At 41.0% G+C, this 72089-nt stretch overlaps 1 protein-coding gene across 1 annotated transcript; it reads right to left on the bottom strand.

Moving 5' to 3' along the window:
• Positions 1 to 17311: 17311 nt before the first annotated feature.
• On the bottom strand, positions 17312 to 45217 carry wnt4 (wingless-type MMTV integration site family, member 4). Its single transcript, XM_060852287.1, has 5 exons — positions 44589 to 45217; positions 41547 to 41782; positions 28016 to 28147; positions 24918 to 25060; positions 17312 to 19645 (listed from the first exon to the last, which is right to left on the bottom strand). Exons 1-5 carry the CDS (start codon positions 44663 to 44665, stop codon positions 19178 to 19180), a joined length of 1056 nt encoding a protein of 351 aa, XP_060708270.1. The 5' UTR covers positions 44666 to 45217; the 3' UTR covers positions 17312 to 19177.
• Positions 45218 to 72089: the final 26872 nt, after the last annotated feature.

The raw sequence follows: 72089 nt of genomic DNA, 5'->3' as shown, positions 1-72089 counted from the left end.
GAAGGGTGACCTTATAGAGGTTTACAAAATTATGAGGGGCATGCATAAGGTAAACAAGCAAAGTCTTTTCCCTGGGGTCGGGGAGTCCAGAACTAGACGGCATAGGTTTAGGGTGAGAGGGGAAAGATATAAAAGAGACCTAAGGGACAAGGTTTTCACGCAGAGGGTGGTACGTGTATGGAATGAGCTGCAGAGGAAGTGGTGGAGGCTGGTACAATTGCAACATTTAAGAGGCATTTGGATGGGTATATGAATAAGAATTGTTTGGAGGGATCTGGGCCTGGTGCTGGCAGGTGGGACTAGTTTGGGTTGGGATATCTGGTCGGCATGGACGGGTTGGACCGAAGGGTCTGTTCCAATGCTGCACATCTCTATGACTCTATGACTCTATGACTTTAAATCTTTTCTGAATCCTCTCTAATTTAATATTCTTCTTATAGCAGGGTCACTAGAACTATACACTGTACTCCAAAAGTGACTTTAGTAAAGTCTTGTACAACCTCAATATGATGTCCCAACTCCTATAGTCAGTGGTGTGAAGAATGAAGGCAAGCGTACTGAATGCCTTCTTAACCACCGTCTACCTGTGAGACAACTTTCAAAAAACTATGTGCCTGAGCTCCTAGGTCTTTCTGTTCGACAATAGTCCCCAGGGCCCTACCATTAACTGTAGAAGCCCTGCTATTGTTCATTTTACCAAAATGCAATACCTCACATTTATCCAAATTAAACTCCATCAGCCACTCCTCAGCCTATTGGCCCAATTGATCAATGATTCCTTTGTAATCTTAGATAACCTTCTTCACTGTTGACTTTACCACCAATTTTGGTGTCATCCTCAAACTTCCCAACTGTGTCTCCTAAATTCCCATCCAAATTGTTTCTTTAAATTACAAGCTAAAGTGGATCCAGTACAAATTCGTGTGAAACACCAGTGATCACAGACCATCCATCACCACCCTCTGTTCCCTCCCATCATACCAATTTTGTATCCAGTTGGCAAGCTCTCCCTGAATCCTATGTGATCTACTTTTACTAATCAGTTTACCATGAGGAACCTTGTCAAAGGCTTTACTAAGGTCTATGTAGACAATGTCTACCGCCCTGCCCTTATCAATCTGGGCACTTAGCGGGTGTGGAAGGTTTGAGTTACAAAGGAAAGCTGATGGGCTGAGACTTCTTCCACTCTATTGGGAGGCGATCTCATAGAAGTTTATAAAATCATGAGGGGTATAGATAGATTAATGGTAGTTGTCTTTTCCCTTGGATGGGGGAAGTTCAAGATTAGAGGACACATTTTTAAGGTGTGAGAAGAAATAGTTTAAAAAAGGCACGAGGGGTAATTTTTTTTATACAGAGGGTGGTTTGCATGTAGAATGAACTTCCTAAGGAAGTGGTAGATGTGGGTATAATTACAATGTTTAAACGACGTTTGCTAAGTACATGAATAGGAAAGGGTTGGAGGGATATGGGCCAGGAGCAGGCAGGTGGGACTAACTAATTTGGGATTATGTTCTGCATGATGTGGTTGGACCAAAGGGTCTGTTTCCGTGCTCTCTGACTCTGTGTGTATACCGTCCTGCCTTGATATGATGTTGCCATTTTAGAGTGTGGGATCATTGGCAATTTCTTGGTATCACATGTTGGCATAAGTGGAAGCACGAGTTGAGCAGGTACCTTTGCTGCTATTCTGTGACTTGGGTTGCAACAGGCTACGTTTACTTTAGCAACAACTGGTAAGTATAACGAGCTTGGATTTTTTTTGCCTAAAATTTGGGATTCAACTTATGCATGACGTATATGAGAAATAATTGATAATTTGGCCGAATGTTGGGAGTTGGCCTTTACATAAGCTTGACCACTCCACAAGCATATACAGCAATAAAATAAAACCCACCCTCCAGGTAAAAGCTTATTAAGCTTATAGGTCAGATGCTCCAGAGTTTGATGCTGGTTTCTCTGACCTCAGCTAAGAATTCAGTCAGGGATATAGCCGGGGAATTAATAATGGAAAAGAATAATATAATAGGTTAGTTGAACTGGTATTTTACAGTAGTCTTCACTATTACATTCACATAATATCCCAAGATGTTGCCAGGATTGGAAGATTTGAGCTATAGGCAGAAGTTGAATAGGCATTTTCCCTGGAGCATTGGAGGTTGAGGGGTGACCTTATAGAGGAGGGCATAGGTTTAAGGTGAGAGGGGAAAGATGTAAAAGAGACCTAAGGGGCAACGTTTTCACACAGAGGGTGGTACGTGTCTGGAATGAACTGCCAGAGGAAGTGGTGGAGGGTGGTAAAATTACAGCATTTACAAGGCATCTGGAGGGGTATATGAACAGGAAGGATTTGGAGGGATATGGGCTGGGTGTTGGCAAATGGGACTAGATTGTGTTGAGATATCTGGTCAACATGGATGAATTGGACTGAAGGGTCCGTTTCTGTGCTTTACATCTCTATGAGTGAGCAATCTAGGAAAATTGCAATCATCAAGGAAGTGGTAAGGAGCAAAGTGCTGGAGGCTGTGTGCTAACAAATCCCCCAGATCTTGAGCAACTTCATCTTAGAGTATTAAAAAAAAACTAGTGAGATAGTTGGGTTTAATTTTCCAAAATTCCTGAGGTCTGTGGAAAGTTCTATTAGATTTGAAAATAAAGAATAAGGTCCTGCATTCAAAAAGGGGGAGAGATAGAAGGCAGGGAACTACAAACCAGTTAGCTTAATATGTGCCATAGGGAAAATGGTAGAAGCTATTGTTAAAAACATAATTGCAGAATACTTAGGGAAGTTCAATGTAGTTACGCAGAGTCAACATGGCTTTGTGAAAGGGAAATCATGTTTAAGTAATTTACTGGAATCTTTTGAAGAGGTACAGTGCCCATGTACTGTGGATAAAGGGATATACTGTACTTAGATTTCCAGAAGGCATTTCATAAGATACCACATCAAAAATTGTCGTGGAATTGAAAGGTTTATGGCAGTGTGCAACATATTGGCATGGATAGAAGACTGACAGTTTAAAAGGTTACAGAGAGCAGGCCACAAATGGATCATTTTCAGGTTGTAATTGTGGCCATTTCATAACAAAGCATATGTGGCAGTCGCTGGAGCGTGTGTAGAAACTGCATAACCTCTTGCACAAGGTGTACCTGGGCCAGTCAGTTCAGATCCTGAGTGCTGATGTCCATTGAAGATTTAATGAGGTAAGGCCTTGCTGAACAGAAAACTGGCACAGCTGGCCCAACAATGGCATGCCAGCTATCTCCCAGTAGCAGAATCCTCCAAGCCAGCTGAGGATGGTCAAGAGCAGAATAGTAGCTTGCAGGAGCTGCGTCACCCTCAGCTTCCCCAGTGACGACAGCTCAACTTGCAGAGCTGCAATCACAAGAAGATCCCCCAACAAGTCTCTGCTTGGCATGGCCACCTGATCAAACCCATTGCCCTCTGCCCTCATGAAAACCTCACCCATATGGAAGCTGATGACATCTGTGATCTCTGTCAGGAGGGCGTGAGTGATAATATAAACACATTAACAATTCTGATGCTATGGAGGTCAGCAGCAGAGCTCTGAAGTGATCCTACGGCAAATACAAGATAGAAGTCCATTCGGTCCATCATGTCTGCACAATCCCTCTGAAGAGCATTCCACCCCACCTCCACCCTATCCCCATAATGCAACATTTACCATGTGCCACTGTGCTGCTCTAAGAGGTGGTCATTAAGGAGGGCACATATGTCTATCAGACAGCTCTCCAGATACAGTCTCCTCCTGCACTCAGTAGGTCTGCCTATTGTGTTGTGCCCATGCTGTGCGTGTTCTTGAGTCGTCCTCCTTGGCATCGATTCATCAGATCCACCCTCTTGCTGCCTTGTGATCATCAGTGTGCTGGACTTCCATCCATTTCCAGTGGCAGCCTTCCTGCCTTGTGATAGATTTCTGCAATGGCTTGATGCCTGATTATTGACAGATGTTGTCACAGCCTCTGGGCTGTATCCGATGTCACCCACGCCCCCCTATTCCTTCCTCTTCCATTGTGCAACTCCATCACCTTCCCTGGAGTTTTCTTGTTTACTTTATTACAAAGCTATGCCAATTTGCAACCTGTCCAAATCTTTTCAAAATGCCTCCTTTGCCATTCAGTGACATGGTGGTGCTGCCATGATTTTTTAAGAAGTCATTCATGAAACGTGGGCGTCACTATCTGTCCCACATTCATTGTCCCTTCCTTATTATCCGTGGTTGTTTCTCCTGATTGTTGTTTGCACTTGTGTGAATGCAGGATGAGGCAAAGGTCACAACTGGCAATGTTGACTTGCATAGCTGAATAGCCTCCTGACCCCTGAAAGATGGCCTCATAAAGGAAGAACAACCATTGAGCAAATTGTCAGGCATCAGTCAATTGAGACAGCGGTAGGAGTTATGTACAAGTGATCCAGGGCCAGAATTAATGATACAGAGACAAATCCCACCAGTTGGAGATGGCGAAGCTAAATTCATGAAATTATCCTGATGATGATCTTAGTATTGATGATCATTCAACAATCAGACTGTCATAAAAGCTTCTCTGATTCAGTGATGTCCTTTAGGGAAAGAAAATCTATTACCCTCAAATGTCATCCTCTCTGTCACTCCATACCCAAAGCAAAATGGTTGTCTCTTTCCAGCTGCCCTCCGAAATGACCTTGCAATTCACTCAATTGTATATAATATGGACAATAGATGTCAGCCTTTCTAGCAGTGCTGACTCCCCATGGATGACAACAGTCAGCTTTTATGGGATATCTTAATCAACAAATTTGCCCTTTCAGAATAGAAAGTGCAATATAGCAGGGAGATTGTTCAGTTTAGTGATCTCATTAACAAGTATTTTATGGAACTTTTACACAATGAACCTGATCACAGACATATTTTTGCTCAAACACATGTTATCTTCACATCCTCACAGATTACCTTTTCCTCACAAATATTGTGTCATAGCCTTTCAATAGACCACCGAACACTATCTGAGCCTCCATCTGCTGCTCTGAAAGTGACTATCTTCCTATTTAGAACCCTGTCATAACAAGTTCTTGATGGATTGCCCTGGTGACAGTCTCTGGGGTTTGGTGACAAGGTAATAGAGATTCCTACTGTCAAACAGCCCCTATGTTGTCAGCAGGACCTGTGTTCAACAGTGTGACTGGCAGCCCTCCACATCTGTGCTTCCAGGTTCAGTACTTGAGCCATCTTGTCTTCCTTGGCAAATAAACCTCTATTTTTGGCTTGCTGTACTATTGACTACATGTGAAATAATGGTAAAAACAGCAGAAATCTCCGAGGAAAGGGTTGAAGTCAATGATTTGTACCTCATTATAAAGCTCTCCATTATATATCTCTTTTATGAGGCTATTAGATTTGGCTTACAACATTTTGAGCTTTTATATTTTATATACAGAGTGCTAAATGGCAGTCAGTCATACACACTCAATGAAATTTGAAAAATGCTTAGCTCAAGAGGCCCAGTTATAGGAACTCAATAACTCTCATTTCCTTGTTATTACTCTTAGTCCTGTGTCCAACAGCAAGCATCGTTATTTTGGAACATGTGTATATGTGCGCGAGGATTGCGTTTCCATAGTGTCTTATTACCTTTCTCAGAAACATCTCGAAGGACTTTATGAAAGGTAACTCTGCCAACTCTAGCTGTATGTGTTATTGAGGGATTCATTGTATGGCGTACTATGATCCTAAGGGTATGTTAGTCCCTCCAAACACATGGCTGCACACTCCTGCATTGGTCGCCTCATACATCAAACTTCGTGGCGATACACCTTCTCCTGCAAATTGGAAAACAGTTTTCCCCACCTGAATGGGCTACTCCTGACTGTCAGCTGAGCAGCCAATATTTTTATCCATTAATAAAGAGTTCAAAGGAAATGAAAAGAATACCTTTTGTCTAATTTCGCATCTGGCATTTCTCTTCAATTGTTTGTAGCATTACCTCAGAGATTAGCCTTAGGGTTTACAGGGTACCAATCAGGCAAGTACCTAAGGGCTCTGAGGCTGAGCATAGAACTGCTACTTCCACTTCAGATATTAAAACTGTGCACACTCTGCATTCATTCGGGGACTTTAATGTTTTGTCGCTCAGCTACTTACAACATTCACTTGTTGAAACATCACTTTATACATGTTTCAAAACTGAAGTGAGTTGACTTTGGGTCAAGAATATCACCATTATTTGTGACATCAATCTTTAGGGTGCTTTATGACTACAGCCTGTGCTTGGAAAAGTGTATTAAAATCCCTGGAATTAGGTATATTATTGGAGTACTCTACTGTGAATCAGGAGCGACAGCTTTTAATTGCAACTCTACTTCCTATAGATTATTTCGGAGTTTAGCAACAGCACAAGAGGTTCTCTAACTTTTAATGTCATTTTAAAAGAAAATATTCACAGCACATATCGAATGTGCTGCAAATTCAAAGGTTCCTGCTTGCATTTTCAATACATGTAATATTTAGTCATTGCAGCTGGATGCAATGTGTAAGCCACAGTCCTTTCTCTTGAATGTCATAGAATCCCTACAGTGGAAGCACGCCATTCAGCCCATTGAGTCCACTGATCCCTCAAAGAGCATCCTACCTAGACCCAACCCTCCACTATCCAGGCTAACCTACCTAGCCTGCACACTATGGGCAATTTATCATGGCCAATGCACCTAACCTGTACATCTTTGGACTGTGAGAGGAAACCGGAGCACCTGGAGGACAGCTGCACCGACACAGTGAGAATGTGCAAAATCCTCACAGACCATCACCAAGGCTGGTGTCAAATTCAGGTCCCTGGTGCTGTGAGGCAGCAGTGCTAACCACTGAGCCACTGTGCTGTCCCAACATGATGGTGTAAATCATCAGCAGACAGCATAAAAAGGTACTGGAGGGTTCAACTAGATATCATGGTTTCTGGTCCAGATATGATATGATGGTACCCCTGAGCATACTCAACGGGGTGAATCCTTTCTTTTTGGCTTAGTCTAAGTTGGGTTGAGTTTTTTTGGAGGGTTTCTTGCCAGGAAGCCTAATGGGCTTCATCTCCTGTTTGCAAACTCACCTCATTAATGCTCCACAATGCTCCTTTAGTGTTTCTCACCTTTGATTTCTGTTCCATCTTACCACCTGTCATTCCCACAACAACACACCATTCAGCAGCTATGTGCCTGAAGACTGGCATCCCTTGCGCCTGCACCATCTTTAACATGCCACAGTTCTGCTAGACAAGCATTGATATAGTGAATCCATCCTGCACATTGATGGGCAAGTCCACATGATGTTGGAGAAGAGATAAGTAGCACCCCAGATCTCCAACAGGGGGGGTTAAGCTCTGGTTTGACAGGGAGGTACAATCAAGAGATGTCCTTTTCCCACAGAACTTCTAGAGGAGGCCATGCCACCTGACCCTGTCAATCTGGTCTGAGGCTACCACCCATATCAGCGCCATCTCCAAGATGCGCTTGGACAGCCAGCAATGCAGAAAGAAGGCTCATGACCTTTCCTGTCCCACCACACACAGTGTGATGTTTGTGTCTCTTCTACCTTGCACTTGCTCCACTTGAGCCCACTGCACACACATCTCACTCAGGCTCATGCCCCACACACCCTCACTGCAACACATTCTCTCTCCCCACTCTTCCCCCTCAACGTCCCACACCACTAACTGAGCATGCCCTCTGTGCTGCCTCCTCAGTCTTCCTCACCATCTTGACCCCACATGCACCAGCACGAAGAGCCATGCCATCCACTGTCATCTCCCTCATTTCCCTCCATTTATTTCATTACAGGAGAAGACAGCCCATAACAGGGCAATAAGAGCCCTTACAGATACATAGAGTAGGTGCTGGTGCCCAACATCTTTGTCCACAAGAACAGAATCCTGGCTCTCGCGGAAGAATGCCAAGACATCAGCGTCCCACCAAGTGAGTAAATACGACTCTGGATACCACTGCCACTTTCCCATTGACCCTCCACCATTGCATGCCACTAGCAATAGCACCTACTCTCTCATTTGTCTTACAGGTTTCACAGGCCTCCCAACGATGTCAGCAGAGAAATGACCTACTGTGGAGGACAAGGCCCTCCTGAACCCCTGAAGGGAAGAATACCCAGGTCTCAGAAGAAGCATTGGCACTTCCCTCACCAGCCAAGACACTGGCACCTTGACAGGAGCCATAGTCAAAAAGAGTGAGGGTACACAATCTGACGATTACCTCCCCACAACAGCTCTGTAGTTGGCTGAGGAAGGAACATCTCAGTCCTCTGGCTCTCAAAGGTCTGCCAGAGACCAGGCACCTGCTCAACCCCAGATAGGAGAGGACCCAGTGGTGTTGGCAATCATGGACAATGTCACTAATTGACAGACACTCTGGTGTTTTGTAGCGGTTTGGGTCAGAAACGTAAATGGTAGAATGAATTCCTGTTTCATCAGAGTGCCTACTTCAGTGTAAATATGTCTCACCTTCAAGGTTTCTCCTGCTTATCTCCTTCTCTACCACATGGTAAGATGTTCTAGTTAAAAATGGGTCAGCTTGCCTAGTATTGATTGTGTATTATTTCTGGTCTGAAACCAGGGGAGGTGGTGGCCAAGTGTTATTATCACGATGCTATTAATCCAGAAACTCAGCTAATAATCTGGGGACAGAGGTTTGAATCCTGACATGGCAGATAGTGTAATTTGAATTCAGTAAAAAATATCTGGAATTAAAAATCAATTGGTGACTGTGAAACCATTGTGTATTGTCATAAAACTCCATGTGGTTCATCCATGTCTATCAGGGAGGTGAAATCCTCCATTCTCATCTGGTCTGGCCTCCATGTAACTCCAGACCCACAGCAATGTGGGTGACTGTCAGCTGCCCTCTGAAATGGCCAAGCAAACCACTCAGTTGTATCAATCATTATGAAGTTTCTACAAAGAAATGAAAGTGGATGGATCATCTGGCATTGACCTAGGCAAAGACAATATGGCAGAAACAGCCCTGTTGACCCTGCAAAGTACTCTTTACTAACGTCTAGGCGTTAGTGCCAAAGTTAGGAGAGCTGTCCCAGAGACTAAATAAACAACAGCCTGACACAGTCATACTCATGGAATCATACTTTACAGACAATGTCCTAAACACCACCATCACCTGGTCATGTCCCACTCGGAGGTCAGACCCAGCAGAGGTGGCAGCACAGTGACATACAGTCAGGAATGAACTACCCTGGGAGTCCTCAACATTCACACTGGACTCCATGAAGTCTCATGCCTTCAGGTTAAACATGGACAAGGGAAACCTTCTGCTGATTATCATGTACCATCCTCCCTCGGCCGAAGAATCAAAACTCCTCCATATGGAACAACACACAGAGAAAGCACTGAGGGTGGAAAGGGCACAAACTGTACATGGGGAGGGGATTTCAATGTTCACTCCTCTGGCTAGACGTTGGCCATGTTTAAATCAGGCGACCCTTTCTTGGCGATTCCACGTCTAACCGGTTGTACAGACCCTATAGGGTTTCTGAACCTTTTCCAGTTCCTGACTTTTCTACCACTTGCTTCTGGCTTTCACCATTCTCTCCACACTCTCTGGGAACCCCTTCTCAATCTGAGAGGTGGCACGGTGGCTCAGTGGTTAGCACTGCTGCTTCACAATGCCAGGGACGCGGGTTCAATTCCTGCCTGTGTGGAGTTTGCACATTCTCCCTGTGTCTGTGTCGGTTTCCTCCGGGTGATCCGGTTTCTTCCCAAAGTGCAAAGATGTGTAGGTCAGGTGAATTGGCCATGCTAAATTGCCCGTAATGTCAGGGGTGAATGTAGGGGAATAGGTCTGGGTGGGTTGCTCTTCGGAGGGTAAAGGACATAGTTGCTAGTTTGGGTCCGGAGTAGGTGGTGAGGGAACCAATAAGAGGGAAAAAACATACATGACCTCATCCTTATTAATCTGCTGGCTCCAGATACATCTGTCCATGATGGTATCAGAAAGAGAGACCACCACACAGTCCTTGTGGACACCAAGTCCTGCCTTGATTGAGAATATCCTCATCATGTTGTGTGGCACTATCACTGTGCAAAATGGGATAAACTTTGAACAGATAAAGTAACTCAAGACTAGGCATCTCTGAGGCAACAGCAGCAGAATTATACTCCAGCACAATTTGTAACCTCATGGCCTGGCATGTCTCCCACTCAACCCCATTCCCATCAAGCCAGGGGATCTACCCTCGTTCAATGGAATGTGCAGGAGGGCATGCCAGGAGCAGCAGCACTAAGTATACCTGAAGATGAGATGACAACCTGGTGAAGCTACCAAACAGGACTACTTGCATTCCAAACAATGTCAGCAGCAAGTGATAGAGCTAAGTGATTCTACAAGCAATGGATCAGACCTAAGCTCTGCAGAACTGCCACATCCAGTCATGAATGGTGGTGGACAATTAAACAACTCACTAGAGGAAGGAACTCCACAAATATCCTCACCCTCAAGAGTGCAGCACATCAGTGCAAAAGATAAGAGTGAAACATTCACAGTGATTTTCAGCTAGAAGTGCTGTGTGGATGATTTATCTTCATTTCTTCCAGTGGTCCCCAGCATCACACCAGTCTACAGCCATTTCAATTCACTCCATGAGATATCAAGAAACGGTTGGAGACACTGGATACTGCAATGGATACAGGCCCTGACAACATCCTGGCAATAGCACTGAAGGTTTATTCTCCAGAACTTGCCGTTCCCCTAGCCAAGCTGTTTGTGTACAGTTACAACACTGGCATCTATCAATGAGGAAAATTGCCTGGATATGTTCAGTCCAAAAAATGTAGGACAAATTCAACCCAGCCGATTACTGCCCCATCAGTCTACTCTCGATCATCAGTAAAGTGATAGAAGGTGTCACCAATAGAGCTATCAAGCAGCCCTTGCTCAGCAATAATTTGCTAGGTGACACCCTGTTTGGGCCACTCAGTTCCTGACTTCATTACAGTCTCAGTTCAAACATGAACAAAAGAGCTGAACTCCAGAGATGAGCTGAGTGTGATGGCCCTTGATATCAAGGCCACATTCAACCAAAGAGCCCGAGCAAACCTGGAGTCAATGGGAATGAGGGGCAAACTCTCTACTGGTTGAAGTCATATCTGACACATAGTAAAATGGTTATGGTTGATGGAACTCAGTTATTTCAGCTCCAGGACATCGCTGCGGGACTTTTTCAGGATAATGTCTTTGGCCTAACTATCTTCAGCTGTTTCATCAATGGCCATCCATCTATCATAAGGTCAGAGGTGGGGATGTTTGCTGATGATTGCACAATGTTCAGCACCAATCGTGACTCTTCAGATATTGAAGCAGTCCATATTTAAACTCAACAACATCCAGACTTGGGCTGACAAGTGGCAAGTAACATTCACACCACACAAATGCCAGGCTATGACCATCACCAATAAGAGACAATCTAACCATCACCCTTTGACATTCAATGGTGTTATCATCACTGAAGCCAAACTTATCAACATCCTGGGGGTTACCACTGACCAGAAACTCAATTGGCCTTGCCACATAAACACAGTGACTATAGAGGTTACTTACTGCAGTGAATAACTCACCTCCTGACTTCCCAAAGCCTGTCTACTGGGCACAAGTGAAGAGTCCCTGCTTGCCTGGATGGGTGCAGCACCATTAATGCTCTAAAAACTTGACACCAACCAAAACAAGTGGATCAGCTGGATAGGCATCATATCTGTAAGCATCCACTCCTTCTACCACCGACGCTCGGTAACAGCAGTCTGTACTACCTATATGATGAACTGCAGAAATTTACCAAAGGTACCTGGACAGAATAGCACCAAACCCACAACCATTTCCCTCTAGAAGGACATGGACAGCAGATACATGGGAACACCACCTACAGATTCCCCTCCAAGCCACTCACCATCCTGAATTGGAAATATATCATTCCTTCACTGTGATTGAGTCAAAATCTTGGAATTCCCTCACTAACAGCATTGTGGGTCAACTTACAGCACGTGGACTGCAGCGGTTCAAGAAGGCAGCTCACCACCATCTTCTCAAGGGCAATTAGGGACAGCCAATAAATGCTGGCCCGTTCAGTGACACCCATGTTCCACGAGTGAATGAAAAGGTTTCTTCTATTTGATCAGAATTCACCCTCTCTATTCTCATCCTGAATTCTGACTCTTGATGATTCTGAATGTAAGTACTTGTGCTGTGACTGTCAGTGAAGATAGTGGAAGTCAGAGGACTCCGAATACATTGGTAATTTTTAGCCACCTTTGCAAATCAAAATTAAGTTCTCAAAGCAGTTCCTAAGTATTATTTTCAACCCTGAAATGGACAGAAATCAATGCCAACTTTATCAAAGCTGCAAAGTCTATAGCTTTTGCTTGCTTTATGTGGAAGGCATGCTCTCTTCGCCATAGGGGTGCCCTGCTTATTCAAAAACAGTGAACATAGCCACTGGTTGGCAGCCCCAAGACATTGAAACTCCAAATGTGTGCAGGAATATTGCTAGACTTCAATGAACGTCAAACTTGGTAGCACAGATCTACTGTCACCCACCCAGTTAAGGTATCAGTCTGCAAACTGGAATCAAATGGGAGATAATTCCTGGCCCCAGTGCTATGCCCACTTTTCTGTGTTCCGTCTTTGAACTGGCTAGGTTACACCAGAAAGTTTAGTTTGGCAACTGAATTACGATTTGCTCCATACGATGCTAAAACAAACAAACAAAAAATCTGCAGATGCTGGAAATCTGCAATAAAACAGGAGGTGCTGGAGAAAAATTAACAGGTCTTGCAGCATCTGTACAGTCAGAAATACAGTTAACATTTCAAATCTGATACAACCCTTAAAGGGGTACAAAAGGGATGGGCTTTATACTCTAGGGTGGAGATGCTTTAATGGAACAGAAGGGAGGACAACGACCAGTTAGAGGGTGAGGTGCCACAGAATAAATGGCTAATGGACTGATAATGATTGTAGAGAAGATGAATAGGTTCAAAGCAGAACATAGGTCTGCTTTGCTGAAAGTAAAACTGAAGCACTAGGAGAGGGGGTCAGTTAAATGGTGGAGGAAACAAAATGGGTTGATGCTCTGAAGTTATTGAATTCAATGTTGAGCTCAAAGGGCTGTAAAATGCCTCAGCAAATAATGAGGTGCTTTTCCTCCGGTGTGTATTGTCCTTTACTGAAACACTACAGCAGGCCTCGGACTGAGATGAGAGCAGGAAATGGAATTGAAATGGAAAGCAACTGGAATGTTAGGATCATTCTTATGGACAGTGTAGAAGTAAGTACTCAATCATTGGTTTCACCAATCTAGGGGAGACCATACTGTGAATTGAAAATATAATCAACCTGATTGAAAGAAATATTATAAGTCTCAACTTTACCTGGAATGCATGTTTGGACCTTGAGCAGTGAGGAGTGAGGAAGTAAAGGGGAAAGGGTAAAGGTTTCATCTCCAGCTCTGGCAGAAGAAAATGTTGTTGGAAGGGGATGAGTTATTGGGGGTGACAGAGGAGTGGGCCTCGGTATCACAATGGAATTGTTCCTCTGAAAGTGCCGACAGGGGAGTGGAAGAGATATTCTGGTTGTGTCATAATGTTGAATGAAATGGAGGATGATCATAGAATCCCTACAGTGAGAGAGCAGGTCATTTGACCCATCAAGATCACAACAACCTTTCAAAGAGCATTCCACCTTGATACACCCCATCCCTGTAACCCTACATTTTCTATGGCCAATCCACCTGACCTGCACATCCTTGGACTGTGAGAGAAAATGGAGGCACCCAGAGGAAACCTACACATTCCAGACAGACAGTCACCAAGGCTGGAATTGAACCTGGGTCCCTGGTGCTGTGCAACAGCAATGCTAACTATTGAGCCACCATGCCACCCTTTTGCATATGAATGTTGATAAAGTGTTTGGTGAGAATAGGGAAGGATAGCAGTGAGGGCAGAAGTACAGAATCCTTAATTGAGGGAAAAGGAAGACATGTCAGAAGCATTGTTCTGGGAAGTAACATTATTAGAAAACGCCTGACAGAGATGGAGAAACAAAGAAAGTGGAATGGTGTCCTTAAAGAAATTAGGTTGTGAAGAAGTGTAGTTAGATTAGTTGTCGAGTGAGTGAGTTTGCACTGACTATTAAGTCGGCAGTCTATTCATGGAAATGGAGAAGTCAAGGAATAGAAGATAAGAGTCAGAGATGGACTAGGTGAAGGCTACAGAAGGGTGGAAATTGCAACCAACATTGTTACATGGTTCCAGTTCTGGACAAGAGCAGGAAGCAGCACTTATACGGCTGTTTATGTCCAAGAAAAAAGCTGGAGCTTTTGTTGTGACTTCAAATGTCCTTCATCCTGAAATCTTCCCCTGACCTTCCCTTCAGTTCCTTTTACCCCTCACCAGCTTTTTTTCAGGGTATAAAGCCCACGACTTTCCACTTCTCTCTTCAGTTTTGATGAGGAGCCATATTGGTCTCAAAAAACTAACTCTGTGTCTTTATGGATGCTGCCAGATTGGCTGAGTGTATTCAACACTTCCTGTTTTTATTACCACTTGGTTTAAAACCAACCAAGATGTTTGGGTTTAATCTTCCATTGCCAACTGCAGCTACTTCAAACTCAAAGTGATCCACTTACCTCATTCTACAAAGTGAGGAGTCAATGATGGGCAAAATGGAATAAATTCACTGGTGTTCTTAATGACTTTGCTAACTCAGTTTGGTTGCGGGTTAAGTCATTAAATGTCCTTCCTTCAGATGAAGAAAAAAATATCTTTTTGAATGTCACAATGTAACTCAGAATGAATTGAGAACTTTTGTTTTACAGACTGGAACAACTGTATACTGGGGTCACTCTGATCCAGTTTACTGCAGGATTCATTAATCTCCTTAATTGGTGGAAAGCGAAAGCCTGATTGGGAAGTAGGACTACTTCAGCATCCTCCTCAATGCAGAAACCCTTTCATTAAACTGAAGGGTTCCTGCTTTAGTACAGCAATTTTAAAAGGATGTTTTGCTAAAGCTACAAAGTGCACAGAGAAACAATCCAAAGAATCTATGGGATGCTGGAGATCTGAAACAAAAGCTGAACTGAGTTCTGATGAAGATCAGTGGACTTGAAATGTTCACTCTGCTATCTTCTTACAGATGCTGCTGGTCCTGTTGAGTTTTGCCAGCAATTTCTGTTTTTGTTTCAAATACAGGAATAGACTTCTATTCTGAAGAGAAGTCACAGTGGACTCTAAATGTTAACTCCGTTTCTCCCTCCACAGATGTCGCCAGACCAGCTGAGTTTCTCTGGCATTCTCTGTGTTTTAGTATGGGATGGATCCATCTCCATTTCATAATATTGCTCACTTTCACTTTCTAACTAGCAACATTGCACCACATGACTCAAACTGCACTTATACTAATTTTATTTGAATGATACAAGGAAGTAACATACCTGAAAATGAAAATATTTGTTTGTTAAACATAAATGCATTTAGTGCTTTGTGTCTGTTCAGCACTGGGACCTCATAATACCAGGAGGTGGTAATACCTTATATTCACTGTGTATAATATAGGTGCATCTGAATAAGGCTGATTTCATTTGGGAGTGCAAACATCATGTTTATTAATTCTGTATTAAGAATATCGTAGACTGAAAATCACATAGAATCTGTCTAAACAAATATATTAGGATTTGTACATTATTTAGATTACACTGGCATTCCTATACAAATCTATTTTACAACTTTTTCCAGTGTTTGATTATTCTATTCTTATTAGAATAGAACTGTTACTACTGCCGTCTCCCCTCAGTTTGCTCTCTAGCCTCCTCATGGGGCTGCTCTTTCTTAAGCTTCCTCATTTAGTCAGGAAAATGGAAGGATTTTAGTTCTGTTCCAACACTAATGGCATTGCTGCATAGTTAGTCAGCAGAAGGCAGTATTGGTGTTGGATGAGGGAACTGTGTTGTCTTTCTCCTCCATCTTGCTGAAGAGGGCCATTTCTTTCCTCTCCATCCCACTCCACCTCCACTCACAAGCACCACCTCCTCACAACTCTACCGTCAAATCAATGAAGTTGGACAACAGCCACAGCTCAGAGTGAGAATAGCTTCTTTCTCAATCGCCTTACGATCCCTGGTGGAGGTGTTGACTTGTGCTGCAATAGTCACATGGGAGCTAGCTGCCCTCGGAATCCTGACCTCAGTCGGCATTTTCCATGTTCGAACGACAACAGTAAAGTTTGTGGGTGATTCAGTCAGGGTTGACTGTGATCTTGTGTACTCGCTGCTACCACACACACATGGTCAACTACAGGAAGCAGGAGGTGGAGGGACCTTAAGTTGATTTTGACTCTTCCCTTTTCTATTGAGGCCAATTTTAATGCCCAGCTGAAATCAACTGCCATTTCTTAAGATGGGCTATTTTTTCTTCTAAATTTTGCAACTTGTCACAGCTTAAAATGCACTGTTCGTGAACTTTGAACAGAGGAAGGTGTAAGTTCAAAAGTGAAGAGTCCTAAGTCATGCTATGAAAAATAACAGCAAAGTCTTTCTAAAACTGAGATGGCACCTTTGTGGCATCACATCTCATGAGGCCACTATAACCCTGAGCAACCTGCCACAGCTATAGCATGAGCTTAAAGTCCACAGTATGACTGCAGCTGTCTCATGCAAAACTTCCACATATACTTATGTGACATGAAGCAAGGAACCTGCCAGAGTTGAACCTGCTAAAGACTTAATCATAAGAAAAGGAAGATGGAAGAGAAAACTGATGTGTGGGGTGTGGTGAAGGTTGTAAATAATATTTTGAAGAACAGGGAAAAGACCATTAGACTCCACAAAGGAAAAGTGAACCTTAATCCTTCTAAGACCTATTTGCAACAGCCTTCCCTGGTCATTTAATCTACAACTTCATTAGCCTTGTAGCTTTTTTTCTTGGCCTTCCTTCTTACCAGCAAATTCCTGATTTTAAACTTAAATTCAGGTTGATATAGAGCTATAGAGTCATATAGCACAGAAACGGGCCCGGCCTCTGCCACTATATAGACAAGAATCTGCAGGATAGTTGAGCACTGTGTGTGCCTTGAAACTTTAAAATGAAGGCTCCTTAAAATTTGCTCCTCTCAGGGAGAACTAAAGTCCAGCTTCTTTGGAAATGGCAGGACCTAACCGACTTACAATTATTTGCCATAGCAGTACTCATAACCTAATGCCAATCATTACAGGTGCTGCCATTAAATCTGTATCCAACTACTACTGGTATTAAACCACAGTTATTGAAAAGAGTCCCTTCTTTTATTACAATGCTCAGTGTTTTGCATTTGCCTGGATGATCCCACTTTTGTTCACCATTGTTAAATAAAAATGCCTGTTCATTTAAAATACACACACAGAACTACAAATAACTCTAAGGAACATTTCTTATTTTGTTACAAAAAGCATTGGAAATATGAGACAAGCTAATATATGATTAATATTAAAGAGCAGCCTATATTTTATGAAATAACATACTGGAATCTTGAAGAAAAGAAAACCACAGTTCAAGATAGCAGCATTGAAGTCAGCATTTCAAAGTTTTTAACTAGCCTGGTCACCCGCTAAGAAATCTGCAAGGTTAGGGACATTTGAATTATCGAGTGTCAGCATCAGCTCTTTCAGGGAATAGCTATGAGATGAGGAGTGAAGCTTCCCACCTGGTCAGACAATCAGGTTTAGTAACAACCTCTGCACCAAGACTTCTTCCTCTTTCCAAATCAACCACCCTGCGGTCCTTCTGTGGAATATTGCCAATTTGATGCAAGCTTGTGCTAAATGGGGGGAGTTTAGCGCTGTGGGCCCACATTCGCTAGCAACTCGGTTAAGTGCCCAAACGCGATGACAGTCAGCAGTTAACTTAGTGAATTTAGACCCCGCTCAAAGTCTAATTCCTTGACGCACTCAGTCCCTTTTGGTTTAAGTTTCGAATTGGTCTAAAGTGGTGCACATGTATATACAGAAAAAAGAAGAAAAAAGGTAACTCCAGCACAAGAACAACTGCAAAAGATCGAAAGTTAGGATTCTAGATCTTTAAAATCTGTAGCACAAATTTCTGTCCCAATAACATGATCAACAATACATGAACACTAGGATCATTGAACAGGCTAAACTGTACTGTGCATTACATCGTACTAGAAGCATTGTTTGAGATAGAATCTTCTAGGATTCATTTCATCTTGACATAGTCTCTTTGTAACTGAAATATTCAGAATACTGTTATAATACATTCTGTTAGTCTGTCCAGCGTGCATTTCAGCCCATTAAGGCTGTTTTCTCTGTATTTGGTCTGTTTCTGTTTCACCGACTCTATACATTATGTTACAATTGGTACCATCTAATTTAATTATTGATGGTATAGTGCTGTCTTCTCTGTTACAAAGTAAAATCACGCACACGTGCACACACAACTGTGGGGGAAACCACAATGTGCGAGTCACTGCAAGCTGTCGGGAGCTGTGTGATGGCTTGTAATGACAGGTTTGGAATGTACGCAGTTTGGAAGCATTGATGTACTGAGTCATCCGGAGACCACTGGAGTTCTGCGAGAGGCATCGCTACATAATGGGAGACAATCGCAAGGCTAGTGAATGGATGGACAGGCTATGGCATAAGCTGGATTGCCTGGACTGCATGATCATTGGCAGGGTCTGCTGGCAGCTGGAGGTAACTATAACATGATCAGAGAACAGCAGGAATTAATGGAGAATTGGAGACATATTGAAGTGAGTTCAAAACCAGATATGTTTGTGAGATAGCAGTGTACAACTGAAGAGGTATCAATTCCAGAATAGGCCTGTGCAACAATACCAGTGTCAAACCAGACCATCTTCTGCCTCCTTGATCCACCCTCTCGTTTCCTTGTTAAGCAGCATCAGTAACAGAGAGGTAAGTTCATCCGGAGCAGTAACAGTCCATGGAGAAGTACCTCCAGATCTTTGTTAGTCAGCAATAAATTAAAAAAAATAATAAAACAAGGATCCTTTGGGACATCTTAAATAGTGTTTTCTCTCTATCTGTCTTCTTGGAATTGCTGGAGTGTTCTAGTCCCCCGTCGTGATGGGGCATGACTTGGGTTTGCCTTGGCTGACCAGCGATGCTTCTCATCACCGGCACGTGTGCATCTCCACCACTTTACGACACTGCTTGCACTTGACGAAGCAGCACCAGTGGAACTTACAACTGCACCTCTCCACAATCTCTACCTCCTCCGTGTTGAAGCTGCGACCACAACACATGAGCTCGCAACCATCAATGGCCTTGGATGTCTTATTGCACTGCCTCCCAGAGGTTCCCAGGACCCCGTTCCTAATGTCATGGTCACAGAAATCCGGGCTCGAGTCCAGGTACACGAGGTCCTCATCTGTGTGGGGCTTGAACTGCGAGTTCTTGGGCACCAAGACTTTTGTGGAACCGACTTTCCTTTGTTCAACTTCCGTGGCACCGTCGAATTTTTCCTTCAGCACATTGCCGACTTTCCTGAATGGAGGCATGGCCTTCCAGCAGGTTTTCACTTCACACGATCCCGAAACCCCGTGACACTTGCATTCCACTCTCATGTTGTTCAGAATGGCCTGGAAAAAGAATGCACAATCAGATGCGGTGGAAAAAAAACCAACGCTCAACTGTTTCCATTCTTCATGTGATGTAGCGCACAATGCTGTTCGTGGGTCACAGTTATGTTGGAGGAGGTCCGGGGTCACATTTTGAACTGTGTTTGTTTTATTAGAGCAACTGACTCTGGAAACAGCTGCATCCTCCAAGGGGTGGTGCCACTTTGATGGGGAATTTACAATGCTGCTGAACATCCTGCCATCGTGGAACATTTACACGATAGCAGATGCCTTGTTTGCTCCCCTCATGATGTGTTTTGAAGCTCAGATTTTGTCATATTGAAATTAAACCAACAAAGGGTAGCCCAGCGTCTCAGTGTTTAGCACTGCTGCCTCACAGCACCAGGAACCTGAGTTCAACTCTAACTTCGGGTGACTGTCTGTGTAGAGTTTGCACATTCTCCCCGTGTCTATCTGGGTTTCCTCCGGGTGCTCCGGTTTCCTCCCACAGTCCAAAGATGTGCAGGTTGGGTGAATTGGCCATGCTATATTTCCTACAGTGTTCAGGGATGTGTAGGTTAGGTGCATTAGTCAGGGGGAAATGTAAAGGAATAGGGTAGAGGAATGTGTCTGGGTGGGATACTCTTCGGAGGGTCGGTGTGGACTTGTTGGGCCAAATGGCCTGTTTCCACACTGTTGGGATTCTACGAACAATGTGGTAAAAGTGGTTGCAAAATGCTGCACAGTGTGACTAGTTACATAGCCACAGAGAGACAGGGAGGATAGGATTTAGGATTAAACCACTGGCTCTTTGAACATGCCCCATTATTTAATAAGATCATAGCTGCTCTGGTTGTGTTCTCATCATATCTGCATCACATCATCCTTGACTCCTTTGTTCGAACCATTTAATATTTAAATGATGAAAAAACTCAGGCATTAGAGGCAGCTTTGGCACTGACTTGAGGAGTGAGGAAATTTGGTGGAGATTGCAGGTGAAGAAATTGCTGAGTTGGCACAGGTGATAGTGATCATGGTAGAACATAGTGAAATTACCTTGGGTAACTTGGTGTGTGCAGATCTGATTAGATTAGATTACTTACAGTGTGGAAACAGGCCCTTCGGCCCAACAACTCCACACCGACCCACCAAAGCGCAACCCAGCCAGACCCATTCCCCTACATTTACCCCTTCACCTAACACTACAGGCAATTTAGCATGGCCAATTCACCTAACCTGCACACTTTTGGACTGTGGGAGGAAACTGGAGCACCAAGAGGAAACCCACGCAGACACGGGGAGAATGTGCAAACTCCACACAGAGAGTTGCCTGAGGCAGGAATTGAACCCAGGGCTCTGGCGCTGTGAGGCACTGTGCCACCTGAGGAAAGTAAAATGGGACAGGGAGAAATGATATAATTGAGAAGGAAAGGGAGAATACTGGAAGAATATTGAGGAAAGGAGAAAAATCTTGCCTCTTATGGAAAGATTTAAAAGGGACCTACGGGGCAACTTTTTCATGCAGAGGGTGGTGTGCGTTTGGAATGAGCTGCCAGAGGAAGTGATGGAGGCTGGTACAATTACAACATTTAAAAGGCATCTGCATAAGTACATGAATTGGAAAGGTTTCGAAGGATATGGTCCAAATGCTGGCAAATGGGACTAGATTAATTCAGGATATCTGGACAGCATGGATGAGTTGGACCAATGGGTCTGTTTCTGTCTCTATGAAATGTAATGTGTCAGTAGAATTAAGCTGGTGCAATTAGCACATGTGGTGGATATGTTGGAGGATGAGTTGGAAAAACGGAAAGATGTGTAGTGGGAAGTTTGAGTATAAAAGTAGCTTTGGAAGACGATGGGGAGTATTAGATTAGATTACTTACAGTGTGGAAACAGGCCCTTCGGCCCAACAAAGTCCACACCAACCCGCCGAAGCGCAATCCACCCATACATTTACCCCTTACCTAACACTGCGGGCAATTTAGCACGGCCAATTCACCTAACCCGCACATTTTTTTTTTGGACTGTGGAGGAAACCGGAGCACCCGGAGGAAACCCACGCAGACACGGGGAGAACGTGCAAACTCCACACAGTCAGTCGCCTGAGTCGGGAATTGAACCCGGGTCTCAGGCACTGTGAGACAGCAGTGCTAACCACTGAAGAGGAATATTCTAGAGAGGAATAAGTATAATCTGTCTAGGATTTACTCCTACTGCATCTACCATTTCCATACAACTTCCAGATTACTAATCAAGTGATGTCAATGTGAGACATTCTTAATTGTCATTGATCACTCGACTGGCTTGAGCCATGAGACCTAGAATAAAAGATGGTTTAACAACCTGCTAAAACACCCCTTCCCACACAACACAGTCCAATAAGACAATTGGTTGATACAATGTTAAAGGAGCTGATTTTTTTCATTGTAATCGATTGAAACTTTGTGCTTCATTTGGGGCAAATATAATTGGTAGGGGACACTTGATAGTACAGTAGTAGTGTCCTTGCCTCTGAGCCAGGAGGCCTGAGTTCAAGACCCACCTGCACAGGGAGATGCAGGAAAAACAAATATTATTTGATTTATGCCACTTTTGTAGATAATGTGGTCCTATAAAGAACGAAATGCCTTCCTTGGAAGGTTGCAGACAAACTGGGGGTTTGAAATTGATCTGAGGTGGTGGCACAAAGCAGGAAGTAGTGAATTTGCCTTCAGTTTTGTGCAATGCCTAATTTGATTTCCAGAGTTGTAAATAGACTTAAATATCATATATTATATTTGACAGGCAACTGATCCAAATGAACCCATTTTGGGCCATGATGTGGTGGTGCCGGTGTTGGACTGGGGTGTACAAAGTTAAAAATCACACAACACCAGGTTATAGTCCAATAGGTTTATTTGGAAGCACTAGCTTTCGGAGCACTGCTCCTTCGTCAGATGGTTGTGGAGTATAAGATTGTAGGATACAGAATTTATAGCAAAAATTTACGGTGTGATGTAACTGAAATTATATATTGAGAAAGATCTGGATTGTTTGTTAAGTCTCTCATCTTTAGAATGGGCATGTTGGTTTCAGTTCTTTCATATGTAAATTCCAGAATTTTGGGCCAGTATTAGAATCAGACTACAATTGAATTGACGTCTACATTTCATTAGTCAATGACACATGATGCTAAAAAAAAAGGATTTCTTTCCAATCATGGTGTAAGGTAGTGGCAAGAAAAAAACATGAAGTTTAGTGATGTTGGAACATAATCATGTCTAGTTAATAACTTAAAAAACATCTACCATGGTGTTGTTGGAATCAAATGTGCAGCAAGTCAATAATGTTCACAAAACAGATGTTTGAAAACCAATCAATAATACAGATAAACAAATTTGCTAATGGGTAACCTGCTTACTCTATTTCCACAGTATTTTGAAATAATGGCAACTGGTCACCAAATTAATCCAGAAATGTTGTTTATGAGCAGAGAATCTTAGCTTTTGATGATTCAATTGCTTCTTGCATTAATAATTGCTTTATTAAAGTTGTTGGCTAAACCAATTAATAAAGCAACAAAGTAGAAATGTAACACTTAAAGTGAGCAGACAATTTGAATTCTGTGAAATGGAAATAAGAAAAGCAGACTCAATAACATTGGATCTTTCATATGTGTGTGTGTGTGTGTGTGTGGATTGGATTTCAAAATCGATTTTTATTTAAAATTCAGATGTACAATCTATCCCAATTAATTATTTCAGAATTGTAACTATACATCTGTGATCATTGGAATTCTTCCACTACTCTTGCTTGACAGATGGGAACCACAGGAAACATAATGTAAGGGATTATTCCTGCAATCGTGTCTAAAATGAATGCTCAGCACTAAAACTGAGTGCCCATTAGATCAATGAGAAATGTCTCAATTTCAATCCTCAAGCTGCAGTATTAGCTGGGGTAGTGGTCCAGCTGCTACAGTTGGACTGTGTGGCCTTGGTTGAGAAGGGGAAAAATCAGACATGGTCCTTACGATGGATTTTAATTCAGCAATGCCTACTGCGAGGATACATGCATGGGTTTTAAGCTTCATTGTGATACCCTCTGCTCACACAGCTTGAAACTCACTGTGGAACAGTGTGGGCAAGCTATGATTGCTCAGTGCCTCTGCAGCTATGTTCCATATAAGTTCAAAACAGAAATTGAAGAACATTGTTAAGAAAAGTACAAATTGAGAAAATGAAATTATAATTAACAGGATATGACCTGGTTACAAAATAAAGGAGAGAAGATGACAAAACTGCAGGGAATGATTGCATTCAAGAAAATGGAGGGGAATTCCAGGATAATGCTGTCTTGATCTGGAGGAAAGCTGAATCATAAGGAATGATTGGAGAAATGTGGCCTTTTTGAGAAACGATGTAATTGCCAGTTGAATTCATGGAAATAAAGCAGATTGTAAATAAGCAACATGGAAAAAGTAGATGCAGATACTACCTCAAATTACAAAATTTGGTACAGGGACAGAGGCATACATGAACAATTTAGAACTGATGCTAGAAAGTTCTTCATGCTCAGAGTTTTATATGGAGTGGACATCTAAGCAGAGTAATAGAAGCAAAACCCTGAGACTGTTGAAGTTTTCAATGTTTGGGTGAACTTTAGGAGGGATGATCTAATATGGGTCAAATGGCCTTCCACGTTTATAATTGCTTTGTGATTCAACAATACATTTGTCACCAAATGTTGGCAAATTAGTTGCTCCATTAGTTACCAACCTGTCAGTGCTAGTCAGCTTTACAGACATGCATTTGATGTAATCTATTGTCGCAAGGTACATGATGTTGAACATGGGAAGTTATCAGTAAAGAGCTGGAGTATCAGTACAATAATGGGATGGTACGGTGGCTCAGCGTTTAGTGCTGTAGCCGCACAGTGCTAGGGACTGAGGTTCAATTTCAGCACCAGGTGAATGTCTGTTTGGAGTGTACACATTTTACCTGCATCTCAGCGGATTTCCTTCAGATGCTTTGGTTTCCTCCCACAATCCAACGATGTGTACAATGGGTGGATCGGCCATGCTAAATTGTGCAGGTTAGGTGGGGTTAACCATGAGAAATGCAGGGCGATAGGGTGGGATGCTCTTTTGAGGGTCAGTGTTGATTTGATGGGCCAAATGGCCTCCTTCCACATTGCAGGGATTCTATTCTTTAACTGGAGAAGCTTTTTTAACACCTGCTTTGATGTTGTAGAATTTACGAGTGGAAAAACTTAGAATGGAGTTAGAGTTTTAGGATTACAAACCATGTACCTTCCTTCCTGCCTCGTTGTTATGCAGATTCATTAGCGGCCTGCTCGAAGAAGCTCCTTTACTTCGTTCCCTTACATCCACAAAAGACTGGGAAAAGGCAACGCCATACGCAATATTATCTGAACAGCCTGACCACTGGAAACCTAAACCCAACAGTAATGAAGAAATATTAATAATTGGAACAAAAAGTCTTTTTAATCCAGAAGTGAACAATCCAGTTATTTCCAAAGTCAAGTCAAGCCTCGGTCAAGCCAGGAACTAAACCCAATTTAAAGCCTTGGAATTACAGTATACTGTTTCACATAAATAGTAACCCGATAGGTAATTAATGGTTATATATTACTTACTTTAAAAACAAAATCAATACTTTCCACATTTCCACTCCTAAAAGTATTAATCTTTTTTGGTGTAAAGGTGAACATGCAAAAAGAAATATGAGAAAACACCTGCAAGTTCATCAAGTTCACCCGATCCAATAGACTTTATTCTACATTCACATGTTTTAGTTGGCTGGAGGAAGATTAAAATTGATTGCACAATTCCTTTGGGTTAACAACACTGTAAAAGATGGCCCATTTAAGAGAGAGATTTGACAGAGTAGCAGGCAGTTATTAGAGCACACATTTAAGGACAGGTTTTCCCCAAGTAATTGGGGATGGATTACATAGGGGGAAGAACAAATCTGAGTTTTAACTGAGTGAAGAGATATAGATAAACAGTTTTTGGAAGACAGTCTGACTTCTGCTTTAGCATATGGATGGCTAGCAATTTAACATGAGTGTTCCAATATTTAATGATGGATCTTCAGTACAGAACCACTCCAAGTAGCATTAAGTTTGGATTCCCAAAAAATATTCACTAATTCCAAGCTGCTACAATTATGTCAACTGTTTGTGAAAATGGAAAATGAGGGACACATTCAGTAGTCAGGCAGCATCTGTGGAAAAAGAACAAGAACTAAGAATTAAGGTTGATGGGCTTCCATCAGAACCTGAAAATAATTGCTTCATTCTGATGAAAGGTCATTGACCTATAGCATCAATTCTATGTCTCTATCCACAAATGCAACCTGATATTTGACTATTTTCAGCATTATCCATTTTATATTTTCAGCACTTACAGTATTATGGTTTTGTATTAACTGTTTCATAGTTACTGAGGTGCACACAGTAAACTGAAAGGGAGGTTTTCTGCCGGTTATGGAGATCAGACCTACACTGCATCATGCGATTTGCAGTTTGATTTTCACACCTCCACTGAGTTTTACTTTCCAGTTTTGAATGTGATGGGCCATCAGATCACTGATCAAGTTCAGTGTTCACACACCAACTCCAGCACTTCACCAAGGCAAGTATCACTGCTCTGCAGTTTTGGTTTAATTTAATTCTCTTTACTCTAAGTGATGTAGAAAAAATGGTTTTGCTCATTCAGATAATGAGGTAAATGTATACAAGCATAAAATTTATTTCAGCCAGAGGTTTTGTCATATGGCCTTTTATGGTGTTCCTCATCTTGGAAGACAGATCTTGATTTAGGTCATGATTGACATAAAGGTTAAATGCACTGCATCCAAGGAGCAGGAGAATCGACGTTTCAGGCATGAGCCCTTCTTCAGGAATCCTGAAGAAGGGCTCATGCCCGAAATGTTGATTCTCCTGCTCCTTGGATGCTGCCTGACCTGTGGCGCTTTTCCAGCAACACATTTTCAGCTCTGATCTCTAGCATCTGCAGACCTCACTTTCTTCTCAAAGGTTAAACATTAAAATAACAAACAACAGCAGTAACATTGGCTTTTAGAATATCTGTTAAACATAGTTCACTCTTCAAATACTAGCTAATAATAAATAGTTTATTATTCTGCTAAGTTATTATGGAATGCTTTGTTTCTTTTTCTCACTGACTGGGAAGGGCACCTGACCTAACTATCTCTGTCTGAATTCATTCAGGCAGATTTGAACAAGTGGTTGTTTAAAACCATTTTGAAAACCTTGACCATGATCATGTAGATTTAATTTAAATTCAAAACAATTGCCAATTCTCACATTTCCACAAATTCCACAAAATATACGTAATTGAACTAAATCACTTACACCTTCAGACAGGCAGAGAAATCTCGACTTAAGAGTTTGACAATTATTTCCATGATTTTGTGAGGGAATCTGTTTTTTTAAAACTTCCTTACAGTTGGAAAGTAGTTCCAGCATGCCAGGAATTAAGAAGAGACAGTTGGGGATTTGGCATTATTGCCCCTGCCCTTAAAGGTGTCATAAGTGTAACAAAATACTCAGGCTACTCTGTGGCAAAACACTCCCAGGTAACAGATGCTGAGCACTCGACCTCAATAGTGAGTCCCAAACCGAAACCGAGAATGAACCATTTGTAATTTTTGTTCATTTTGAGAACAGCTGTTCTGGACCTGAAATGTTAACTCTGTTATCTCTCCACAGATACTGTCAGAGCTAGGTTCACTACGTAGATTCCAGAGTTGACAGGGTCAACTTATGTGGAGAGATTGAGTGGACTGGGACTATACTCATTGCAATTTAGGAGATTGAGGGGGAATCTTGTTGAAGCATGTAAAGTTATGAAAGGAACGGATAAGATAGAAGCAGGGAGGTTGTTTCCACTGGTGGGTGAAACTAGAAGCATAGCCTCAAAATAAGGAGGGAGCAGATTTAGGACTGAGTTGAGGAGGAACTTCTTCACCCAAAGGGTTGTAAATCTGTGGAATTCCCTGCCCATTCGAGGTTACCTTGTTGAATGTTCTAAAGGAAGATAGATTTTTTTAACAGTAAAGGAGTTATGGGTTATGGTGAGCGGGAGGGTTAATGGAGCTGAGCCCATGAAAAGTTTTGAAAGGCCGAGCAGGCTCAGTAGGCCAGATGGCCTACTCCTGCTCCTATTTCTTATGTTCTTATTAACCCTTCTGAGTTTCCCCAGCAATTTCTGCTTTGGTTTCAGATTTCCAGCATCCACAGTTCCTTGCTTTGTTAAGACTTCCAGCCTGTTGCTCTGTGCTAATTTTGAACATGTATTTCAGAGGAGAACGGGTAATTGCTAATTCTCTCCCCTTGATGGAGCAACGTTTTTAGACTCACCGTCAGGGCTCACTCCATGGACTGTACGGTCGCAGCCACACTTCTCCAGCTCACCGCTGCTGCAGGCACGAGTAACAGCAAAGGCCACCCCAGCCGATGAGATTGCATAGACAAAAGCTGCTTCTCGTGTTCCTGCATGTGAAGAAATAAGGAAGTTTACTCAATCACATCAAGGTCAATCTGGCATGTAACAACACCTTCATGGAAGGGGATAAGCAGATCTGAGTTATGCTGCCAGTTTCTACGTTGCTTGTCGAGCACTAACCAAGTTCTGTGCTTTTACATGTCAACGGGTTAGATTTTAATGTTACGAGCAAGCTGGTGAGTGTATGGAACATGATGTATTAAGAAGACCACCTGGGAGCTATGTTGTAACAGTTAAATGTTGACAATCTTTTCTGATTTTTACTTCCATTCCAATTACTTTTCCTGCTTTGTGGCAAAGTAGGAACAGTTACATTTTGGCACAAATGTTAGCACCGTAATTTGGGATACAGAGTGGTGATCGGTTTGTCAACTGCATGAAAGACATATCCATAAGACCAGCACCATGAACTAGAGTAGAACCACTGAACTTTTAAAAAGTCTTTTCCTCGCTCTGATAATTTAAACCTCATTGGCAGATGCAAACATGCGAAAATTATTTTGACCAGACAGAAGCTTTTGGTCCAGGCCCCTCCCACTTGCTCTGTGACCATTACCTGGAGTGCAACTAACCCTTAAAATAAAGCCAACTACTCTCTCTGACTGAGCATTAACTGATGGGCCAACAAAGATTAGTGGTGTTTTAGATCATGTTACTTTAATGGCTGGTGAGTAGGAATGTGAAGCTGATTAAGCCATGAGATGATAGCCAAGAACGAAGCACTTCCCTGGTGGTATGGAGAACAGTAATCTTATTAAAACAGAACTGAGGTTTCCTATTACCAACTTTAAGATGGTGTTTCTGCTTTGAGCATTCAAATAGATTTATTTTAATCCCATATTTCCTCCCCCTCTTGGTGAAAGGTTTGTTGGGCTAAAACTCAAACAGCATCTTTTGCCCTGAATGATGAGCACTCTTCATATGTGAAGCTAGAAAGTGATTGAAGGGTAAGGATATTGTATCATGTGGGTGTTAGAGTTAGGAGCAGCCTGCCCATGTCCAGTATCCACAAATACATTGTTCACCAAACCCCACTAAAAAATGACGAGCTTGGAAAATCCTGTTTGATTTTCCTCTACCTTACTCAAGGTTGCTGAAGACTGTAGCAGTCATACCACCATCAGCGTTAAAAGTAGCGTAAGTAATGTGGACCTGTATCAATAGGTTAGAGTTTTCAATCTTGAAGCTTTATGTAGGTTCCTTATCCTTTCATAATGTGGTGCCCCATTAAAAGTATTTCATACTAATATTGTGTTCTCTGAATTGTGACTTTCCAACAGGAATTAGCACCAATTGGCAGTACCAATTGGATTGCTTCATTTTAATTAAGTATCTGCTAACGCACAATGCTATTATTTGTTGCAAGAGGGAATTTGTCCGTTATTAAAACTAATCCCCAGCCTCACTCAGTCAATACTGGAGTGAATTTTACCATATTAAAAATGCATTTACAAATAAAACTATTTCCTGTTAATAAACCCTGTACTGGACAGCTGACACATATATATACCAATGCTATTAATAATCGTACTATATATTATAGGAATATGATGCAACTTTCCCTTACAATGATGGAGTGTAGCACTCTAGAATGTGCAATTCATCCCCTCGTTACCCATAGTTTTCTCCAGTTTCCTCCTCTTGTTTCCCTTCCTGCCCTGAAGTTGCAGACTGTGGGAATACTGCTCTGTTGAGCTCTGAAAGTCTTTTATTACCTTGTTTGAGTGTAGCCACTTAGTATCAGCTGGTCATTTAATAGTGAGGAACATATTCACGGAGCACCTTTCTGCTAACTCAATGTACACCTTTCAATCTGAGTCATTGGTTAGTGATCAAGAAACAGCCCCTCTGATGAGCTTTTTCCCTGCTCTAGCCCTAGGACAGTGAGGCCAATTGCAGGGTCGCAACTGTTGCACTATGTCATTCCTTTGAGAGAAATCTCTCGCAATGTCTGTACAAAGGGCGGAGAAACAGCATTCACTCGCACTGCACATGGTCCTTTGGGTGTGCAGTCCTGTTGCAGCTGTTCCCTGCTGCACTAACTTGAGCTACATTTCCTCCATTACAACGGCACCGACAGTAGACCCAACTCTAGCAGAAAATCAATCACATAAAGAGGATGTCTCTGCTACTTCGCAAAGCTCTAAGTCCCACCAAAACAAGCAGCGCTGATGGGCATCTCTGGAGGTAACATTTCCCCAGTGACAATCATAGACTTTGCTTTGAGAGACAGAAGCAATGATGTTGACTTCTCATTCACCCTACCCTTCCTGTAAAGGTAGTTTGTCCTCTCTAACCTGTGTACACTTTCCCTGGATCCTGGACAAGCTACAGTAGTCAGAAAGGAAAATAATAACAACTATTTTTTTCAGATTTTCTATCTAACTGTGTTAAATCTGTGCCTGTTTCTGTTTTAGGTAATACTTTTGAGGGAAATTCTCGAAGAACCCAGCCATACCAAAGACCTGTATCAGTTCTTCTCTTAGATTTTAAAAAAAAGTGGTGAAATGCTAACAACCCATTTTTATATAAAACTTACCTTTACCGAATTGTAATTAAGCTTTTCTTAAACACTTATTTCATTGAGAGTATTAATCTTAGTGTCATGGAGATGTACAACACAGAAACAGACTTTTTGGTCCAACTCGTCTATGCTGACAAATATATCCGAAATTAATCTAGTCCCATTTGCCAGCAATTGGCCCCTATCCCACTAAACCCTTCCTATGCATATACCTATCCAGATGCCTTTTAAATGTTGTAATTGTACCAGCCTCCACCACTTCCTCTGCATGCACCTCCTTTTGAGTGAAAAGATTGCCCCTTCGGTCACTTTCAAATCTTTCCCCTCATCCGAAATGCATGCCCTCAAGTTCTTGACTCCCCCACTCCAGGGAAAAGGCCATGTCAATTTACCCTATCCATGCCCCTCATAATTTAATAAAGCCTTTAATGTTTGGTGATGAACTCCTTCCCCATTTGAGGCATTCAGTGTCAACATTAAAAGTTTCAGGCCAGTTGGCTGCAGAACAAAATTGCCTCTACACAATTCTCAATGTCGCTCCATCTCAATGTCAAAGAATCAAACTGTACGATAATTTGTCATGTCCAGCACTCACCCCAATGCTACCTTGAGTAAAATTATAACACTAGATCATTATAATATTAACAATGTCAGTATCACAAGGCTTACAATCACAAGGAACTGAAAGTCAAACTGCACAAACTGATGTTATGTGCAACCGTGACAGATAGAAGCATCAATTTGTCTTCACTATGTATAAATAAATGAAAACCAGTGAACCTAAGCCCCTATGGGTAACACTTAAAATATCTTCCTGACAGTAAGCATAAATTTCAAGTGCAAATGCATAAAATGCATTACCATAAAAATAAGTTGTTTTATTTTTAAAAATGACAATATGTTTTTCTATTTTATTATAGTTCACAAATTATAATAGTGAATTACGAAATGTAAAAGTGACCCACTTCTCCAAGTAATTAACAGATCAGCATTTTGAAATTTGAGACAGGGAGCCAGGAATCTGCTTTTTAAGTATGATGTGGATAACTACACAACTTGTGTCTACGATTTGTTGTTTAATTACGTTTGATGATAAATCCATCATGAGATGGATAGACTCATGTACTTCATGTTGAATGGCCAGCCTGAATCAAATTAGTTGAACCAAGACAAGACAACAGCACAGGGGCTACAAATGGCCTCAGCATCCCAGGCAATGGTGGGCTCTCATTCATGGTTACTATTAATGAGCAAAAACCACTGGACTTTGTGGAGGGTGGGACAAGGTGGGGCTCAGCAATGGTGCCTCCTCCACTGTTCAACAATTGATATTTGCTGATACCATAGAACCCCACCCTAAGAAAAGAATCCCACCCTGCAACCGCTGCCTAAGATGAGGAGAAAAAGAACTGAAGGAAGTAAGGAGAGCAGTCTTACATAAAACACCAGAGTAATAGCATGAACTTGTATTTAGTTAAGCTTCTCATCTTGGCAATCGAACAGTGGGAACTGCATGAAAGAAACAACCATACAATAGATATCCAGCATGAATCAATCTAGCTTGTGCCATATAGCCTGCAATCCATTGTGGATGGCTACCTGAAAGCCAAGTCACAAATGTTTAATTTTGTTTCTCTTTTAGTACAAAGGCACTTTCCTGACTTTTTCATTGTGACTGCACATTTGGAATTTTATTTAGAATCCCTACAGCGTGGAAACAGGCCCTTCGGCCCAACCAGACCACATCGACCCTCCAAAGAGTAACCCACCCAGATCCATTCCCCTCCCCTATTATTCTATATTTACCCCTGATGAATGCACTTAGCCTATACATCCCTGAACATTATGGGAAATTCAGCATGGCCAACTCACCTAATCTGCACATCTTTGGATCGTGGGAGGAAACCCACGCAGACCCTCCACACAGACAGTCGCCCAAGGCTGGAATCAAACCCGGGTGCCTGGTGATATGAGACAGCAGTACTAACCACTGAGCCACTGTCCTGGCCTGATCCCTGATCAGAAAGGAAAACTAATAAAAATTGGACTGCGATCCTATACTGAAGTGTTTAAAATTGACACCTATCTACAGTTTAAATACACTGATGGTCCCAATGCAGAGCAGGACTACCTTCAAGCTTTCCCAATTGCTCATGTGATCTATCTGCTCCTGGGGACAAAGAATGAAATCATCTCCTCAAATGTTGGTCACTGCCTCATTTTTATTCTTCTGAACTACACTAGGATGACTTCATTTTAAGAAAATTAGCAAAAAATAAAATTTTGATGGAATGTTCTACAATGATAAAATGGGGCTCAGTTACATTCTTAAAAGGCAAGTTCACCATTATTTGATGGAAGAAAAATAAAAGGGGAAGGAACAGGAGTTTGGGAATAACTACATCAATTTTTCAGGCTCTAGCATAGTCATGAATGGGGAGTATGTGCACTTCAGTGATCTGATTTTACAAGAGCTAAAATAGAATTGACTCAAGTTGTTTGTGAAACTGGCCAAATTTTTCAGTGGACTGTGAGATTTACGTGAGATGACAAGTTTTTTGTTGATTTTGTAATGGATGGATACAGTGTCACACCAGATAACTTAGAGAAAAAAGTGGGAGAAAGTAGTATTTTTGTATCATTCAAAATATAAATACAACCAAGTAATTTTAATTCAAACAGGTGAGAGTCCAGGGCAAGCACTTTTTAAATTGATATTTGGAATCGTCCAGTATCTGAGTCATCATTGTGATGAGAGACCAAAAAGAGTAATGGAAAAAAAAATAAAAAGTTTATCAAAAGAAATGTGCTACCTCAGAATGAATGGTGGTAATGAACTCAAAAGGTTCAGAACTTATTTCGATGTAGCATAAAAGGGTCTGCCTGTTGTCAAAATGACCCATTGCTGAGCTGAACCCCTTCCCTGAAACTGGTGCTCAAATAGTGGAAAAGTGTTGCAACTGAAAGTTTAGAGACGAGTGTGTGAAATTGTTGGGTGCTATGTCCATTTGATCTGTGAAAAACAGATTTCATTTATCTCAATTTGATGGGTGGTCTCACCTCTCGGAACACAATCGACAGTGGTGGTGGATGTGCAGATTTAATTACAGAGTTGAACATGTTAAAAAGGTTTTCCTGGATTGCATGTTTCAATAAATAGATGAACCACGAGTATTGATGTTTTGGAATGTGCTCCCTGAAAGGATGATGAAAACTGAAAGAATTGTATCTTTCACAAGGCAATTCAATATAAACTTGAAGAGAAACTGTTTTCGGGACAATGGCGAATCAGCAGACGTGGTAACTTATTCAAAAAGATGGTATGGGGACAGTGGGCTGAATGGCTTCATTCTGTGGTGTCTGAGTTATTCACTTATTTCCTGATCCCAGCTTAATGAGCACAAAATCCACCTGATGTGTTATCCACCCAGGCAGGCTGGGAAGATTAATTCCACCCTCAGGCGACTGTCTGTGTGGAGTTTACACATTCTTCCCTGGTCTGCGTGGGTTTCCTCAGGTTGCTCCAGTTTCCTCCCACAGTCCAAAGATGCTTTGTGGATTGGCCATGCTAAATTTCACATATCGTTCCGGGATGTGCAGGCTAAGTGGATTGGCCATGGGAGATGCAGGGTTACAAGGACAGGGTAAGGGGGTGGGGTCTGGGTGGGATGCTCTTCAAAGGGTCAGTGTGGACTTGATCGGCTAAGGAGCCTGCTTCCACACTGTAGAGATTCAGTGATTCCATAAACCTCGTCAGCATTTGGTTAAGGAACAAGGGTTAAAATTGATTCAATGCTCTCCAGAAGATGTGAAAAATCTGCTCCTAGTGAGCAACGCTCTGAAAGCTAGTGCTTCCAAATAAACCTGTCGAACTATAACCTGGTGGTGTATGATTTTTAACTTTGTGCTCCTAGTGGGGCATCTGCTCAGTGTATAAGGAAGAAGGTTATAGATCAGCTGTGATTTAAGTGAGGTAAATACAGTAGTGTGCTCAAAGGGCTGCTATTCCTAGGTTCTTCATTAACCCTGCTGGAAAATACTGGTTCAACAGTGATACATTTGGATATTAGATATTTTTTAATCAACTTGTTGATTAGGTGGAAAAGGTGGGATTTGAACCTGGACCTCCTGTTGCAGAGGTCGGGACACTACCACAGAACCACATCAATCCACATTTGACTCATACTCTTCTGACCAAAACAGTTGGCACCAGTTAATGCTGATGAAGAGTGAAGTCTACTAGAGAGAACAAGACATCTTACAGCCATGGAATCACACCATTGCGTGATTAGCATTCAGCAGAGAACAATGGGAAAAATAAATTATATATTGTCCTTTTTATATACCGGGAAAATTAAATGTACACAAAACAAGTTTCCCAAATGTATTGGCATCAGGCATAAAATATTTATGGCCATCCACGTTACATGGGGAAATGTCTAATTATGTTCAGTATTGGTTAATTTTTCGGTGAGATGAGTGCAAGAGGCGGAAATATCTCCTCTCCTAAAGAGCGAACGCCTGTTGTCTGTCCGAGGGTTAAACTATTTATTCGTCGGGAAAATGACGCTGAGAGAGAGAGAGAGAAGCTCGCTGGGATGGGTTTTTCCTTGCTGTCCGCCTGAGCTCATCTTGCAGGGTTATGCAGTGACAGTGGAGGTCGCTCTACTCCGTGGAATCCCCCCTTGCACACACACACAAAAACACATTCCACTCTTCCCAACATCTGCTTCGAGCTCACCAGCTAGCTTGCACAGTAAACAAAAAGCTCCATCAACACCGGCTGTGAGGTCCCACACTGACATTCCCAATTCAGCCGATCAAGATTGACAAGGAACAAAAAAAAAGTAATGGGGACCGTTGAGCACAGGTTACCTGAGATTAAAATGCTAAAAGGGGAGGACATTCCTTTAAATACTACCTAATCAATTACTATTTGGGTCATTTCTGGGCTTGTTTTGGTGCCAGGCATGATTGGATTGCATTCAATGACCCCACGTAGAAAAAAAACCTCTTAGGGATTTGCACTCTGTAAAAAAAAGCTATGAAAAGGATTCTTGTTACAGTTCCACCAGCAGTGTCCACTGCCTGGCACCTCAGAATCATTCCCTTGGCGAACTAGTGCCTTGTGAAGTTCGTCTTGTATCACAGGATTTTAAAAAGAGAGTGGTGAAAATATTCAATAGGTACCTGTGAAGAGAGAAACATGTTTCTGGTTGATAACCTTTCGTGAGAACTTTGGAAAAATCTGGATTTGAGTCTGACTAATTGGACATCACTGTCCAACCCCAATACATCTTCACATTCACTTATGCCAAGGACAAATGGAATACTTCAACACTGAATTCAACACTGAACTTAAAGGTCTCCATTGTATCAATGCAAAGTGGTTTGGGAGTGTAATATCATCGCATGTGAATTTGAGTTCCCAAAGTAAAACTCTACCACACAGAGTCTGTCCTTTGAACCTCTCCGCGCCTTGGTCTGTATGTCTCAGTCCTGCACTGATCACTGTTTTCAATATCATAATGGCGAATGAATCGTGAACTATTCCATAGAATCTTTATGTAATTGGGCTGGCTGCCAGTTTAGCTGCTACAGCAGACAGTACTGGCAGATCAGCACATGCACACTTACGTATACGAGAACAATTCCACCCAGCAGGGCCTGAAGCTAATGAAATGTTCCGAATTGGTAAAGACAGATTGCCCTAAGATAAACTGCACTCATATTAAAAATGTAAAGAAGATGCAGAGAATACCTGGGACTTTTTTAAAACTCTGAATGGGTTTAGAGGAGCTATAGTTATATGTTGAAGGAAGTCCAGGTGGTGAGACACTATCTCCTCAAGTGTATGTCAAAATTCAGATTACACTGAAAGTGGGATTTCAAACCAGAGTTAATCAGTGCTATACATGTCAATGCAGAAACTGAGACCTAAATTGCCTCTTACTTAATATCCATGAAGAAACAAATACAAAATCATCACTGCAAATCGTTGCCAATGAAATTTCAACTTACATAATTAAAGTTTTATGTGGTATCAATGTGTGGGTGGGTGGCTTTGGTAGTATTATCCCTGGAGCTAATTCTGCACATTTCTGCTCAGGCAAAAGTGAGGACTGCAGATGCTGGAAACCAGAGTTTAGATGAAGGCTTTTGCCCAAAATGTCAATTCTCCTGTTCCTCAGATGCTGCCTGCTGTGCTTTTCTAGCACCACTCTGATCTAAACTCACATTTCTGCTCAGGCTGAGTCCTTTGCTAACCCTGAACTTCATATAAGATAACATATTGCAGTCCCAGGGCTCAGTGACCTCTTGCTGCATTGTGTCCTCATGCTCTGAGGGTTGCTAACCACAGCTTAAGTCAAGATATCACAGTAGGACAAGATGCGAAGGCAGGCCCCAAGAATTACCTCAGGCAGAACAGGGCTTTCGTTACTGGTCCAATTTGCTTTAGCCATCTCACCAACTGAATTAACCAGCAGTCCTCAGGTCATTGTTTAGTTTTCTAAATATGTTACATTCATGACATTCACAATCTAACACCTATATAAGTTAACAATTTGCTTGCCCATTTCATATATATTTATGAATATTTCTATTTCTGCAGGGATAGTTAGCCTCCTTAATATTCAGAATTCTACTGAAAATTTGATTGTAATGTTACTCCAACGTAGTTATCCTTTCCTGAGCATTTCTTTGGATTCCAATAATTTTCTCCAGATCCCAGTTCTTCCAACGACTTCTGTCATGGGTTTATGGTCTATTTTACTTGAGATGCTTTGAGGTCTCTTACTGATTCTTACTTCAACAGATCAATAAATGTGAGTCACCAGCACCTTTTGAACAGCAAACTATGCTGGTTTTGGAAGTGACAGCCACATCCTCACAATGAATAAATTAACATTAACGTAATCTGAATGTAATTTTTCTTTAATTTATGACTGATTTTGAGTTCCGGCCTTGTCCTTGAAATGTCCATAATATTCTGGTAAATCTTTGAAATGTTTCTTTGTATAACAGGATCCAGGAGCATGGTGGTCATGCCTCTAAACTAGCAGCCCAAAGTTCTGGGCCAGTAACTGAGAGATATGGGTTTAATTTCCCATGGTTGCTGGCAAACTTACATTCATCTATTATTTAAGTCTGGTGTAGAAACTTAGTATCAGTGATGATGGTCATGAAACTACACAGCTGTAGTTAATCGGTTTATTAATGTCCTTTTGGAAGGGAACTCTGCCATCCTTACCTTGATCAACCCGTGAAACTATAGGACAGATTTAATTCCAAGTGACCATGAAATAATTGATCTCTTAAAGTTATGCTGAGAAGAAAACCTGTGTTGTGACCCAGACATATATATATGTCTCCATATCCACTGCAATGTGATAGCTACTTACGAGCCCTCAAGTCAATCAGTTGTCTTAAAATTGCTACACTGGACTTTGGTAGCTCAAGAAGGTGGGTAAAAACAATGACTGCAGATGCTGGAAACCAGAGTTTAGATTAGAGTGGTGCTGGAAAAGCACAGCAGTTCAAGCACAGCAGTTCAGGCAACATCTGAGGAGCAGTAAAATCGATGTTTCAGGCAAAAGCCCTTCATCAGGAATACAGGCAGAGAGCCTGAAGGGTGTATCTCTCCACCCTTCAGGCACTCTGCCTGTATTCCTGATGAAGGGCTTTTGCCTGAAACATCGATTTTACTTCTCCTCTGATGCTGCCTGAACTGCTGTGCTTTTCCAGCACCACTCTAATCTAAGCTCAAGAAGGTGGCACACTATATGTCTTGATGGATGATAAATGCTGGTTTTTATCAGAGACACTCATATCTTGTGAAAAAACTAAATGAACAAATAAATAAATAGATCTCTGAATGTAATCTTTCTTTAATTTGGACCTGATATCTTGATCTCCTGCCTCTGGTTCCAGTATCATTACCTCATTTTATTAATATTTGATCAACAATATGCAGTCCTGTAATCACATGACTATTTGCAACTATTCTGACAATGCTGATAAGTTCTCTGTGCACCTCTGTACTGTGATTATTGTCACTGTCTGTGACTGCACTGTGTGTGACAACAACTTGCACTTATTTAGTCATTTAGTCCCTCTAGTGTAGCAAAACTTCCCAAATTGCTTTGCAGGTGTATAACAGACAAACTTGACACTGTCAAAGAAGGAGCTATAAGGACAGGTGAGTCATGTTTATGAGGTATCTCGAAGGAGGCAGAGAAAGGAACTTCAGTGCTTGGGGTCTAAATGGTGGATTGCATATCTGGGATTGTTAAGGATGCAAGAATCTGGAATTGAAGGAGTATGGAGTTATTTGAGAGTTACAGGGCTGCAGGAGATTACAGAAATAGGGATGCTGAGGCCAGGAGTGAAATGAACATGGGAATGGGAACATTAAAATTGAGATATTGATGGACTCTGTAGCTGCTGTGGATCATCAAGCACAGGGAATGATGGATGAACAGGACTTGGTGTGTGCTCAAATACAGGCATGAGACCATTTGTCGAGCTTATGGGAGGTGGAAGACATCAAATGTTTAGATGAAGGTTCTGCAGCAGGCAGAGGTAGAGACAAGTGATATTACAGAGGGTGAGGTAGCTGTCTTTGTGAGGGAGGATGTCTTTTTGTTTCCAAGAATACAGAATACAGTCATTGCTCTTTAAATGATTGCCCCGGGATTCTGCTCCTACGCGGTATCTGTCTGTTTCGAGATTACCATAGCTGTTCAGATATCATCATCACTGATGCATTTGTGGCACCACTGGGATTACTGTCTGCTCTGTATGCATGTTATTTGTAGTGCTATTGGTACATCTCAATTCCATTAATCCTGCACATTTTATTTGTCAATGTGTGAATTGTTATTGATAAAAATAAATACTGAGGAATGTGGATTAAAAACAGAAGATGCTGGAAACATGACAGATGGATGGGATTTTAAATATAAAGATGGGGGAGTGTGGACGTGCCATGTTTAGTTGTAGCAGGGGTGGATAAACCAGTTAGGAGCAGATTATACCTGTTATACAGCATCTGAATATTCATTTCATAAGACTTAATTGGAATGAAAACCATGTGGGCTGTATAATAAATGCCAGTTTGCTTTGGCTTGTTTACACACCCATAGAAGTTGAATACTCAGCCCAGAATTTTGATCTTATTTCTTGCATGACTGATATATGATTTTCGTCTTCTCCTCAGCTCCCCTGAATTTGTTGAAAGCTTAGGCCAAAAAGACTTTGGATATTCTCTCATCGGTCATCATTGATGTGTATGCTCTAATAATCAGCAGCCCCAATAACCACAAGGGGCAACCCTTTTGAAGGGAATGAGCTCGCCCTTACTGAATATTCAAAGTCTTCAGTGAGGGCTGCTGGAAGTGTTTTGGGAAGTGAACTCTGATCAGTCGTTCTTCCTTGAAATAATGACTGCTGGCCATGAACTGGGATCAAAGGTTAACTCTTCTTCATCTGTAAAGCTCAACTATTCACTGGGTAAACTCATTGAGCCATTAGAGAAGTTCTCTAATTGGTGTTATTCTCGATTATAATTAGTGCCCATATATTGTCATTAGATTGCACACTGGTCAAATCAATCATTTCAGAACCCATCGAACCGAATGGAAACAAATATGTTTGCATGTTCTTCAGCCTGAGGGACAGCCTAAGAAGAAGACTGTAATTTCAAAGCAACATAAGTGTATCATACCACTCTGGATTCTAGTCCTTATCTGACCTTGCTACTCTAGATTCACATTATATCTCCTGATTGCAGTTGCTGATCTGCACTTTTTAGTTGTGAATTGAAAACAGAAACCTTCACTTTGGGTTGTACTATTGGTTATCTCGGTCCTTCAGTGATATATTTCTACGTTATCACAGAACATTGCTTAGTGTTGTATTTCAGGTAAAGGGCAGAGGCTCACAGCACAAAACATCCCCCAATGTTGACAAGCATACATGAGAAGACAAGTTGTTTGGAGGAGCAATGATTTGAAGCCTGGGTTTAAAGCCAGAAAGGACAGAGGAGGAGAAATAAGATGTTCTACTGTTTAAAAACTTTGGGAAAGAGTGCGTTAGCACAGTGTATAGTGTAATTAATCATGACTTCAACACAGAGAGCAGGACACTATATTTGCTGCTCAGTAGCAAGAAGAGAAGAAAGCCCTGGGAATGCTGATAAATACAAACAAAGGAAAGAGGCCTATCACTGCAGTTAGGTCTTTATTGGTTTTTGAGAAATCAATTCTTTGTTTCCAGGCAGAGAATATACTGATCCTTCCATTATTCAACCTGAATTTGTTGTCACAACTTTGTATGTGCGACTGTCAGCACAATCTTTGTATCAGTCTATTTACTTTATGAATAATATTTGCTGCTGTTCTCAATTTATTTTGCATTCTTGTGTGCTGCACTATAATTGTTGATCTGTGTATATGAAATCCCAAGACTGCAATGACAGATGTATGTTAGGTGTAAGAGTTCTTCTGCACGCAAACCCTTTTCTTTCTTATCTATGCCTTGTGTATCTTTAGCTCACTTGGTAACAATCCTTCAATCCTCCAGCCACATTCCTGGATTTATGACAATGTAATTTGAAAAAAAAACAGATCATTAAAGACAGCAAGCCTTTTCCTCTCTGTCTAACCCTTGCGTCCCCCTTCCCCCACTTCTTGATACAATTATCTGTCTCTCCTTCCAAATATGCAATTGTTTCTTGAATCCCAAGCTGTGTGAAGCGTGATGTAGCCTCCTCTGACACTGCTGCAATGATGAACTGCCCCTTCATGCCCTGGGGTTGTTACCTCTGAAATAACCCGGGAGTTTTCTTTCTCTCTGTGTACCTTGTGTGACCACTTTGCCGAAAACAGGCAGCGTGTCGACGGTGGAGCAGTTCCAGCGTCGGTTCCTGAATTGATGCTGACACTCTTCAATGGCTAGCTCGGCTCCCCTCCGCACTGAGTCCATCACCTCCACGTTCCGCTTGCAGATCTGGATCTGTCGGTTGATCAAGCCCTTCAACCTCTCGCAGGTCTCCTCATCCTGGATGCTGGCGATCGACGACAGCTTCGCCAGATACCTGTTGGAACACCCAGAAGGCAAACGGGCAAATTAGCAGGATCCGTCAGTTGTGCTGCTGCCAATGGGGAGGGTGGGTGCTGTGGCCGTTCAAAATAAACTGGACACCTCGCCACAAAAGTGCAACAAAGCGGATCACAGCCACTTGGCAAAACAGGGTGGGTGTATACCGGGATAGGAAACAAGAATTCGACCGCAGTGTAAAATGTATTGTAACGCAACCCAGATATCAGAAAGCCATTAGCTGTGACCGTGTCTTAAAAATAAATAGCTCAGCTGTGTGTTTTGTCTGACTTCACTTCATGTTTAATGTTTGGTTCTCGAATGTTTGTAATCACACAAGGAGATGGAGATTCGAATTTTTAAAAAAAAATAAGCACGTGAGACGAAAGTTGTTTGCAAACCCCAGCTTTCCAAATTCGCTCCTTACTCCAGTAAAATTGGAGTTAAATAATCAGAGCGAGCTGGAGATAAAACTCATGACAAATGCTCCAGGAAGAAGACCGTGGGAGGAAGGCACATTAAACAGATTCGGCAACTAGTTAGACTGAAAGATCTGGCTTTTCAAAAAAAATCATTCTTTAATTATATTTGTAATATTTTATCAATTAATTGTTAATATTTGATGCAAATATTTGTTAAGAGGAGCGTTTGAACTCAGGATTGAGCAGTTTACAGCATTCCCTTCAGTGTATTTAAAACGGATGCATACAAAATTGTACGTGTTTCTGGGGGAGGAGTGTAGGAACAATTATGCTTTTTACGTTGGGGGCAAAATATTTTCTGAAAAGAAAGTTATGAGAACATGGATTTTGTGAATCCTGTTGGTCACATATTGTACATTTCGCACAACTCTATAGGATGAAATGTTATTTGTTTCCGAACGGGTTCCTCCCTCGCATTGATGTATATTAATAAATAAGCCTCAACATTTTAGCTGCTCTTGTTAAGTACTTACACTTCAAACCAAATTCTTAAAATATTCTTCACAAGACAGATCTTCAGCCCGAAAATTTGAATCCATTAAACAAAAAACAGTTGTAAACTAATCATATACTTTCTGTGTATTTGTAGTTTATGGAGAATTATCTCTCTAAATTCCACTTTAGAAAAAAAATGACCTGTGATGAATTAGGGACACCCACCACTTGCCCTGCGGTTAATGAGTTCTCTCTCCATATACCAGCGTGAAGCCTGCTCGATCAGACAACATACTTCTGGCCACAGTAACAATGCAGATTCCTGTAAACTACAGCACTCAGTGTTTTACATGTTCCTCAAATTCTAAAAAAAAGTTATTGGAAATTAACGCATTTCCTCACCCGAGCAACAAATATTCACGTACTTTTCAGAATTAAAGGGTTAAGGGGGTTCGGATTTTCCGTTCTGTATTTGGTGTACCTTAATTTAACCTTACAACCCTCCCCCCTCTCTCTCACACACACACACCCCTCGAATAATTTGATCAATTGTAAACTGTCCTCAGTTAGGTTAGGGTGTTTCCACTAAGTACAATCAGATTGGCGAGGTATCCGATGTTTAGTCGGTTCACAGCCCTGTGACAGTGTACGAGACTTGTTGTGCAAAGTTGACCTTCAGCTCCCTAAGCAGCTCCCCCTTCTCCGATTTGCCCAGCGTCGTTTGGAAAACAAATACTTTCTTTAATCAGACATGGGAAATTGAGGAGTCCACTTCTCTCACACTCCAATCTCTGTTTCACTAGTTCTCACATTTTCTCGCTCATGGTTTTGGAACTGAAGATATACATTTTCCAGCAACAGATAATGATGGAATAATTGTTGTAATTCTGTCCGATCGCATGAAATGCTAATTGTATAGAACGTCTTCCACTTCAGTGTATATATATATATATAAAATATATATATTAAAATTCTCCACATGCTAGCAATTTCAATGCACGGCAATTTTGCCTGCAATTTTTTTTACTTTGCAAAACAATTTAGAATCTTTTCCTTACCTCTGTTATACTGTACGTGGTCTGCTTATAAACCTTTTTTTTAATTGACGAGCAGTCAATAATTGGACCATGACTGAAATTCCAGACTGAACATCATCACAATACAGGGAGAGGCTACAGTCCAGATACCGTCAAGCTTTTAACCCTCAATTTAATCAACATATTTTGACTCGTCTCTTTCTTACAAAATAAAACCACCAGAATAAAGCAACCCACAGTTTAAACAACACGCCTGTCATGTGCCGGTACCTTCGCTCACAGTATGAATGAAAAATGAGGATTAATTGAAAGCACGTATCTACTGTAGTCTGGAGCAGGTCTGCACAAGTCGACACTTCTCCTAGCCTCACCCTCTTGGACCACCCCACCTAACTAATCAAAAATAATAAATTGAGATAAATAAATAAAGTTGCTACCCTTCGCCCACGGCGATTCAAGTTTTTAAGAGAAAAAACACGTGATAAGTTACATTTATACTTATCAATAAAATTACAAAACAAAAGGTCAGTTAAAATTGCCAAATGTATTTAGTGATAATAGAAGATGACACTGTTTAATTGGGAAATCTTTCAACGCTGAAAGACAGGATAGGACGAGATTCCGGGGTTAGAAAATGCTGATCCGATTGAATCTGAAAGTCTTAACTTTTTAAAAAATATATATTAAAAAAAGTGACCTCTTGGGGGGAAGAGAATTAAACTTGAACGCACCCCTCACCTCATGCATTCAGCCTGTGGCACCAGCTCACCCTCAGAGGAGAGAATTAGAAAGTCCCCTCTTCTTTGCAATAATGTTACAACTATAATAAGTCATAATTATCGACACTTACAGCCAGTTACTAGCGTTCGCCGAAAACAGAGCCAATATCAGGACGAGAAGCGAACGCAGGCAGGAGACCGGAGTCATCACGAAGGCAACTTCAGCAACGTAGAATCCCCTTAATTGCAGATGATGTTTTCTTTTTTTAGAGAAATTAGCGTTTCAGAATCTTTCCCTCACAAAAAAAATCACATAAAGTGCAACAAGTCTTTTTTTCTTTAGTTTTCCAAGCGATCTGTTACAGGTTAAAACAGTCTTCGTCCAGAGGAAGTTCCACTCAATTAGAAAATAAGTTATAGATGGTGGATGTCGCCAATGTATATTTATGTAAATATATACGGACAGTCTTTAAGTGCTGTGAGAATGTGGTTATAAGTGATTTCTGGTGAAATAGTACAAGCCTTTCGCGGTCGAAGGGATGTGATGTGAGTTTAGCGGAGGTTCGGCGGAGCGTTAGCCGGGTCCAGGCGAGGTCTCCTTGGGGTTGCACAGGCTCTGCGAGTCCCGGTGCGGTGTCGGAGGCTTGTCTTCGTGGGATGTTGCGCCGAGGCTGGGTGAGCAGGAGAATGCGAGGAGCCGAGGCGAGCCCCTGCTCGGATCCCCGATCAGGCAGAGATTTTCCCCCCTCCAACCTCCCTCCGGAGGAGGTGGGGGGAAGGTAGCTCAGGGTTGGACCGGCCGCCGTGTCAATCAAGCCCAAAACGCAGTTTCCATTCGCCGTTGTGTGTGGTGTACAGAGAGGCGCTGATGAGTCACTGATATACTGACAGGAGCACCATCTGAAAGTGAATACACTCCAGTTGGACAGGAAAGCTCCAAAAACAACCGGCAGAGGGAGAGAAGCAAAAGAGAACGTCAGCCACCAAATGTCTCACCCCAATTGCCAGCAAGTCATTCCCTTTTACATTCTGATCAAAACGACGTGCCCTCCATGTGTACTTAGTTTTCTTCGCCCTGCCAGTCTCTCGACCAGCATCTCTCGGGTACATCAACCAATTAAGCCACGCACTTGATGGGCAGGGTTAGAAAGTTCAGTGTTGGGCAGGCTGTTGTACAAGCGCATCCGAAGCCAAGTCCTAATCTGTTCTCGCCCTTGCCAGAATGGGTCATATAGCAGCGAGGAGGCCAGTCTCCCAATTCTTGGGGACACTCAGGTCATTTGTCACCGTCAGTCATGGAGATGCACAGCACGGAAACAGACCTTTCGGCCCAACTCGTCCATGCCGACCGGATACCCTAACCCAATTTGGTCCCATTTGCCAGCACTTGGCCCATATCCCTCTAAACCTTTCCTATTCAATACCCATCCAGATGCCTTTTTAACGTTGTCATTGGACCAGCCTCCACCACTTCCTCTGGCAGCTCCTTTCGTACATGTATCACCCTCTGTTGCCCCTTAGGTCCCTTTTAAATGTATCCCCTCTCACCTTAAACCTATGTCCTCTCGTTCTGGACTCCCCTACACCAGGGAAAAAATCTTGCCTATTCACCCTATCCATGCCCCTGATAATTTATCAACTCTTGTAAAGTCACCCCTCAGCCTCCAACGTTCCGGAGAAAATTGCCTCAGCCTATTCAGCCTTTCCCTGTAGCTCAAACTCTCCAACCCTGACAACATTCTTGTAAATCCTTTCTGAACCCCTTCAAGTTTCACAACATCCTTCCTATAGGAGGGAGACCTGAATAGAACGCAGGATTCCAATATTGGCATAACCAGTACCCGAAACAAGTAAAAAAAAACCCACAACTTTTCAAACCGAAAGTATATCCCCAGTTCGGATTTACAGGAAAGCAAATTGTAAATGTTAGCTTCATTTATGGAGGTTGTTCTTTTTAACCCTTTAAATACAAGCAGACAGAATGGTCAGGGAAAAAAGCCTCGTGCAACCCATACCTGGACAAAATCATGCTCTTTCCAATCAGGTCTGTGATTTAATTACAAATGGTGGAGGAATCTTCTCTCAAGATTAGTGTTGATAATAATGCTGAGAATAGACTGAGGAAGGAATCATTGATCACTGTGATCCATCAGGATGCCTTACAGTGGGATAAGTGAACCTTTGCACAGAGACTAGTCAGGTCACACACTCTGAAATAGGCTCACTGGACTGGAAGAGTTAACTCATTTCTCTCTCCACCGTTGCTGCCAGACCTGTTGAGTTTCTCTCGCACTTTCAGTATGTTTTTGGTCCAGACTGGACTGCCCACTGGGGTCAATAAAAAAATGCTCTCATCTCAGACATAAAAGGATTGATCATAACAGAATGTAAAGGCGACAGGTCCCCGAAGCTTTGAAAAGACAGTTCTTGGGGGCGGGTGGACTGAGAGAAAGGAAGAGCATTTCCCATTTGCAAGACAACTCGCTTTTCATTGTTTGTAAACATTGTGGGTGACAAATAAATTACATAGCGATGCCATGTCATCACAATCAGTGTGCCAGATCCATTTGCGCTTGGTTTTTGACATTTAAACTATTAAAAGAACTCCACTAGAGGACCGATGTTGCACCTTTGACATTGTATTCCAATCCAACCCAGACACGGAGCCGGCCAAATCTCCATTCATTAACAATGCTTAAGAACTTTGTATGAAAGAAATGTAATGCGTTCGCACGTCTTGAGGATGTGTAAGGTGCTATACTAATTAAATTCTTTTTAACGTTTACGTGCACGGTACCCATCCTTCAACATACATTTTCATTAAGTTAATGATATAAGGATAGTTGCCATCGTAATATCTCACTGATTCAATAGAGGATGCTCTCCTGAAATTGCATTTAAGGTGCATTTGATTCCTGCAATGGAGATATGATTTGGAGATGCCGGTGTTGGACTGGGCTGTACAAAGTTAAAAATCACACAACACCAGGTTATAGTCCAACAGGTTTAATTGGAAGCGCACTAGCTTTCGGAGCGACGCTCCTTCATTCGGACAACCACCTGATGAAGGAGCGGTGCTCTGAAAGCTAGTGTGCTTCCAATTAAACCTGTTGGACTATAACCTGGTGTTGTGTGATTTTTAACTTTGCAATGGAAGTTGTTTTACTGTAAATCTAACACGCCCTAAATCTGACCTGAATAGGCTCATGGAAGTTAATGAGGCCAAATTGGGCAAATATTCCATTCTCTTACTTGAAAAAACTGCTGAAGATTTTCGACAAAATCGTCCCGCAATACCTAGACCTGGAAGCTTTAACCCTGCAATTGATTGTTTCACAGAGCAGTCTATGGCTGGAACTGAGCTCTGTCTGTAAAACATCTGAAAGTGAATGATTGAACTCCGTTAAGAGACAGTTCCTGTTTGGCCTTAAATGTAGGTGTGCCTCCTTTTTTTTAATGAACATTTGATGGTTTCAAGTTGAAAACACTTTGTTGGATGTAGTATTACTGTCGTGTTAATTGGTACTTTGGCAATATTGAACTGACGATATCAGGCTGTATTGGACTGGATTCAAGCACTGATACCTGAGAATAAATAGAAGGAATGTGACCTCAAGGAGCAGATTATTCAATGGAATAGTATTTGGACCTTTTGAAAACTGGAGCTATTTAATATATGAATCAAAAACAACAAAATGGGCCCATATTCAAATCAAGCCCAAATTGATGAGCCAGTTAAAAGTTGCTGCTTTTGTCCCTTGGCCTTTAAGAAGCAATGCGAAAAGAGCTTGTGTAAGGATTATTTCATATCCCAGTCTCTCCATTGGTCTAATGTCTTAAGGTAGGTCTTAATCAAGTCTCCCACATAATCTTCTTGAACTACTTACTAGGGAGGAATAGCTGAAGAGATTTGTTGTTGCCTTCCTTATGTTTCTTCTCCACCTTTGGACATTCTCTTACTTATTAACCAAGACATTTTACTATTGGGGCGGGGACAGCTGCATCTCTCAGATACAAATACCCATGTTGTATGTCAACCAGGTATTCAGGACTGCTGCTTGCAGTTTCTGGGGTGTGGTTTAAACTAACCCCATTTTGACTCAGAACAGTACCACTGAGTCAAAGACTCAATCCCACATTGTGGTTCACATTTGACAATTTTTTGGGAAAACTCACTGAGAGACGTAACAGGATGGCTAGTTTGGGAAAAGCAACATTTCACACAACAGTGCTACAACACACACTTCTGTTGTTCGGATTGAGAATGGTGGGAATTTTACTCTGCAACTAACTGTGCTACAACAGAAAATACTGTAACACATCCAGGGAGCTTCACAAAAGTATTATCAATTTGACATCAAATCACAGTTATAGTATCACGTAATGTCTAAAGTAAAAGCATAACATGCTGGAAATACTCAGTAGGTCAGGTAGCAACTGTAGAAAGAGAAACAAAGTTGATGACCTTTTGGCAGAACTGGAAATAGGTAGGGATGTAACAGCTTTTAATCAAGTATGGAGAAAGGGGAAGTTGGGGAAGTGGAGGATAGAATAAAAGAGACAGTCTGTGAAAAGATGGAAAGCAATTAATTGATGAACTGGATGATAATGTGAGGTGCCAGAAGGTAATAGTGAGACAGTTAAAGAAATATTTTGCTCCAACCTATCATGCGTTTCTTGAACTTGCAGTGCCTGAAGTTAGAATATGTTCCATTTTCTGCAGTAACAGTTTTCAACAATGAAAAAGGATCATCACAACTAATTTTACAGTGAGATGAGTCTTGAGTTGTCAGGATCAGATGAATCCTGAGCAAAGAGCATTGTAAGTTGTAGGAGCAATGGGAAGTAATGTGGGAGAAATTATGACAATGAAAAAGGTGATGCAACTTCAAAAATAGTAAAAATACTCAAGATAAAGAAAGGTCACAAGAATGGATTGTATGGGAAATGAAACTCTTAAGCTGCTTTAATATGGAAAAGTCAATGGGATGAGATATAGTGGGGGTGAATATATCCTGCTGTTACATGTTTAGCTACTTTAACAACAACTTAAGCCTGTTTATTTTCAATAGGTTTAGAACTGCATTAAAATAGCACAGACAGGAATTCCATACAAACGCATTAATCATTATGCTAAAAATAAACAGCAAGCAGAAAATTAAACTTACCGTCATATTTTTGATATTGGTCTAATGACATTGCTGACATTGAGCCACATTCGGGAAGCAGTTTGCAATGAGGACATAGTTATTTAAAATTGAATTTTCTTGCTATTCTTTGTCATACGTAGCAGAACTGATTGCAATGCTTTGTAAATAGCATTTTTGATAATTTTATCTCTGTCTTAATCACTGGTTTAAATGTTGAAAGGTTATTTCAAAGCATTAGAGATATTCCTTTATACATTAATTAATCTGCTGTGCATTTGCAGAATTTTCTCTTTAACTTTTACAGCATTTGAAGTTCTACTTTTTTAACCTTTGTGAACAGAATTTGTCATTTGTTGTTTGCTAACCCTTATGGTGTTACTCTTACCCTCAACAAGCTAGCAAAGAAAACAAAACAGGCAAAGTAAAGGTGGGAAATATCAATGCCATAATATTGTCAAGGAATTAAGCACAGGCATTGCCTCATCTGTTATTATGGAATGACTTCGTAAAATATTCCTCTGCTTGCTTGCATGATGTCAACATATCATGTAGTGTGCTAGTTTTTACACACTGTTCTAATGGAGACATTAATCTACCAAAAATAAATTATTCTTTTCATTAAGACAGAGGGGTGATGATGCAATGTGGCATGGTTTGCAAGCTAATACGCAACCTTCTTTTTTCTTATTTGAGATGCCTTGGAAATCAATAGAGATAGATGTTATAGAGCAAGAAGCCTGACATTTAAAAAAAAAATTGAGTACTTGTACAAATGATAATGTTACATATCTCATGGCTACCTTTACCATGTTTTGTTGTGGGCTCAAGGTTGCAATATAGACAAGTTGTGACCTTTTGGATTTAGTAAGACATGACACATTTCCTAGGAGAAACTGGTTGGCTCTTTACGAGAAACCACTTTCCAAGTTTCATTTGTCTTAATCTTTTGTGCTGTCCTTTCCCACTCCTCAATCTGAGGAAGTGCAGGGCTCCTGTTATCACTTTATAAAGCATGGGCTTGGCACCCCTATTAATCAAATCCACAGACACTGAAAAGCGACTGATTTACTACTAAGCACTGGGCCACTTGCCAAGCACAACGTGGTAAAGAGGGAAAATATTTTAAACAGTTAAATTAACAATAAAGTAGATTAGCTCCATTTCACAAAGTTCTATTTAACTCTGCTTTTCTAGGGAATTCAGCATTGATGATTGTTCCAAATAGGAAGGTTTCATATTTAATGACGTGTAAGTCCATTGTAGGAAATAGATATTTGTACTCCTGGAAGATAGTGTTTGAAAATATTACAGTGAAATCTTATTGGATGCAAGGATATTCATAACATCAAAACACCTCAAAACTGGAATGCCAGATAGCTCTGTTGTGTGGCTAATATATTGAGTGGAGAAAGTGAGGTCTGCAGATGCTGGAGTATCAGAGCTGAAAATGTGTTGCTGGAAAAGCACAGCAGGTCAGGCAGCATCCAAGGAACAGGAAATTCGATGTTTCGGGCATAAGCAAAGGGCTTATGCCCGAAATGTCGAATTTCCTGTTCCTTGGATGCTGCCTGACCTGCTGCGCTTTTCCAGCAACACATTTTTAGCTCTAATATATTGAGTGACTGAGTCACAAGGACCAAAGAATTTGTAAATTGTTTAGGAGGTCAGTGCAAGGATAAGAGCTATCTCAATTAAGCCTATGCTTCTTGTCAAATAGGTAAAAATTGACTAAAATTCCTGCTACTGACTACTGGAGGCGTTGGATAGGACAGGATCAAACCTTGTTGCGTTGCCTCTCATGTCAATGAAAACCACTGTGGCATTCAACAACGTCTGCTTAGGCACTCCTTCAGGATCAAAAGTGATTTGCTTCCACTCTGGTTTGATGAACTCTGAAATGGCTTTTAGGTCTAATTCATGAACTGCAGAATCTGACATGTATGGGGTAAGTGGCCCTTGAAGGCTTGGGGTTTTGGGTCGATCAAGAGGAATTGACTCCTATGTCACTAGCTCCTGTCAGGTCGAATCAGAGGATACTTGCAATATCAACAAATTTGTGGCTTCTGCATGCACCCAGTCTTAATTGTTTTCTTGGGACCTAACACATCAAAATGATAGGCACTGTCATTTACTGTCTCAGCCTAACTATAAAAAAAAGCCTCTTCAATACAGTCATTATTTGGAGATGTGGGTGTTGGACTGGGGTGTACAAAGTTAAAAATCACACAAGTAAAAAGTGAGGTCTGCAGATGCTGGAGATCAGAGCTGAAAATGTGTTGCTGGTTAAAGCACAGCAGGTTAGGCAGCATCCAAGGAACAGGAAATTCGACGTTTCGGGCCAGAGCCCTTCATCAGGAATCCTGATGAAGGGCTCCGGCCCGAAACGTCGTATTTCCTGTTCCTTGGATGCTGCCTAACCTGCTGTGCTTTAACCAGCAACAGATTTTCAGTAAAAATCACACAACACCAAGTTATAGTCCAACAGGTTAAATTGGAAGCACTAGCTTCCAGAGCACTGCTCCTTAATTAGGTGAAGCTGATGTACAAGATCGTGTACTCCACAACCACCTGATGAAGGAGCAGTGCTCCGGAAGCTAGTGTGCTTCCAATGAAACCTGTTGGACTATAACCTGGTGTTGTGTGAGTTTTAACTCAATAATGTCAGTAAGTCATTTGGCACTTTTGGAATCATACATGGCAAGCATCATCACCTTCACAGAGATGAGGTGGAAGGATTAAGAGAATCCCTGTGTTTTGCCAGATTACTGTTTAACCGGGAAAAGTTGTATGAGTTTAGAAAGTGTAGAAGATTATTTTTAGTTGATGGTGGAGGATACAGATTGCAGCAAAGTTACAAATAAGGGAATCAATCATGTCGAAGCTATTGATTAGATTTCAATACCCATTTTCAAGAGAAACAGAAGATTAAGGAAATTTCAATAACATAAACGATAGAATAGTTAGAGCTTTGAAAGCAAATTAGGAAAGCTGAGTGGCACAATAACCTTTCACATTTGAAGTAATGGTGAATTACTCGAAACCTTTTGAGAATATTTGAGTAAAAGGCATTAAATCCGAAAGTGTGAGTATGCAGATTCTGTATTGATTATAAATAGTCTTTCAATAATGATATCCATTTTCTGAACTCTGTAGTACTTCAAAAACTTATTTGTCAGATCTTCTTGCTCACCTTCATCCCTGGTGCAAGATACTTCATTCCATATTTCAGTAGCTCACCTTAAACTCTAGAGACAAGACCCAACAACTTGCTGAATTCATGTTAGAGCTTGACATATTTTCATTTGAACAAAACTCAAAATGTCTGCGCCAGCTAAATTCACATATAAATATAAACCTTCGACAAATGATTTCAAACAGGATGTCTAAGAAACAGGAGAAATCAATGCTGGCAAGTAATTTTTAACTTATTCTTGGCTTCCTGATTGGGATTTTCTTCATGCTGATTGTTATTTCCCAGGTGGATTCACGGTGACGTACCTGGGCCGTGGTGTTGTAATATTGAATCCCTTCCTTGAAAAAATTGTATTGAGGCTTTTTGTTGAAGGCTGAGAGGTGTGTTCAAAATCATAAGGGGCTTGAAGAAACAGATAAGGAGAAACTGTTCCCACTGATAGAAGGCTTAAGAACAAATGGATACTGAAATAAAATGATTAGCAAATGAAACACGAGGCACTATCCTTTTCCACAATGAGTGGTCGAGATCTAACAATGCATCACAGTTATTTTAATGAACTTGTTCAGACATATTATGATGCACTTCAGGCAGGTAAGGCTTGAGCCAGGCCCTTTGGCTCAGAGGTAAGGACACTATCATTGCAATGCAAGACTCAAGAATACATATCATACAATGAGTTTGAATGGCTGCCTTCATTATTACAAGCATTTGATGATTCCATTCTATAAGACAAGAATGTGAAAATTTGCTATATAGAGGTCAGATTCAGACATAGCTTCAGTCCATGTTAAATGTTAAATCTCCTTCCTTCACTGTTCATGGCCCATCTCTTGAAATGAGCACTGCCAAAAAAGAGGCAGCTGGTATTGTGAAGCAGTTGCCACCTTAAGAAACTAGAGCTAATGGTTTCCTTCTGAGGACAGGGAGTTTACTGCTGAAGGTTATTGTTGTGGTACTGCCTTGCCATCTAGTCTTTGCTAGGTGAAAAATTCTTGATGAAGGACTTTTGCCCGATTTGTGGATTCTCCTGCTCCTCAGGTGTTGCCTGACCTGCTGTGCTTTTCCAGCACCACACTCTTGAATCTTATCTTTGCTGATCATTTCAGCATTGTTCTAGCTATTATGATTTTTTTTACTCAATCCATTCACTAGATGAAGTGTAATGATTGTCCCATATGTTTTTCTCAATATTAAGGCATAGAAAAGGAGCAATATAAGGAGCTGCATAAGGATTCAGGTTAATTAGGCATCATTGGCCTCTGTATATACAAATCTCAAACTTCCCATTGATCTCAGACACTGTGCTTCCACTGTTTGGCAATACCTGCTGTTTCTCTCTCTCATGGAGCCAACCTCTATTGGAGGCACAGCAGTATTTGTGCTTTTTAAACATTTTTCATCATTGGACTGTAGGCATCGCTGGTTTGGCAAGCATTTATTGCCTATTCTGAAATTCTCTTAGAAGATTGTAGTGAAGATTGCCTGGGGTACAGGTACACCTACACTGCTGTTCGGAAGGGAGTTTGAGGATCTTTGTCATCAGAGTCAAGAAGCAGAAAACAGAAGTCAGTCTGGTGTATGCACTGGACAAGAGCTTCCAGGTGATGATGTTCTTATGTATCTGTTGTCCTTGGTTGATGGAAGAAGATTCTGTTGAAGGAGCCCTAATGAATTTGTACAGTGCATAGTGTAGATAACATACACTGCTGCCACTGTACATTATTGTTGGAGGACGTGAATACTTAGGTGCTGGATGGGGTGCCAATAAAGTAGGCTGCTTTATTGTGGATGATATTGAGCTGCTTGAGTGTTGTTTGAGCTGAACTCTTCCAGGCAAGTAGGAAGTATTCCATTGTTTTCCTGATGTGTGCGTTGTTGATTGTAGACAAGCTATGGAAATTAAGGAGCTGAGTTACTCACCACAATATTTCCAGTCTCTGCAACCATGGTGCAGTTCAGTTTCTGGTCAATAGTAAACTCTAGTATGCTGACAGTGAGGGTTTCAGTAATGACCATTGAATGACAAGGGGAAATGATTAGGTTATCTCTTGCAAGAGGTGATCATTGCCTAGTACTTGTATGTCATGAATGCACCCATCAAATTCAGAATGGCATTGAAATTCTACACTATTGGCTGCTTTCAACTTCATTCAAGGACACATATGATATCAAGCTGTTCCAGTACAGTTACAACACTGGCATGCACATGATTATGTGGAGAATTGCCTAGGTATGTTCTGTACAAAAAAAGGACAAAGCTAATCCAGCCAATGACTACCCCAACAGTCTACTCTCGATCATCAGTAAAGTGATGTAAGGTGTCAGTGCTATCAGGCAGCACCTGCTAAGCAGTAACCTGTTCATTGATGCCCAGTTTATATTCTGCCAGGGCACTTAACTCCTGACCTCATCACAACCTTGTTTCAAACTTGGACAAAAGAGCTGAACTCCTGAGTGAGTTAAAAGTGACAGCATTGAAAGGATGATCTTAAGGCAGCATTTGATGGGATGTGGTATCAAGGAGCCCAGGCAAAACTGGAATAAATGGGAATCACTCTCTACTAGTTGGAGTCATACATGGCACATAGGAAATGGCTGCTGTTTGAGGGCAGACATCTCAGCTCCAGCAGGTTCTCAGGCTGACCTGTTTCAATCAACCTGTTCCACCATGCCTGGGACAAGTGGGACTTGAACCTAGACCTTTGGGCTCTGAGGTAGGGACAACAGTCCGAGCTCCTGAGGGCATTGTCTATGACCCAAAAATCTTGTGATGCTTCATCAATGACCTCCCCTTCATTATAATATCAGACGTGAAATGTTCACTTATGATTAGACAATATTCATCACTGTCTATGACTCTGTAGATACTGAAGCTGTCCATGATCAAATAGAGTGAGACCTGAACAATATCTAGGCTTGGCCTGAAAAACGGCAAGTTACATTCACACCACACAAATAACAGGGAATGACTACCTCCAATAAGAGACAAATATCCATTCCCTCCACCACAGACACTCAGTAGCAGCAGTGTGCACCATCTACAAGATGCGCTGCAGAAATTCACCAAAGCTACTGAAACATTACCTTCCAAACCCACAACCAATACTATCTAGAAGGACAAAAACACAAGATACATGGGAACACCACCTCCTGCAGTCTACCCTCCAAGCTACTCACTATTCTGACTTGAAACTGTATCGTCATTCCCCCTTTATCGCTGGGTTGAAATTCTGGAATTCCCTTCCTTATAGGATTGTGGGTCAACCCACAGCAGGTGGAGTGCAAAAGTTCAAGAAGGCAGCTCACCATCATCCTCTCAATGGCAACTCAGGATGAGCAATAAATTTGGACCAGTCAGCAATGTCGATTCTACAGGAAACAAATAGCCAACAATTTATTTTGGTGAGCTAGCCAGTTTATATCATTTACTTTGAGCCTAACATGACAATGTAATTGCGCTGTTAACATTTATGGTCGGGGAGGATATCTATAACTGCAAGGTGTAATCAAATATACCCACATCATCAAAATTGTCATAACAAATCTGTCGGGCAATGCTTCAGTACACTCCAATCAAGGTGTTTTACTCTGTGCGGTTTGCTATGTCTTCCATGCAAATAGTTTTGGATTCACAATGGATCTCAATGAATGTCCTGGAGGTGGTGAAATAAAGTGAACAAAGTCAATGGAGACCAGGCAAAGTAGATTGCGCTGGATGAAGAAACATGCAGAGAGGAACCTTTGCCATCCCTGAGACATTTATGAATAGAGCTGATAACAACCAACTTCAATTGTGTCCCAGGCAAATTTGCTCTGGCATTAAATCCACTTTCTGCATGTACTTCTGATGTCTTTTGTGTGCTGACGTTTCACTGTCCTAGACAGCAAATGCTCCCGTTTCAGATCTTCCTGCAATTGATTTACCCAGGCGTTACTTCGAGTTGTCAAGAATCAACCTGTAAGTTCCATCAGTAGAATTGCCCATCTGTACGAAATATGCTCATCATTTGACCACCTGTGTTCACCTTTTTTCCTCTCAGCACTTGAAACCATGGGTTCTTTAATAGACTTTAATCACGCAATTGACTTACACGTTGCCTGGCTTTGCTTTCCACTGAGGCTATTGGAAGGCAAGAAAGGCCCTCTGTTCGATCCTACAAAGTGTGACGGATGGAAATGAAACACTGCAAAGCATTTCAACCACGCCTTCTAACAAACTCAGGGAAATACGATGGTTTAAAGATCCCACCAACATTATAAATCTGGCTTTGATTCATTTTCAGTTGTAAACCAAATTGGCTGAGGATAATGCCTTCCTGACTAACCGCCAGAAGTAGTATCAGACTTAGTTCTTATCTAAACCAGTCTGCAGCTAACAAAAGCAAGCTTGCAAATTTAATAGATGCCTCAGCATTCTTCAGTTTCCATATGACAGGGGCTAATTACGTATGGGAAGAGACACTGAAGCACAGAAAAGTATCAAACGTCATGACTTCCACATTGTAATAAGAACAGAATATCTTAGAATTAAACAGAGGGTGAATAGGGAAACAGAGTTAACATTTGTTGGGACAGAGACTCTAAGACACTTCTACTAACATGCATGGAAGGTCCAGATGTTCCAGCTCTCTCTTTAATCAAATAAAGAATTGTCTATTATGAATAATACAGTATATTCATAATTCCAGTTTGATTCTTTAGAAATGTAAATAAAGACCAAGAGTTCAGATTCTAAATTTGTTTGGAATGGAATAGAATAGGATAGAATAGAATAGACCATAGTAGCAAAATGGTGGAGTGGCTCCATCTACCTGTCCTGGGGGAAGGTGATGGCCTTCTGCACTACCCCACCCACCTCCGAGTGCCTGTCTACAACATGGAGTGCCAATTTCCCCTTCTCTGCCATGGTCAGGGCACAGGCCACAAACCACGCAGGGCAGCTTCGGGTTGTTAGTTATTGACGGGGAACACAATGGTCTTCTAAACTTAGCTTTGGCACCAGGAACCCAGGATGTCCCAGCGGTGGTGAGTGTCCCAGCCTTGCAGAGAATGGGAGAATCAGGCTAGCACTGGATGGGAGGGGCACCATGGGACATGGATGGTAGTTAATGAGGTGAGTTTGCAACAATAGCACAAGAAAACCGGCTCAGCTTCACTGAGAGAAAGTCCATGAAACTCGACAAAAAGAACACAGAGCCAAAATATGGGAGATGCAGCTTACTGGCAGTGAATGTTTGGCAGTTTCCTGGTTAAACTGTCCTGCTGCCTATAAAAGATGTACTTACAGAACTTTGGTGGTGTGATCTTTATTTTACTCTCTACACTGGACTATGTTAACAAATTGGTCCATTTCTTTTCAGCATTTTGAAGGAAGTATACAGTAATATTTCATCTTGATGGTCATTTTCTCAAACTCCCTGATCTTTGAAGGGAACATTTGGATTTCAAGCAGTTTAACTGTCCATATTCCTTTGACCTGTAAAATGAATGCCATCATTATTGAATTACAATTAAAGGACAAAAACTTTATAAATACATTAAAAGGCCAGTTGGACATAGAAATTGTAATCTGAGACTTAAAACTGCAGTAATACAACTGGTGCCCTGTCTTAATTCTGGAGGGGAACCATCATTGAACAATTCATTGGGGCTAATAAGTTTGTGAACACACTAAATGTGCACTGGAACATATTCTTGCCTCTTGAATGTCCTTTACTGCATGCTCTCTTCACCAAAGGTTCTAAGATGTTAACTTTAATGCCACTAATGCCATTCTAGTAAGATGCGCCAGGAGGAAAGTTCCTTTTTATACTGAAAAGAACAAATACTGGAGATCACAACAGGTTAGAGAAACAGCATGTTTCTTTTTTAGATTAGATAAGATTACTTACGGGGTAGAAACAGGCCCTTCGGCCCAACAAGTCCACACTGACCCGCCGAAGTGCAACCCACCCATACCCCTACATTTACCCTTCACCTAACACCACGGGCAATTTAGAATGGTCAATTCACCTGACCAGCACATCTTTGGACAGTGGGAGGAAACCGGAGCACCCGGAGGAAACCCACACAGACACGGGGAGAATGTGCAAACTCCACACAGTCAGTCGCCTGAGTCGGGAATTGAACCCGGGTCTCTGGCGCTGTGAGGCAGCAGTGCTAACCACTGTGCCACCGTGCCGCCCACTAGTTTTTAGTAAAATGCCCATTTAGAGTTCTGTTACTTGAAAGTTTTTTTATAAAGGCCAGTTGTTGTTTCAAGTTCTTTCTTCTAAACAGATGTAGTGAGATATTTCAAAGACTGAGAAAAGAATTCTGAACGTATCTGTGTTATTAGAATTATTGTAGTCTATTAATATATAGGATTTTATTTCCCTGAAGCAACTTCATCTTTCACAAGCAGGTACAATGAACTGATTGACAAGAGAACTTTCCAGTTTTGATTTTACAAACTGAAACAGCAGAAGTGATGGATACAAGCTCGCAACAGTAAGCAATGTGTACAAAAATGCTAAATTGTTAAATGATGCAAAGAGGCATTGACAAGAATCCTTCAACACTTTATCTGTAATACCAAGGAGCAGAACACAGCTTCCAAGAGAAGCTCAATGTAAAACAAAAGTATCATGCAGCACGTAGGAGCAAGAACATTTCTGGAATGTTGGACAGAGAACTCAAATACTAATTGTAATGATTTTTAGGCATATAGCCTCTAATTATTCTCCAATATGTCACATTTAATCTCTTTGCTTTTGTCATTATGGGATGAATTTTATGCTCTTTTTGGTGACGTCTGAGTTTTATTGAGTTTTTTGCCATGGGCCTCAATGAGATTTCTTGTTAAAATCTGTAAGAACTGCAGATGACGTAAATCAGAAACAGAAACTGAAATTGCTGCAAAAGCTCAGCAGGTCTGACTGCATCTGTGGAGAAGGATCAGAATTAATGTTTTGGGTCAAGTGACCCGTCCTCAGAACACAAATTTCTTGTTGCATCTTACTAAAACACTTCATTGAAATCTAATTTGCCCACAAGGTGTCCCTCATTTCCAATTCTATCCATATCTTGCCACGAGCCATTCCCGGAACAACTCACCACTCATTGGATATCTACTGAAAGACTGGCATGCCTTGGACCAATGCCATCTTTAAAAGGCTGCTGTGCACCATGACAAGCGTTGGCAGACTGGTATTGCTCCTCACCAGCAACATTAATTTTCAATGGCCAGAAAAGCATGCTACTCTTGGCACAAAGCTGGTATGGCTTACCCTGCTTCGCATTGTGCAACTGCAATCTCTCACTATCATCGTAGTTAAGCCACCAGACCACGCAGTTAACCTGGCCTTGGCTTCCTTGTCTGGAGATCCTCTGTGTTACCACTCATCTGGCTTCAGTGGAGACCTATATCTTGTCATTGTCTAGGGGGATCCTCCCATAAGGATAGGGAGATAATAATGTTATAATTGCTAGACTATTAATTCAGAGACTCAGATAATGGCAGATCGTGGAATTTGAACGCAATTAAAAAATGAGTATCTGATGATGACCATGGAACATTTGCCAATCGTTGGTAAAGAACCAGCTGGCTCAATAATGTCCTTTAGGAAAGGAAACTGCCATCCTTACCCGGTCTGGCTTATTTGTGACTCCAGACCCATAGCAAGGTGGTTGACTCTTTCTGTCCTCTGGTAATTAGGGATGGACAATATATGCTGGCCCATCCTGTGAATGAATAATTAAAAAAAAGACAAGAAATTGGACAATTTGAAATGTGAGCTTTCATTGACAGCCACCAGAACTGAACATCAATCAAAGAAGCATCCCCTTAGCATGACTGAGCAGACCGTTGACTGCTGACTTTGCAGCTTCCCACCTCACCATGTATGATTCCCCCGACGGCTGGTGCTGGCCTTAAATAATGGAGAATTGTCAAATCCCCTGGACTGTAGTCAGACAGATTCCCCCGATCCTGAATGTGCCAAACTGACAGCTGACCGTGTCCAAACCCCTGGATTGCACGTGGACTCTGCCCCTGGTTGACAGTACCAGGAACTCCTGAAGTGACAACCTCACCACTCCCCCTTGATTGGATTAAGGACTAGCCCCACCCGCTCTCCAACATGGCCATTTGTTTGAATGAATGTGCAATATGCTTACTGCGTGGGCTGCTGCAACATGATGACGGTGTTAGGTTGACATCTTGGGTGCACGATATGGCCAGACATCCCTCCCTCTGCCTGGATAAACTTCCACTGAGAAGCAGCTTTCAAGTATGTCTGTATGAATGACATCAATTCAATTTTCTTCTGGCTGAAGTACCATTGTGCTAACAGACTTGACAAAGGCAAGGCAAGGGAAGACAGCGATGCTGCAAGTATGCAGCTAAGCGAGCTGGGTGCCTGTGTCCATTCCTACTCTGGCCTTTCAATCCTAGTTACTGTAAAGCAAGCCTGTGCTTCCTCAGTGGTCTGCAAGTGGACCAGGGCCATGCCATGCTTGTTCTGAGATGAGTATTGGGTGCCGATGCCTGTGGGTGAGGAGTTTGTGGGGCCACTGAGGCCTGAGATGCTGTTTGGCACTAAGCAATGCCAGCCAGCGATGAGCTGAAGTTACCAGATATCTGCTCTGACAACCATGCCATGAATTGCCAACAACAAAATCAAAAATGGCGAGAAAAACTCAGCAGGTCTTGCAGCCTCTGAGGAAATTAACCCAAGTTAACTTTTCAGGTCCGGTGACCCCACTTCAGGGCATTTTCTTTTCACGAATGTGGGTTGCTCAATGCATTTGGTAAGATACAGAGTTGAATATGAATGAGATAAGTTGTGATATTAGTTGTTTGACGACTAATGATTCGCCCGAACTGGCAACTTTCTGCTGCCTCCTGAGAAAGTCACCTTTCCAAACAGTGAATGTCTAAAAGATGCAGGGGCTTGTCGCCTGATTCTGCTATAAATTTTGCCTCAACTCATATCACTTAGACCCTGTAAGACTGCACCCTCTATCTCTCTTCGATCTTGTGCACCAGCCGATTTTGAACAGTTTCTACCTTACTGTTGTTAGAATACTGAATGGACTCACAAACTCTTAACATTTGCCTGTACCTGTGTTTTTGTTTTTGCCGATGTTAACCTATTATTTACTATCTATGCTACTTAACTCTGTGCTTTGCCTGTATTTCTTGCAAGACAAAGCTTTTCACTGTGCCTCGGTATACGTGACGATAAATTCAATTCAATTCACGTTTGCAGATTCCTCCAGTCTGATGAGCTCTCCTGTGCCCTTTAAATTAGTTCTTCTCTTCTTTAACCCTATCTTTGTTGGTTGAATGTCCAGTTGCATGAGTCCTGCTCACCTTGGATGTCTCTACCATTTACCTTACCATCTTTTAAAAACCTTTTCAAAATCACCACTTCAAATCAACATTCAGTCAAAACTCTTAACTGTGCTCTCCCGAGCTCATGATTTAGTTTCAATGGCAATTTGCTTGATGCTGCTTTTTAAATTCAGTGCAGAGGTGCAACAACAGAATTGGCTCCTGTGAAAGGCAAAACCCCCTCTAACTGTTTCAATGCATTATAATTTGGATTCTTTCAGTTTAGCAAGATTATCAACAGAGTTTCAACAAATATATCAGCATAGGAAATACATAAAGCAAAAATAATTGTTGGTCTTGCTTACTTGCATTTTCAGACACTGTTTAGACTCACTGAAGTTAAAATTATATAGTAATTACAAATGCATTAATAGGTTTCTCTAACATTGTTTATTTAAATAAAGGTACAAGCTTAACTGGTTTATTTTTTTATTAAAATAATGGAAAACCAATTCATACAAGCATAGTAACATATGTTACTAATATTTCACAACCTGGTTCAATTGAATTACATGTAAATCTTTTGAAAACTGCTAGAAAGAAAGAGAAAGTAAATATTCTTCTAATTTCTATGGGCATAATTTCCACAATGAACTTTTTGGGGAAATCGTAATATTTTGGTCCTTTAAAATGAAATGACCATAAATATCAGTTGATGCTTGTGTTGTTCCCATGTGCAGAATGTATAAGATAACTCATTCTTCAGATGTAAATCTGATTTCCAAGTATGGGGAAAAACACACCATATGCAAACACAATTTAATTTTGAAATTGTTGTATTGCATGCAGACTAACACTCAGAGATGAATAACATATGAAACAAAATGTTGTGAACTTTCTAGTTCTGTTGTCCCTAAACTCAGTATAACACACTGTAAACACTCTGCAGGTTTGGCAGAGTTTGTAGAGAGGGAAAAAGAGTTAACATTTCAGGCTGATAACCTTGTTCAATACCAACCTGCAGTACATGTGAAATAACAGTAGGTAGAATTTGAATATTGCAAAACATATTGAAACTACATGGAGCTTTTTGTCAGATCACACTTTCAGAACTGAATTCCATTCTGGACAAAGAGAACCATCTGACCATGGAGAAAATGTCCGTCTCAAAGCTGAGCAATGTTTTTTGCCTGACTTTGGATATGAACACTGTTGCAAATGGAAACCATCCTGATGAAACCAATGATCAAGAGAACCATGTGTAACGTGCTTCCCTTGCATCAGTAGGACAGAACAAGCATATTGTGGATGTGAGGTGGCAGTGATTGTCTGAAAGACCAGGTACCGGAGCATGAGTGATTAATCTTTTGTGGGAAAGGAAGTGGAGAGGAGGTAAGTGATGGCTAGTTGTGACTTCTGTTCACACCTCTAGGCAGTTAAAACATTAGTTACTTACCACTTTGTTGGCAACGTCCAGTGATTACTTAAGGAATACTGATTTGGCTCATCAATGCCCAAGAGTGCATTAATCTCAGCACCAATTATTTTCGAGTATGGTATCTTCCCAGATAACCATTCCTAGTATCTTGTTGTATATGCCACCTCTCCTAATGTATAATTCTGAGATGTTAGAGGTAGTTTACCACCAGCAATCTTCTTTTGTCCTTACTTTGTCTTGGATCTATTTGGTGATGACTAGTCAAGGATACCCACCATAGTGTACCTACAGAAGAGATATAGTTCTTAGTTAACAGAAAGATCTATTGTACAATCACAATAAGTACAGCTGTATTTGGTTAAGCATAATTACCAGGACCTTAGGGAACAGGTACAGGTACATCTGCCCCCTCTAAATGTTGGAGAAGAACCTCCTATCTCCATCCACAGACTACATGATATATCAGTAGAATGGGTGGAGACAAAGTAACATTAGCATTAACCCCTTCTGAACCATTTTCTTACACAAGTATATTTTCAGGATTTGTTTTAAGCCAGTAGCTTGCTTAAGCAAGCCACTTCAGAAGGTAGAAGTGCATCACCTATTGCATATCTCCAAGATCAAAATGGCATACAGCACATACCCGGTCTACAATGTGGGCTATGCTGCTTTGAGACCTCAGTGCCTCCTACCACACTCAAAAACAGGACTGCAACATTTAGTCTCTCAGGCTGAGTGTGAGCACTGAGAAATGAGTGAAGTTTAGAATAATTCAGATCCCTTTATTGAGAATAGTGATAAATAATAGTTATGCGAGATAATATCTAGAATGCAAGTTAATTCCAAGTACTAGTTGGAGTTAAACCATAGTTGAAGGAAATGTGCTCAGGTCCTAAACAAGTGAGGATTAATATCTAGAAGCATATCTTCATGCAAAAGCAGTCCCTACTAGGAAAGTTATTTTAAGTAGGTTAGTGAAGGAAAGCTCTTCATTAACTAAAGGTTGTTAGATGGTGTGTTGAGATGGAATAAGTTCTTAAGGAAGGATAAGCAAGGCATGATGAATGGCTACCTCAAGTAATCATTATAACGTAGGTGTGACCTTTTGCCTTACAATATAAAAAAATATAAATCTCTTTAGTCATTGTGAAACATGAGTGAAAAGCCAATATCCGGCATTCAGGATTGTGAAATGAAGATGGGTTGGTTTACTTTTTATGCCTCAGAGATATGCAGAGATAATACACCAGCTTCTATGTGCATAACATGAATTTTACTCAATGCTTTAAAATGTCTGCTCTGACATGCTTCTATCAGCTTGTCTCAGGCTCATTCACAATAAATAGTAACAGCCATGTATAATCAAACAGAAAAAATTCAATGCTCGGCAGATAAGTCAAAATTGGATTTTAAACGCCCGCATGTTATAAAAAAAGCTGAAAATAAAGAAATAATAAAGCAACAGTGAATTGAATACTTGGGGGTAATTTAGTCACACATTTCTTGGGAATTGCACATGTAAATGAAAACCAGAAGATTTCAAAATATGGAACTGAATTGATATAACCTAATTTACACTGTCTCCCAATGTTGACCTTTCCTCTTTTGAGTTTCGAGGTCCACTGAAGTTTCAGAAAACTGTCTTTTACTCCAGGACCTGATTGAGATCTAGCTCAAATCTAACGTAGGTCTACTTATGGATGATTTGAACCTCTTTATGAAAATTATTTTCAATTCATATTGCAACTGTTTTGAATCCACCAGCCATAATTCAGGACTTATTCATGAGTTCACTCTTGGGAGAAACAAAGCTCACTCACTTCAATAATTTCAGTCCGAGACAAGATCTGAATCAGTAGTGTCATTTATTTCACACTTGCAAGTGGGTGTGATGTCCACAAGGCAGGGACAAAACGCACTGAATTCAACAAATTCTCGATATTTATAAAATTTGGTTCCTACATATTTTTTCTTATTTCATTGTATCCCCCCCTGTTTACATCCTCCACTTCCCTAAGACCGATACCCATTACTCCTGTTTATCTCTTGTCTTATCCGGCCTTGTCTATGACAAAATGCTTATTCCTGGCCTCACAAGGCCGTTTTACCTCATCCCATCCTTTGCTTACCATCCCTCCACCTGTGCTGCCCCTCACAGCATCTTATCATTAAGACTCTTTTAATTGGGGTTTGTTCCTGTATTTCTGTAAAAGTGGGAAACAGATGTTTATACCTACTGTTTATACAGGCATATCTAGTTTAACTGCCTCTCTTCACAGCATTTAATCTATTCGCCTGTAATATCTACCATTGTTTTGCAGTCCCGTTTCTTTCTTGCATACATTTTTAGCTAATACATAAAAACAATTATGCATTTCCTCCACATAGTTTCCATTCTTGTTGACTCAGCTCTTGGCTGAAACAATTACACACTGATGTGAGTTCATTTATTTTTATATAATCAATTGTAATTGCAGAAATAACACTAATTTACTTATATCCCACACTCTCAAAAATATGAAGAATTGGTGATGGAATTAGAAAATGCTTTTCTGAGAATATTGCATATTCATAAGAAAAGTGGGCTGAACTCTATTTTCATCGGACACAGAGTGACCTGGGAGTATTAAAATTAAAAGATGCCAAAAGAATTGATTTAGTCTCAGTAAAGCCTCTGCAGCCGACTGCTGTGACTTTGATAATCACAAAGGGCAATCTCATCCTTTGCTCAAGATGACTTCAATAATTCAATGTCCGACTCTCCTTTCCTGAAAATGCAATTCTTGTTTGAGTGTAATTTCATTTTCTCTGTCCTCCCAGTAACTCATCCGATTAAGTATTTTCTGGATTGTGTTGAAAAGTGTGGTGCTGGAAAAGCACAGCAGGTCAGGCACCATCCGAAAAGCAGGAGAGTTAATATTTTGGGCATAAACCTTCCACCATGAATTGCACAATACTGATGAAGGGCTTATGCCAGAAATGTCGACTCTTCTGCTCCTCGGATATTGCCTGACCTGTTGCGCTTTTCCAGCGCCACACTTTTCGACACTGATCTCTAGTATCTGCGGTCCTCATTTTCTGGAAAGTGAGTATTGGCCAGCCATTAGCCGCGGAGTCTTTTTGAGACATGTAGAAGTTGTGTAACGTGCTACATAAAGATAAGTCTTTCTTTCTATTATATATACAGGGAAGTTTTACAGCAGAACTACCTCCTGCTCACATTTAAGGTTCTCACATACACACTTCAGCTGGGGCTCTGCTTGACAAACAACTATAACTATCCTGACTGAATCCCCATTTCCACTGTCAATCCTAGCCCTGCGTAAATGAGGCCAACTGTCGTACTCTTACCTCTGCCCTGGCTGAGAGCAGCTAATTTATCAAAGCAGAGGTTCCATGTGAGACATGTTAATCTGAAAGGCTGAGTTATGCATCATGTAGTGTATAGTACTCCATTATCAGTGTCTATGTTTTCAGTAGTGGGAGGTTAACATGCATTAATTGTACATTTTATCTGAACAGTTCTAATTCAGTGTTAGCATGTGGATACGTTAACCAGCTGATTCCTGGTTGCTTATCTAGATTCACCATGCAGTTTTATGTCGTGGCAGTGCTTATACCTTGTTCAAAGTGAAAGATGTTCTCTGCATTTTAAAACAGCTTTTGGATTTTTATCTGTCTCAGTTGAAAGAGTAGCAAAAGCAGAGGGATACTGGGTACAGTGTGAGTTATACACTTGACAAAAAGAACATATTTCTTCACTTTTAAAAGCCCCTGACATATGGCACCGTGTACAAAGCCACATTCAGTTCCTCAATGGTCTCCAATCCTGGACCATGGCAACATACACAAATAAATTAATCTTGCAACAATAGAAATCTAATGGCTTTGAAACTTAACTAGCTCTTTTATTTGTGTATGGTAGGAAATAGCAACTTTACAAAGCTACAGTAAATGCTCTATCTGTGAGCCATTCAACAAAGGACATCTACATATTCTTTAAACAACTTGCCTGGGTACAAGAAGGCTCAGCTGACTTTAGGTTGGCTCTTTGCCTCTCTGTGCCTCTTGATGCCTCTTCCTTAAATCTACATCTAAGTTTTTAGCCACTTACTCTAATCTCTTTGTGCACACAGAGTCAGTTCTTGCCTGCTAAACTCCCTATTAAGACCCATGATAATTTTCTGAATAGAAAAGATGCTATATGAAAACAGGTCTTTCTGGTCTTGTATCTGAATCATTGATAGCAGTCAGGTTGTGGTGCGACCTCCAATATCTCACTTTGAGCCTTGGCTCTGACTAATGAGGTAAAAAATATCTAATATTTAGTAGTAAGTACTATTTACAAAATGAAATTAGACAGGCTAAACACATGTTTTAGATTATCATCCCATAATCAAAAAAATAATAATTGAGTTATGCAGAGGCGACAACACCAGGACATTAGTGCATGCTTTTCTGAGTTTGAAGCTGTTATTCATTCTTGTGACAGAATTGTTTGATCTTTAGTTTAAATCCCTGAGTTATTACCTGGGCACACTTTCTGAATGATACATTAAAATGTTCCATTCCTGAAATCTAAGATCCTCAATTTAATGAGCAAGAAAATTGTGACAGATAGGTTGTTTTAAATACATTGCACGTGCTTTGGTTGGAATATTATTTGCAATGGAATCACAATATTAGTGTGTACTCACGCATCTGTGCCAAATGAAGTCATTTAATTCCTTTAAATACTGAGCAGGAAACCCTTACATAGCACAGCACATGTGGTTAGGGAATTGCAAAGTTTATTTTCTTTTATTAGTTTTTCCATTACTTGGTTGCTGTCCAGAAATTACTGTACAAATATTGATTTCTGGTAAGGTGAAAATGAGGTGAAACTGCGACTATATCATTTCAGCTGGTAAATGTTACTTTCCTATGGAGTTAGATTTTACTGTATTGATTTTCTCTCTCTGCAACGTGTTTGGAATATTGTTGCACAGCTACTGGTAACTTCCAAAATGACTGTTCCACAGGTCTGAGCTTAGGCTCACTAAATGTTAACGAGTCGCCCCATCAAAAAGGCCAACCCCTTTCTCTCCTCCACCTGATCTCTGCTCATTTCCAATGTGAGGTCAAGGGGTCATGACTTAATGATCAGCAATGAGGAACCTGTTTGATAATTCGTCTCCTAACGGAGGCCAATTGCAATGCCCTAATTGAAACTCGTTTCCAGGTATACAAATGTCACCATCAGTGCTGTAATTACCCTTTTCCTAGAGCTGGCAATTCCTTCAGCTATAGGGAGCAATATTGGAGTAGAGAAGGCAGTATTAATCTTTCCAATGGGTCCATCATTGTGGATCATTGAATAGATATAAGCTACTCTATTTTCTGCATGAGTTTTACATTGCTGAGATAATGGGGAAATCCAAAAAAAAAGCCACCATCTCATAGCGAGCAAGACAATTTTGAAGATAAATTGAGACCGAATTTAGCATGCAGCCCATAATTATTGTATTCCATATTGTGCAATTATCATTTAACATCGGCACCAAGTCATATAGTTAATTTTGATCAACTTGTTCTGACATGTTATGACACACCTCTGGAGCAGGTAGGACTTGAATCATGGTGCCATAGAGCCCACACCAAGTCTTATAAAATAAAGGATTAATGATTAAGCAGGCACAGGAAATGTAATGCAAATATGTTAGGTGTTTGTTCAGTATTTCATGGCACCTTGCAGGTTTCCAGTAGCTGTTGAGCTGCAGTACATTCGAGTGTATGAAAAATCACATTGCTAAAAAAGATAGAATTGTTACATTGAGTTTTTATCTCTCTAGGAAAGCAATATTTCAGAAGGTCTGAAAGATTAGAAGAACGTTAAGACATGAACAGTCAAGGACATGCATTTTTATGGCAGCTTTTCACTCACTAGGGATGTTCCTTTGTACTTTCTCCCCAGTGGATTTTGTTTGAAGAGTGATCACTGTAATTATTAAGACAAGCATAGCAGTCAATTTTCACCCAGAAAATGAATTGCTTCTAGGTGAAAGAAAGATGGTTAGGATACTAGGAAAATTCTTTGACTGATAGCTCCATAGGAATTTAACATATATTCCTGTGCAGATATATGATGATGTACATTTAATGTTTAACATGCAGATATGTATTTAGCATTTTGAAAAATGGCATTTCTGACAACAAAACAATCTCTTGATTCAATACTGAAGTATTGCTCTAATGCACGAGTCTTGAAACAGGCTTAATCCCTGCTGTCCTCTAACACAGCAACAACGTTGCAACAGTCTGAACTGAGTTGACACGTACAGCCCAATTTTGAACCTGTATAAGTGAGTGAGTTTTGAACTGTGCCAAAATTGTGCCCATAGATATTAAAATCGTCATTCATAAAAAGATGATCGTCAACTCATCGAAATAATCTGTGCTGATGCGTATTTTATAACCTAATGTTCCTAGCTTGGCTCAGTTTTATAACTGTTGTGTTAATTTAGAACCTATACTCACTGATGATCGTTATGTGAGTAATGGGATGTTGCCCAGGGAAATTCATGCTCATAGATTGCCATTGCACTTTAGAGCAGATGGTCGGGCACTACATGGAGATTCCACTAGGAGGTGTTAATAATATCTAAAGTTCTGTAAATGTTAAATATTGCATTCATAAAAAATGCGTAAAAAGTCAACGACTTCACAATAAGAGTATTTGATCTATTATTTTTGCAAAGCGACAATGAATATTTAATGGATGTATTTCTTTAATTGTGAAAATATAAATGAGGCATTGAGTTGGACATTGTCATGAAAGTGGAATGGAGCTAATATACGCTTCTCTATACCCCTGGGTACAAAGAACGTGAGTGTAACAGTTACCTTCTCAAATAGAAGGGACTGCACAGACAGGTAACACAATTCAAATTTTTTTCATTTTCTATAAGAAAACAATAATGATATTTTTCAAATGGAATAAGTTAGTAGATAATAAACAGTGTTATGGAAAAACAAATCCTCCTCTTATTACCTTGTAACTACAATGTAAAATAACCATTATTTTCTCTCTCTCATTTACTTTCTACTTCCTTTCTTCCTAATTTCATCTCCCATTCCTCATTTACAGTTTGTCACTCATTTTTAATTGATTTTATACTTTATTCCATGTATTTTTTCTTTTCCTTGTATATTGTTCCCTTTTACTTGTCATTTCTACCTTGTATATCTTTCTCACTGTTGCTTCTATCTATGCTCTTTCTTTTCTGTTTTTATTTTTCTTTTAGATTATTTCTCTTTTTTTCCTCTGGCTATTCAACTGTCTCTACGACGTACAACAACTTTATTCCATAATGTAACTGGAAAGTGCAAATGCCTCCAATTAATCATGTTTGGTATTCTGCCTCACACCCCATGTTAGTGCCAGTTACTCAGTAACTCATGATGATGGTCATACTATATAACTAGGCTTCAATTCTGACCCTGAGATGCCTGCTTTGGATGCAAACAGGCTGATTTCCTAAATGTGTGCAACAAAATGATTTGTAACCCTGGTCTTGAGGTGTGTGTGTGTGTGTGTGTCTTGGCGACAATCTTTCCACACTATGAATATTTAAGTTTCAGTGATAATATGCAGTCTGAATGTGCACTCAGTATTTGTGCATGCAACAGTCATGCTATTCATATCATTGCTGGAAAGTATATGTAATTTCTTAATTTATAAGTTGTCTGATCATCTCCCCATTTCTCCCAAAGGTGCTGACTTGTGGTGGAGTACTGATTTTGAGTGCTGTCCAGTATGCTGCCTGAGTAACCATTCTTCATAACTGGGACTGGACAGTCGATGTTGGCAAGCAGATTGACAGTGAAGCGCTTCAGGGCCAAGTCTGAGATCCCGTTCTCAGCCAGGACAGCAGTTGGAGTGAAACAACTGGCTTTAGCTCCACTGAGCTGGGTGTGAGAGAAAAAAAAATGATCGCTATCCATTGCGTTCTTCTGTAAAATGAGAATAGGATTACTCCTGACTTCTGTAAACCTCCAAAAATAATTGATCTGCTAACACATATTGTTGTGGGGAGAGATACAGAACGCTATAATTCACAATAGGAATTTTCCTCAATGATGTTCAACGTATATCTTCAAAGTATTTTTGTAGAGAGTTAGTATGTAAACACACATAAGTCGGCATTTTTTATAGTGTAGTTTTGTGACACAAAAGGTTGCATGCATAACTATATGCTGAATCACATCCTTCATAGCCTTTTGACTGTAAAAAAGTTAAATTGTCAGGTCTATAAGGTATGTGAAGCCTTATTATTCTCCTGATTAATGACCATGCTCATCTTGCAGGGGGAGAAATAGCACAATTTGAAGGTTTTCCATGAAACTTTACCTATTTCAGTTGAGACTCTGAAATGTGCCTGCAGCCACTATTTTAGTCTTACTTCATCATCCTAATCATTAAGAATATTCATTTTGGCTGTGACATTTTTAGTTTTAAAACTACACTTCAACCATTTGATGAGAATGCATCAA

The sequence above is a fragment of the Hemiscyllium ocellatum genome, chromosome 37 (genome assembly GCF_020745735.1).
Source record: "Hemiscyllium ocellatum isolate sHemOce1 chromosome 37, sHemOce1.pat.X.cur, whole genome shotgun sequence".
Taxonomy (NCBI): domain Eukaryota; kingdom Metazoa; phylum Chordata; class Chondrichthyes; order Orectolobiformes; family Hemiscylliidae; genus Hemiscyllium; species Hemiscyllium ocellatum.
The sequence above is the reverse complement of the archived record's forward strand: the minus strand, read 5'-3'. Positions and strand labels throughout refer to the sequence as shown.

Excerpts from the sequence above, each read along its gene's own strand:
- wnt4 (XM_060852287.1), bottom strand. The coding sequence starts at position 44,665 with ATGACTCCGGTCTCCTGCCTGCGTTCGCTTCTCGTCCTGATATTGGCT. Across the intron at positions 41,783-44,588 it reads GCGAACGCTAGTAACTGGCT|GTATCTGGCGAAGCTGTCGT; the intron begins GTAAGTGTCGAT and ends GTGTTCCAACAG. Across the intron at positions 19,646-24,917 it reads ACAACGAGGCAGGAAGGAAG|GCCATTCTGAACAACATGAG; the intron begins GTACATGGTTTG and ends TTCTTTTTCCAG.